Source organism: Zosterops lateralis, assembly GCF_965231275.1.
Source record: "Zosterops lateralis genome assembly, chromosome: 10".
In the NCBI taxonomy this organism is placed as follows: Eukaryota; Metazoa; Chordata; class Aves; order Passeriformes; family Zosteropidae; genus Zosterops; species Zosterops lateralis.
The window spans coordinates 993,025-1,062,503 of NC_139770.1; the positions used below are offsets into that span (position 1 = coordinate 993,025).

General features: G+C 49.8%; 4 protein-coding genes across 5 annotated transcripts in view; 2 read left to right on the plus strand and 2 right to left on the minus strand.

Moving 5' to 3' along the window:
- Positions 1-13,207: 13,207 nt before the first annotated feature.
- Positions 13,208-20,896, minus strand: LOC310913106 (protein C3orf33; the record flags this gene model as incomplete). Its single annotated transcript, XM_083868238.1, has 5 exons — positions 13,208-14,301; positions 14,911-15,071; positions 15,775-15,928; positions 18,674-18,965; positions 20,892-20,896. The coding sequence occupies 5 exons, from the start codon at positions 20,894-20,896 to the stop codon at positions 14,029-14,031; spliced, it is 885 nt and encodes a 294-aa protein (XP_083724364.1). The 3' UTR covers positions 13,208-14,028.
- On the minus strand, positions 20,419-30,432 carry SLC33A1 (solute carrier family 33 member 1). Of its 2 annotated transcripts, none has more exons than XM_083868434.1 (6): positions 29,682-30,432; positions 25,580-25,770; positions 24,817-25,001; positions 24,286-24,403; positions 23,332-23,550; positions 20,419-21,678 (listed from the first exon to the last, which is right to left on the minus strand). In XM_083868434.1, the coding sequence occupies exons 1-6, from the start codon at positions 30,418-30,420 to the stop codon at positions 21,511-21,513; spliced, it is 1,620 nt and encodes a 539-aa protein (XP_083724560.1). In that variant the 5' UTR covers positions 30,421-30,432; the 3' UTR covers positions 20,419-21,510. The 2 variants fall into 2 exon arrangements, with proteins under 2 accessions (XP_083724560.1, XP_083724559.1); XM_083868433.1 differs by having other exon boundaries at positions 20,419-21,731.
- Positions 30,433-32,865: 2,433 nt separating this feature from the next.
- On the plus strand, positions 32,866-59,392 carry GMPS (guanine monophosphate synthase). Its single transcript, XM_083868520.1, has 16 exons — positions 32,866-32,982; positions 38,094-38,275; positions 41,918-42,032; positions 43,129-43,226; positions 44,172-44,275; positions 44,872-45,065; positions 45,592-45,757; positions 47,777-47,928; positions 48,674-48,847; positions 49,618-49,723; positions 50,494-50,609; positions 51,482-51,607; positions 52,687-52,802; positions 54,116-54,246; positions 56,544-56,716; positions 58,832-59,392. The coding sequence occupies exons 1-16, from the start codon at positions 32,956-32,958 to the stop codon at positions 58,931-58,933; spliced, it is 2,082 nt and encodes a 693-aa protein (XP_083724646.1). The 5' UTR covers positions 32,866-32,955; the 3' UTR covers positions 58,934-59,392.
- Positions 59,393-67,421: 8,029 nt separating this feature from the next.
- KCNAB1 (potassium voltage-gated channel subfamily A regulatory beta subunit 1) overlaps positions 67,422-69,479 on the plus strand; it is a 62,608-nt gene continuing 60,550 nt past the window's right edge. Inside the window, exon 1 of the mRNA XM_083868435.1 lies at positions 67,422-67,923. Coding sequence (XP_083724561.1) covers positions 67,652-67,923 — 272 coding nt within the window. The 5' untranslated portion in view covers positions 67,422-67,651. The remainder of the gene's footprint in view (positions 67,924-69,479) is intronic.

A 69,479-nucleotide genomic window follows, 5' to 3' on the forward strand; every position in this document is an offset into this window, starting at 1 on the left:
GGCCCCCGTGTCCCTGCCCTTGGCAGACATTGCCCCGTGGCACTCGTGGGGATGAAATGCCCGTGGACAGGCAGTTTGAGCCTGAGGAGGAGCAGTTACATCAGCCACCCAAAATTAACACTGATGGCTACAGGCAGACACACCAGCACTTCATACTCCTTTGAAGCCATGGAATTCTTAATCTCCTGTCCTGACACCAAATCCTTTCACTGGATCCTCCTTCTGCCTTTGCTATTTTATGAAGTTCAGGCTCTGGTTTCAGCAATTCAGCAACCCCTTCCTGTTACAAGCCCACTTTGGTCTCCCATTTTATCTCCCTCCCACCTTCACTCTGGTCAACCCAGCTGCTTGCTCGCCCACACTTGGCACAAACAGCTCCAACTGTCTTTATCCGAGCGATTCTAGCAGGATGTGAGGACACTGCCACCCAAATCTCCTCATAAAGCTACTGCCAGGGGGCCTTAGTGACAAACCCACCCACAAATGAAGCACCACAGCACATCAAGTGCTTGGCCTGCAGCTCTGCTGAGGGACACTGATCCGTTTCATTCAAAACAAAAAGGACAACAAATAACATGAAATCTCAGCCAACAGGACTCCTCTGATCCTTAATGACTAATTTAGCTACAACAATCATTTCCTGGGGTGCAGCCACCGCACTCGGCTGACAAGGGAACAGAAGAGCCTGGAGAGCTTTTCCCCTTTCCCCGTGCAGACAGTAACTGTGTCAGTGTTGGGGACTCCCAGGCCAGTCCTGTGTGACACCCGTGCAGCTCCTGTGGCTGCACAGGGGGGATTTGCCTCTCTGAGGGGAGCAGGGATGGTCTCTGCATGGTCTGCTGCAGGTGGGAGCCAAAAACACCAGTCTGTGCTTTGCTCCATCCTAAAACATCCCCAGGCTCCACTGGGAGTGTGTTTTGGGTATGGCCCGTGTATTGCTTTCACTAAAGGTGTGTTTTGCCAAACTTTGGGACCCCAGCAGCAACACCCACTACACCTCTGCCAGGCTTCATCTTCTACATGTCCTGCACTTTTGCCCTGTCCAGCCACGAGCTTTCATTATAACCCGCACTAAGGCCACTCTTCCAGCCTTCATCAGTAAGACACAAGGTGTTAGTGACCTTTAATGCACAGGAGTAACACCACAGCCCAGCCTGCTGCTGGCTCCAGCAGTACAGGAGGCATCGTGTTTTAATTAAGGAAACCATATCAAATATTCACCGCTAAGAATTTGCACTCAATAAAAGCAGATCTTATCTCGCAGACAGAAGCCGTATCACAGGGGAGATTCCCAGGGAAATGTGGCTGTCAATACATCCCTGCAGTGCCTCTGGAAGAGCCCCTGAGCCCCGTCCCCTCCCTCTCCCGGCCGCGGCTGATACAATCCCCCTTTGTTCCTGCACAAAGGCTTCTCCCACACCACGGTGGCCCCTGGGAACAAAGGTTCTCCCGGCACGCCAGGGATGAAGGCTGACTCCCGAAGGAGCTGCATCAGCTGACACAAACATCCCACAAGAAAACCTTCCCAAGAAACGCCAGTAGTTTTTTGGATAGTCCTCAAAGTTATTTGCTTTACAGGGTTCCAGGAGAGCCCAGCCAAGATCGTGCCTTACCCTACAGTACAAAAATAAAGCAAACAAAATCCCAACCAACCCCACACTTGGGCCAAATACCATCGTTTCAAAGGAATGTGCACTTGGGAACTAAACTGTACACAAATTTGCATCATTTCAATACAGGAGAAAAAGAACATTCTGTCTATGCCAACGACTAAAATGTGGGCTGTACTTGTATCACTTATTTTATACATGTAGAATAAACTATTACAGTAAAAACTGTCCATAAGCATATAATTAGGTTTAACTACAACTGTAACAACAAAACTATTTTGCCAAAAAAGTTACCAAAAATCCTGACCAGATATAAATCTGAGTTGAAAACCAGCTTGATAAAGCAGCCAATTCAGAGAGAGCTGAAAACACTCCTCACTTTTCCACTCTGCAGGTTTCTCAGCTCGGGGTATCATTTTCACAATAAGTCAAATTCCTGCAGGTTCAGCCCTGAGCCTGCCACATTCATTCCAAAAGGTAAAACAATCAGTGTTTCACTACCTGAGAGCAGAGATGCTACTGCAGCATGTCAGGAATCCTCCTATTTTGTATCTGGATAAAGTGTATTAACCTGGAAGTTGAGCAAGGAGCCCATTATGTGCCATGCAGAAACACAGCACCTTGAGAGGACTCTATCTGCTATTTTTGCTGATTAATTTCCATTAAACCCCTCAGCTGCCTTATTTTAGTGCTTTGAGCATTGTGATCCAATGAGAGACACTTTTCCAAAGGGCTTTGATTAGTTGTACAGAGCTGTGCTTTACAAGAGAGTTATTAATGGAAGGAAACTGATACTGCTTGAGTTATTAATGGAAGTAAACTGGTATTGCTTGTTATTAATAGAAGCAAGCTGATAATTGTTCAAAGTTTGATGCAAGGAATGAGTTAACTTATATATTGACGTGTGCATGCATGAATAAACAGATCCAGTGCAGATACAGACAGATGGGATGAACAAATATGATTCTCTGTTATCAGAAAGTGGGTAAACTCCTCACAAGGAAAGTCTCATTCTATACACGCTTTATGAAGTCATTTTATTCTAAAAGTTGTGGGAATGAGTGTGTAAGATGTTCTGAGTGCAGCAGAGGATGCACATGCCCTGCCTGGGCTGGGAGAGACACTTCTCATGGCCAGAGGCTGAGCACCAAGAACATCACAACATCTGACCCCCATGTCTCACTGTACTCTGCAGTTTCCTCTCTGACACAGAGAAACTCCGTGTGCTGTGCAGGGAATTCCCTCATTCCTGGTTCCAGCAGCTGCAGCTGAGCCACACTGTCAAACATTCTCAGCTCAGGCTGTTGGAAAGGCTCAGCACGTTCTGGAAAGCAGCAGCACAACCCAAATATTTATCTGCAGTGTTTAACCTGGACACTGAGCAGGTCCCCAGAGTGAAGAGGGGATAAGCACACGGCCAGGCAGGGGTTTGAGCTGGGTGACAGCTCTCAGAGCAGCACAGTGAGTGAGCTCAGAGACTGATAGTGCCCCTCCTCACCTGCCCTGGCCCCTGCTGGTGCCCAGAGCACCTCCACAGGTAACAGCAGAGACTCCATCAGACACCAGGGATCACTCCTGATGGCAGGGCAGGTCCTGCAGGACACCAGCACTTCCCTCAGACTAAACCACAGCTCCAGGATCATTCCAAAGGCAGGGCAGACCTGCAGGACACTGCAACTTCCCTCAGACAAAACCACAGCTCCACTTTTAGCAGTTTCAGACCTCACATCTACCCAGAACAAACGTGGGAAGTATGACATAAAAAAACTGATTCCTTTCCTTGGGCCCAAATAGTGTATAAAGTTCATTAAAGGAAAGTCCAGAAAACACTGAATATTGAGTGGGCTACTGATTTTGGAAGCTTGTGCAGGTTAAGGACAAGTTTTAGCATGAAAAATAGTTCAGAGATACTAGTCTTTACAAGTGACATAAAGGAAAAGTATAACAAAATAATAACATTAATTTAAAAGAAGGTAAGAAATGAGAAGGGCAATCCAGAGTCACACAAAGGCCACCCCAGGAGTGTGGTGGAAATAAAGCTGTGGTGGAAATGATGCTGTACTGGCCCCAGCTCTGGGCAGAGCACTCTGATGAGCTTTAGAGATCTCGGCATGGGAGGGAGGACAGACCATCTGGCTGGCACTGAGCAGCAGGAGCAGAGTCCAGAGGGAAAGGCTGGGCTTTAGGGTGGCAGCTGGGACTGTGCTGGGGGCATGCAGCATCTCTGATGACACCATCTCGTGTGGGCAGCCACCTCCCAGTCACTGCAAACAGAAAATAAACACCAAAGGGCAACCACTACTTTGAACTTCCCCTGGAGAATCCTAAAGTGGGATTGAAAACCGAAGCAATTCAGCTTCACAACAAACCTTCAGTGTTATTAGAAGGGAGGAAGTGAAGGGCTTTATCTTCAGTTTGAGAATAAGCAAGAGATTCACTTGCTGTCCTCAGGAACAGAGCAAGGGCTGCCCAGAGGGGATCCCTGGGTTTTCTCTGCAGTTTCTTAGCTCGATAAAGAAATGCTGTACATCATTTCCCAAGGTGCCATCAGCACCCAGCAGTTTGGCAAACACAGAGCAGAGCACACAGACACTTCTCCAGGCCATGCTCCCCAGGGCTCAGCCCTTTGTTACACTGGTATCAGAAATCACAGGTGCTGACCAGAGGGAGAGAAATCATTTCCATTTCTGTTCACACCACAACATGCAGCCAGGTAACTTTATGCCCTCACCAACTTCCTTTCCCTGGACCATGTTAAAACAGGCTGCAGGTTCTCTCCTGGTTAATCAGTAGCCATCAACAGGAAGTTCCCAGTCCATGTTTTTATTTTCTAACCAGTGACAACTCTGCTGGAACAACCCTCAAGCTCTCAGAGACCAGCTCTGCACAACACGGGCTGGATTTTTTGAACAGTATCCACAAACCAAAGAAGTTCTTGGATGAAAAGCTTAGCCACAGTTAGACCTAAAAACCACAAATCTGAAGAGATTATAAACCCCTAATATGATGATATTCCATGGGGCATTCACCCATCTGCAGTCTTGGGCTTCTTATTCCACTAAGCCACTGACAGTCACCCAAATATTGCTAAGCATTTAAGCTGGTCCAAATTCATGCAGATTTAGATTTAATTGTCACACAAGCCAGGCTCTAAGGGTTCCACACATCATCTGTGCAAATCTCCACTTTAATCAGCATCAAATATCAACATTCACTCAAAATAACTTGCATAAACATTGCTAAAGTTACACATATGGGAGCCAGGCAGAATAGGCAAGGCACCCTAGATGGAAGTTCCATACTGTTAACACAAAAAGACATTTTTTTTCCCAACAAATTGGTATCATTTTCACACTTGCAAAACAAAGTTTTACCTACCTATGGTATTAACTATGTCATTATGTATAATTATGTATATTATATGCCATTATGTATGGCTACTTTCCAGAGTTAAAGCACCTTGTATAAAATGAAAAGCTTTAAAAATACCCTCTAAGTCACATTCCCTTTTAAACAGCAAATATTTAACCATAAATATTCCCAGCATGGAAAAAAAACATCAACAACGCTTGGCAATAGAAACAAAACCATCCAGTATGGAATCCTTTACTCATTTCTCTAGGAATTGGTCTGGAGGAATAAGAGCAGAGATTTTTGCCTGGTTTATTTTTCTGACAGATGAGTTCCCTTATCAAAGGTGCCATGAGGCCAGAGCAGCTGTGCTGGCAGCAAAGGCGTCCAAGGGCCAAGCCAAAGAAACATCCTGTGGATTTCCCTGGGAGCTACTGCAAACTCACAATTCAGAGATTCCAGTCAAAGGGGAAAGGTCACAACAGAGTTTGGGATGCACATACTGCACTGCATGCTCTTAGATAGATGAGAATTGTTGAAAACGCAGATTTTTAAAGGTTTTTTTGTCTGGTATTTTGGCTATTTCCTCAGTAGAGCACTAAACACATTCTGCATCTCCCACCAGGTGAACACAGAGGCTCAGCCCAACCCTGAGTGCATCCAGTTTGGGTCTTGCCAGAGGACAAATCCCCAGGATTTGCTCTTCAGGAGCAAGAGGAGCAGGCTGGGCACCCTGCACAGCACCACAGCAGGGCCTGGCACACCAGTTCCCTGGAGTTATCCCTCCCAGGCAGGCGGGACAGGGGGCTGAGCTCCCTGTGCCACGGACACCTCTACCTGTGCCATGGGCACCTCTACCTGTGCCATGGACACCTCTACCTGTGCCACGGACACCTCCACCTGTGCCATGGACACCTCCACCTGTGCCACAGACACCTCCACCTGTGCCATGGACACCTCCACCTGTGCCAGGGACACCTCCACCTGTGCCACGGACACCTCTACCTGTGCCATGGACACCTCCACCTGTGCCACAGACACCTCCACCTGTGCCACGGACACCTCCACCTGTGCCATGGACACCTCCACCTGTGCCAGGGACACCTCCACCTGTGCCACAGACACCTCCACCTGTGCCACGGACACCTCTACCTGTGCCATGGACACCTCCACCTGTGCCACAGACACCTCCACCTGTGCCACAGACACCTCTACCTGTGCCAGGGACACCTCCACCTGTGCCACAGACACCTCCACCTGTGCCACAGACACCTCTACCTGTGCCACAGACACCTCTACCTGTGCCACAGACACCTCTACCTGTGCCAGCCCAGCCAGCCCAGAGCAAGCCCTGCTCCTCCTGGGGCTGCTCATTCCATGCAGCTTTTGTTCCCAGCCATTCCTCCACTCCTTCTGGGAGCCATGAAAAGCATGTGTCAGCACAACTTGCTGCTGAGGAAGGCATTAGAAAGGATTTGAACTGACTCCCCATGGCAACGGACCCTGAAAGGGAATTAGCATTTGCTCCCCATTCCTCGAGAAGCCTAAATGGAATTTGTTTTCCTCCCCTTTAAGGAATTGTTTGCAGGAGGGCAGTGTGCTGCTGCCTCTGAGGTTCAGCAGGCACAGCTTTAGCTGGCACCTGCCTTGCACACCCTGTTCAGGGGAACATTCATCCCAGCAGACATGGGATGGGTAAATGTGAGTGAGAGTCCATCCATGTGTTCCTTACACAGATCCCCAGTGCTCTGCACACCTTTCTGCTGCCTCTGCCAGCTCTCTGGACACCCATTCCCCAATCCAAATCAGGTTTGGGTTCTCTGCACAGAGGGCTTCAATCTGCAAATGAGTGCAGGAGCCTTTCTGTAAATGAAAATCTAAACTGCACAGAGACGACTCACAATGTGATAAATGTGGAGATAAAAATAGGACACCTGGAAAGGTGTCCAAGGCTGTACCTTGTGTACTTGGCCACTTATCCAAGTGTGTGTGCTTCTCCAAGGAGTGGGCATTTCACACCTAAGAGTTTCTGTGCTGATCATCAATTAACACAGTTGGTAATTGCTAACATTGTTCTCTCTCTTTTTTTTTTTTTTCTCCTGTGGGTGGAACAACAAGCAAGCCAAGGAGGAGAAGCTCACCGAGGCTGAGCACTGCTGGTGTGACCCACACAGCCCAGGCACACGCTGGGTCACGCTCAGGGTGCCAAGGAACAGGAATTCCGTGTCAGCTCCAATCAGTCACGTCTGTACAGAGCACACACACTCCGCACCACAGCCTGTTCCCACTTGAAGCTTCCTGCAAGCAACCTCCAGTTACTTCAGCCTCAAGAGACTCACATGGGCCCCTCATGCCAAGACCTGTAACACACACACGGCCAGACGCCTTTGGAGTGGTTTTACATCCTTCAGGGGTGACTGAGCCTCCTCCAGGGCATGTGGCACCCTCAGCCCCCTGTGCCCGGCTTCTTCAACGGGCATCTGCTCCAAACTGTGCCCACCCCTCCCTGCCCCTCCTCTGCACCTCCACTGCTCCTGGGGGAACCTTTGTGGGCGCCCATCTGCAGTGTGGGATCCTGCTCACATCGTGGATCCTCCAGCCTGCCTTCCCACCCCTCAGAGCTGTGCTCCACATCACCCTGAGCCTCCCAGGCACACCCAGAGTTCTTTTGTAGTGTGAGATGAGCAGCAGGAGAGCAGAGGGCAAGCTCAGGTCTCTGGAGCAACAGTTCCCTCCGTGATCGTGGAGACTGGAGGAAGAAAGGCACCTTTGTGACAAAAAAAAGTCCCAGTTTCCTAAAATAAACAAGAGTGGAGGAAAACAAACCCACAGGAGTGTACACAAGAGCTCTGTCCTGGCCGTTAGATCAGCTGGGCACCAGCTGACCCCCACGGGCTCCACCAGAGGCACCTTCTGCTTGGGAAGCAAAGGCAGGTCTGTCCTGGCACAGCCCAGAGCCACAGGCTCAGAGCAGGGAATGCACAGCCCAGGGGGCACATCCTGCTGCCCACTGCCTCTGACTCAGTGTAAGAGCTCAGAGCATGCTCTGCATCCCACCGTGCCACGAGGAAAGTGCCACAGAACTGTTTGTACACTCCAACACAGCCCAGCACATTTGAGGAACTCATCTAAAGAGTTTCTGTAAGAGCCTCCAGAGCAATTAAACGTGACAGTCTCACCTCTGAAGGTACAGGCAGGAAATGCTGTCTCTACTGCAGACAGTACAGCAAACCTGGAAACACATTGGCTTTCCTAATTTGGAGAGTTTGCTTCTGGTTTTTTAACACTCAGGCTTGTTTAAACTTATGGAAAAGCCCAGAGCAAACAAACCAAACAAATCTCCACACCACCACACTACCCCGTGTGGCTGTGCCCTGGCCGTGCCCTCAGCGTTATCAATTTAAATTCAGTTGGATCTTGGGTGACACCTCAGAAAAAAACTCAGCTTATTCAGATTTCATTAAAGGAAAACTCTGCCATTTATAGAAAGATTACTTTGTAGAGCCAACAGAAACACACGCCTGAAAGCCTTTCCCAGAAATAAGGGGGAAGCCAGATCTTGAACAGAGGACTAATTTTCATTCTGTATTTTGATGCTCCACGAAACTGTTTTACTGCCACGGGTATTTCTTGACAGTGTTTTAAATTACAGATCAGCTCATGCAAAACTGGGAGCTGTTAATAGCGGGTGGCCTCTCCTTTGCTTTTATGGAGTGAAAATTTTTCTTCTCCTTCTCAAATCCCGGTGATTTTGATCTAAGTCGTGGCGGGACACCCGCCTCAACGGCTGAAAGGACAGCAGCATTAAATCAATTCCCCAGGCAGCCTCCCAAGCCGAGCTCCCATTGTTAAAATAATGAGTTGTGCACCACTTGATCCCAAGCCACCAGCTGATCCCCGTTTTTACAGACAATAGGTAGCACAGACCCAGAAAGCACCCGCGAATGGATCATTTCCCACAAATTGTGCATCTTCGGCTGATAAAACTCAACACTTCTTTCTGTAACAGCCCTCGGGCATTTTTAAACGTAGGGAAAGAGCATCATCCTTTAGAGTTAAAACCAGATTTTATAAAAGTAGCACTCTCACACTTATTCCAGGGAGCTGATGCTTAAAGAACCAAGACTTTTTAACAGTGTGCACGCACTCTGCTGCCTCTCACCTCCCAAAAAGCCTGGATTTTCTCCCCATATCCCACATTAACTCAGGTGCCTCACTGCAGGGTTGAACCCTGCCTCTCTTTTCAGCACTGTTACCTGGAACTGTTCTTTCACATCTCACAACAAACGCCTTAACTTTTCCTTCCTTTCTTAAATTTTGCAACATTGTGGGCCAGAAAGTCCCAAGGACAAGAAAATCAGGCGGGGCCCCCCTGAAAACAGGCAAACATTGTGTTTTATAACTCAGGAGTTAAAGCACACTTTAAACAAAGAGCCTATGACTGGTCCATCAGATAAGGCTTATATCTTTCTCCCTGGAATTTAATAACACTTCTTCTAAAACACTTTTCGGCCAGCTGCAGTTGGAAGTTCCCAGAATTGCACAGAGTAGCTTAACTATTAAAAAAAAAAAAAAAAAAAGTGCATGGAGTTTAATTCCTACTTCATTGTGCTTCCTTAAAAATATATATTTTAAAAAAATGGGTAATGGAGTAGGCAGTTAGAAATAAGGTAGATATAGGGAGGAGTGAATCCAGGAAGAGGTTTGACTCTTCTCAGCACTTTCCAGGTGGGGAGAGGAAAGTGGCAGCACTTTCCAGGCGGGGAGAGGCTCGTTCAGCCCGGGGCACTGCTGGCTGCTGTCCCATCAGGGGGGCCGGGATTTTCCTCCAAACCTCACCGAACACGGGCTGTGCTCGGGCTGGGCTCGCCCCGGTCTCACCGCCCCGGGGGCAGAGCCGCCCCGGCACATGGCGAGGGGGAGATGGGCTGGAGTTCACCCCGGTTATCCTTCCCTGTGTCCAGCAGCACAAACACGGCGACAGCAGAGGCTGCGAGCGAGCGGCACCGGGAGAGCCCCGAGAGGCTCCTCCGCACGCCGAGCCGCTGGTGGAACAGGCTGGAAAGAAGTTACACCTCAACTCAACTCCGGGCCGGGAGAAACCAGCATCAACCGCATGGGAAAGCCCGGAGGAGACTCACAAGGCAGGGACACAGCCCCGTCCCGCCGCAGCAGAGCCCGCGGGGCCGCTCTCAGGGAGGGAAGGGGCTGGGGGGTCCCGCCCGCCCTCACTCACCGCGGCCGCCGGCTGGGCTGGGCTGGGCTGGGTTCGGTTCGGCGCTGTCCGGCCCGGCGCGGTGCTGCCCGCAGAGCGCACACACAACCTGCTCCCGTTCAAACCCCAGCGCTGCCGCCCGCCCCGGCCCGCCCCCGCCGCGGGCCCCTCCGAAACCCGGCCCGGCCCCGCGGAGCGGAGCGTCCCCACCGTCCCGTCTTGTCCTGCCGGCAGCGCCTGCGGCGGCCCCAGCCCGGATCCAGCCCCGGTGTTGCCGCGGCCCCGCGCCCGTTCAACCTGCTCCAGTGCTCCATTGTGTGTGCGCTGAGAGCGGCGGGGCGGCGCTGCCCGCTCCCCTCAGCGCCCTCCGGGACTGAGCCCCCGGCCCGCTCCCCTCAGCGCCGCCCGCTCCCCTCAGCACTGCCCGGGACTGAGACCCCGGCCCGCTCCCCTCAGCACTGCCCGGGACTGAGACCCCGGCCCGCTCCCCTCAGCGCCGCCCGCTCCCCTCAGCGCCCTCCAGGACTGAGCTCCCGGCCCCACTCCCCTCAGCGCCCTCGGGGATCGAGCACCCGGCCCGCTCCCCTCAGCACCGCCCGGGACTGAGCCCTCTGTCCGCTCCCCTCAGCGCCCTCAGGGATTGAGCCCTCGGCCCCGCTCCCCTCAGCCGAGCCCGGGACCGAGACCCGCTTCCCTCAGCGCCCTCGGGGACTGAACCCCCGGCCCGCTTCCCTCAACATCACCCGGGACCGAGCCCTGCTCCCCTCAGCACCGCCCGGGACCGAGCCCCCGGCCCTACTTCCCTCAACGCCGCCCGCTCCCCTCAGCAACCCCCGGGACCGAGTCCGGCTTCCCTCAGCACCGCCCGGGACTGAACCCTCGGCCCGCTCCTCTCAGGCTTGGCCGGGACCGAGCCCCCGGCTCGGGTCCCTCAGCACCGCTCGCTCCCCTCAGCATTGCTCGGGGTTCAGTCCCGCTCCCCTCAGCGCCGCCCGGTCCCCTCAGCATTGCCCGGTGCTGATCCCCGCTCCCCTCAGCGCCGCCCGGCCCGGCAGTGTCCCCTCAGTGTCCCCTCAGTGTCCCCTCCCGGCGGGACTCACCGAGCTCCCGGGCCCGGCCGCGGGGAGCGGTGCCGGCGATGGGAGCACAGCGAGAAGCGGCCCCTCGGGGCGGCCCCTCGGGCGGCGGGTGCCATGGAGACCCCCGGCCCTCCCATCCCACCCCACCCCGGCCATGGCACGGACACCTTCCCCCGTCCCCGGCTGCTCCCAGCCCCGGCTCCGACCTGGCCTCGGGCAATCCCCGCCATGGGGCGGCCGCGGCTCCTCTGGGCTCCCTGCCCGACGGCTCCACCACGCTCTGAGCGAAACAATGCTTTCTCAAATCCGATCTAGACCCATCTCCCTGCAGATAAAGGCATTCCCCGCTCTCCTATCACAATGGCCCTGCTCAGAAGTTTGTTCCCATAGGATGCAAACAGCAGCGCCTTGCCCACGCTGGGCTCCGGGGCCCGGGGATGTTTATTGCCGTTTGCCTGACACGCCACACCGGCAATAAAAAGTCTGTGCAGTGTCCGAGGTATTTCTCTTGGGCCATTTGGAGGCCGGGGCTCTCCTTTCACTCCCTGTGGTGTTTGGAGGATGTTGCATCGCTCAGGGCACGTTCAGAGTTGCGGAGGCAAAGGCACAAGGGCTGAACGGTTTAATTCTTGTCCTTATTCCCAGTTACAGAACTGCCTCCTCTGCTGGGAATCCTGTGCTGCGGGTGAAGGGAGGGATGGAGCTCCTGGGGCAGCCGTGGGGATGTTTTGTGTTTTATACAGAGGATAAAACGCTGTTTCTCCCCCAGGCAGCTCAGCCCCGGTGCTGCAGAGATATTTGTCTCCGCTCCTATTACTGCCTTTCCAATAGCCAGGCCTCCCACAGAGACAGGATCTGCAACCTCTCAAGCCCTGCACAGATGGAAAGCACAGCTTTGAACTGAATTGGGCACTTTCTGAGGGGGGAGGGTGTGCTGGTGGGCTGGTGGTTTTTTTTCTTAAAGATAAGCCCTGCGTGATAAGGAAAACAGCATTAACAAACAATTACAGGACCTGACCCTCGAGAAATCATTTGTCACTGCAACCCCAAATCCATGTGAGGGAACAACACACTCGGTTCACACCCGCCCACACCTCAATCTCTGCTCGCTAGAAATGTGCCGTGTGGCTTCCTGAGACTTTTCTCTCAGCTTTACAGTGGATTTTTTGTGATAAATCCTCCCGTGACTCATCTCCACAACAGAAGTGCGAAGTCCAGAATTATATTTAATTATTACAGAAAATAAATCATAAGTGTGCAATTATGCCCAGCTTGGAAAAGCTCCTACATCCCAGATGTGGGAACAGAACATAAACCCCCACGAGGAGTGGATTATTGCTGTGCCTGAATGTGTACTTTGGGGTTAAAACTCAGCTTTGGAGGGTGCCACAGCCAGTCCCAAATCCCTGTCTGTCTGATGACTTTCACCTCCAAGGACCACGGTGGTGGCTGGCTCAACCCTTTGCTGTCTTATGAACAAAGCCAGAATCTCACTTTTTTATTTTCCATTTTCTAACAGGCACAGACACCCGGTTTGCTGGCCCAGAGCTGCCTCCCCTCTCCCCCACACAGAGACACTGCAGGTATTTATTTCATGGCTCGCTGCTCCTCAGCACCAGCCTCACCCTGCGAGGACCAGGAACAAAAGGACTAAAGAACCACTGACATCTATTCTTACCCAAGGAAACTGGGTTTTTTTTTTTAAGGATTTCAAGAGTCACAACTTTGCTCTGAAATCAGCAGAGAAAATGTTAATGTAGCAACTAATTGCCATAAAAGCAGTGTTGGATTATTAGGGATTTTTTGTACCACACTCTTTACCCCAGTGTTTCACTGGAAAGCAATCACACAGAAAGAAAATCTGTAAAACACTTCACTTTAAATAAATATTGGGGCTGTGGGAGGTTAAAAAAGGGTCAAGGGCTTGGTATAAAAAACATGTAACAACGAACTTAAGAAATTCAATCTTTATTCTGAGACTATTTACAACATAAATAGTAATACACTCATATACTTTACATGTGTATCAAAAATAAAACAAGAATTCAAGTTCTTAACACAGTCTGCTCCTCCGTGTCAAATTTCATGGTAAAGTTTTATATTCATCTAATTTTAGATACTTACAGAACCATCAGAAAGAAACAACACAGGTTTTTCCTCTTCACATGAAAGCTGTCTTTGAAAAATCTGGATTCCTGACATTATATTCTTTGATACACCAAGTGATTTTTTTTTCCCCTGAGGAACTTTAGTTATTACAACCTTATCAGCTTTTTAAGATCAGCCATAACAAATCACCTTTTATATCACTAACAATGCAACCCATTATTCAAGATGAACGAGTTTTAAACCACAAATTACACCTAAAAAGTATCTTAGGAACAGAATGCAAACAAAAAGGTTGTGTTTAAACCCATCCCACGAGCTTTGTAAAGGCCTGGGATGGGTTTTGAGGTGCCCCTCAAACCTGCACAGGGCAGCACAGCTCAGAGGAGTTCAGCAGGTGGGAAACTGGATAACTAATTCAGGACATCACTGTGGAGAAGTCTGGCACCAGAACATTTTCACTGGTGGCCTGATAGTAAACTTCAGTCCCACGTGGGTTATGATATGGGATATATTCTAAATAACCATGAACTGGGGGTTTATATTCTGTGTAACCCATTGACTGTGGGGTTTGTGTTTGAGACAGGGACCCTCCACATCACAGCATTGTTTGTGATCACAAACATACACAAATCCCATAACGTGGGGAGCTGCATTCCCCAGCTCTTCACCTCCCAGCAGAGCTTCTAACCCAGCTCACAAACTCTTTCAGCCTCTGCAGGAATTTATTGCTGCTTATGTGCTCCTGGAGTCTTTCAGAGTAGCTTTGTTCTTTCCATATGCCTTTATTTTTCTTCACAGCCTTGAGCTCAGCCCGGAGGAGCCTTTTGTGCAGTTTCCAGTAGAGGTGGGAGTGGTGAGGCAGCCCCTCAATCTGGGCTGCTCTGGCCAGCCCTTGTCTCAAGAGCTCTTCGTTCAAGCAGGTGCTGAGAAATCCGCCCTATAAAAAAACACAATAAATAGATATTCACCACTGAAACGGGGTTATTTGGGTGTGAACTCCCTCAGAGGTACGAGCTTTACTCATGGCTCTATCTACATTTTGGCAGAAGAATTTAAAAGTGAAGAGGAATTCAGGGGACTTAAAACTCAACTCCAGTGTGAGGGTGTTGAGGGTGCCCAGAGAAGCTGTGGCTGCCCCTGGATCCCTGGAAGTGTCCAAGGATGGCCTGGACAGGGCTTGGAGCAGCCTGGGACAGTGGAAAGTGTCCCTGACCGTGGCCTGGGACTGGATGGTCTGTGAGTCCCTTCCAACCCAAAGCATGCTGTGATTCTATAGTGCCAGGCATTTGTGAGGGAACATTGGATAGCAAACATTAGGCTAATCAGAACTCCAGGATGCCTTTTTGGCATTGGCAGAGAAGCACACTCCTGCCATGAATCAGTCTGGAAAATGACTGCGATCAGATTTGCAAATGCAACATTTAAAATTCACACTGAGGATGATAAATCATAAATAATAACCTTTGTTAAACGTACTGAGATAACTGTGTGACTACAGTCACATCTAAAACTGCAGCTGAGAGCCAGTTTTTGTGTTTGTCCTTACCTTATGGACCAGAACGAGGCAGTCCAGGGCCGAGCTGTCCCTCCCCAGGATCTGGAACCACAGGGGCTGTTTGGGGAGCAGCTGCTGCTGCAGCCAGGCCGTGCCCCCTGGAGCCAGCTCCACCCCGGCCAGGCGGATCAGCAGGAGCCCCTCGGGCTGCCCTGAAAGGGAAAGGGACAAACTTGGGGCTGGGGACAAAGGGACAGAGCTCAGCCTTTGCACACACCCTCAGCTCTTGGTCAGGAATTGATCTCCATGGGCTAAAAGGATCCCTTTTAGTTTCTCAGAGCAAACAGGAATTTGGTCTCATCTCTTCTTCAGGAAAAAAAAATATAAATTCAAGGTTGACTAAATCAAAATGAGTTTTGGTTTATTTTGCATGCAAAGAGAAAGATCTGCTCCTGCTTAAGTCCCTTATCCTTCACCCAAAGGGGCAAAAGCATCAGCACCTGCTGGTGTTTGCACAGCCAGTGTGAGAGTCACAGACTTGATGGAAAGTTTGTTTCTGACAGCAAAACTGTCCCCAAAAATGGGTGTCTGCAAATAAAAGCACAATCCCAACAGAGGCTTTTTGCCAGGAATGAGATGAGCTGTGCAAGCAGAACCACTGCCTGAGTGCTCACTTCTGCTGCTGGAAAATATCACAGTAACTCCAAGGATTAACACAAACACTGTGGTGACAAACTCTCTGTACTGGTCTCCTCGTGTCTTTTATTCCCCAGTTTCCCACCTGCAAAGCACAGAAAGACCAAAAGGCAGAGCTGGGAATGTGCCTCAGCCCTTCCTCTCAAGCTCACAGCCCCTCTAAGAGCAGCACATTTCATTTCTGCCCTTGCTCTTCACACTCTTTTCCTCATTACTCACATTTTTTCTGGATGGCTGAGATGAAAGGAACGGTGATGGGAATGTGCTCAACTTCCAGGCCCTTCTCTGTGATGTGATGTAATTTCCCTCTCAACTTCACATTCTTTTCTACGAACTCCACAGGTATCTCCAAAGGACTTGTGAACTTTGTTGTCTATTGATGGAAGAAAGAGAAAGACTAAATTTTAATAAAAAATATAGAGCAGTTACAGCCACACTAAATCCAACTTCTTAAAATCCTTTGGGAAATTACACCTCTATTATTAAGTAAATATAATCTATATTTCATGGTGATCAGCTCCAGAAGCTGTGCCAGCCTCTCCACACTTTACCACCTTCCCTGTTTTACAGGACTTGCAACGTTGGCCTGGACATAAAAACCAGGTTTAGAGAAAGAACAGAAACTGCCATTTTTTTTTCAAGCAGAGCCTATTGAAGCTCACTTGATTCCCCAAGAAAAGAGTGTTTCAGAAGCAGCCTGAATGGGGCTGGGATGGGGGTGAAAGGACAGACACGCTGAAAACAAAGGCGGAGCAGAAACAACCCCGCTTTGATGCCCGAGGAAACCGGGAGAGGGACAAAGGCAGGTGAACAGCCATGAGAAGATCACAAGAAGATTAAATTTGATACCACAGCCTGGGAGGATCCAAAGGGGATGGTTATGCGATCACACAGGAAAAGCAAGCTGAGCAGCAGCAAAGACTCGGGCTGTGGCACAGGAATGGAGCAGCCCCAGGCTTGGGGTGAGGGAGAAGGACCCCAAAAAATTAACCCCCCCCCCCAAAATTTAAGAGGCCTTAGCAGAGCACTGATCTACTTGTACAGAGCTTGAAACCCACTGGGCACTGATGTACAACTGCTGGGAAATAACCCCACAAAACACCACAGCTAAAGATGTGTCTCCTGGGTGTTATTTATTCAGCAAACCTCCCTCTCTGCAGTCCATGGGGCCTCCTATTAGGAACACGGGAATTTGGGACCTTGCAGGCAGGAAGGCTGAAGGTTTTTATGAACAGAAGTTGTTCAAAGCTGATCTCATTCACTCTGGAAGCTCCACCAGCCAGGTTAATTCATTCACAGGCCCTTGGGTCAAAACCAACCAAACATAAAACAGAAAAACAATTCTGGCAGCATTTGTAGCTCAGGTTTTCAGGTAGGATTTTTAAGTTAAAACTCCACACAAATGTTCTCTTGTATCATTTGGAATTGTGCAGGGGGAAGATGAAGCTAACTGTGATTTTTTAAGCAGCTGGAACCCTGTGGGAGCACAGTGGCTCCTGCCCGTGGAGGTTCATCTTCTCCAGGAGTGAGCAGAGTGGTGTCAGTCCAGCCTGACCTGGCAGTGAGGGAGGATTTGGGTGATGTGTAAAACCACTCAGAAGACGCTCAGTGTGTGGAAGGACAGCTAACACACGAGGCAAGAGGCTGTTTCAGCTGTGTCTGGACCATGGAGGGGCTGGAGCTGCACAGAGGGACAGGCAAAGGGGACATCACCCCTCCAGGGGCTCCAGGACAGGCGACAACAAGGGACCCGCGAAGATGCCACAGGATCCTCAAGACTTTACTCCAACTTGGCTGCTTTTTTTCCCTGGTTAATCAGTAGCTGCAGCAGGACCGTTATGATGAAGCAATGGCATTGTGAACCTTGCACGCTCGGCTAATCTTTATTTTTAGGGGGAGGGAGGACAATGAATGGGCTGTCTGGGCGGGAGCGGCAGGACAGGGGCTGAGCCGTCCCGGGGAAAGGCAATTCCTGCAGCAATTCCAGACACACCAAAGGGAGCCGGGACTGGGGAAAGGCCGGGGGTTGATCAGCATTGAGACCACAGATAACACAGGGGGATGAGTGTGAATTAACAGAAAAACTACGGAATTCAGCAGTGAATGCTGACGCGTTGTTAAAATATATAAACAATGTTCGGTACTGAGGAGCGAGGAGTCTTTAGAGGGAACCACCAGCTCCTGCTTTGAGCAAAGCGGAACAAAACACAGGAATCGGTTTGGAGCTGCGGGCGGGAGCGGGCCCGGGGCGGTGAGGGGGGACGGGCCCGGGGCGGTGAGGGGGGACGGGCCCGGGGCGGTGAGGGGACGGGCCAGGGGCGGTGAGGGGACGGGCCAGGGGCGGTGAGGGGACGGGCCAGGGGCGGTGAGGGGGGACGGGCCAGGGGCGGTGAGGGGACGGGCCAGGGGCGGTGAGGGGGGACGGGCCAGGGGCGGTGAGGGGGGACGGGCCAGGGGCGGTGAGGGGACGGGCCAGGGGCGGTGAGGGGGGACGGGCCAGGGGCGGTGAGGGGACGGGCCCGGGCCCTCCGCACACGGCCCGAGCGGCAGGGCCGGGTTCCCCCGTTTGTGAGGGGCCGTGCCGGGCTCTCCCCGGTTCTGAGGGGTCATGAGGGGCTCCTCCCGGTTCTGAGGGGTCATGAGGGGCTCCTCCCGGTTCTGAGGGGCCGTGTCGGGTTCCCTGCGGTTCTGAGGGGTCATGAGGGGCTCTCCCCGGTTCTGAGGGGCCGTGCGGGGCTCTCCTCGCTTGTGAGCGGCTGTGTTGGGCTCCCCCGCCGTTCTGAGGGGCCCGTGCCGGGTTCCCCCGCACTTTCCGGTTCTGAGCACTCATGTCAGGCTCCACTGCATCGCCAGGGCCCGTTCCGGACCCTCCCCGGTTCTGAGGGGCCAGGCCGGGCTCTCCCCCCGTTTCTGAGGGGCAGTGCCGGGCTCCTCGCTCTACTGAGCGGCCGTTCCGGGCTCCCCGCGGTTCTGAGGGGCCGTGCCGGGCTCCCCTGCATTCCCCGGGCTCTCCGGCATTCCCCGGGCTCCCCCGCATTCCCCGAGCTCTCCCGCATTCCCCGGGCTGCCCCGCACTCCCCGGCCCGTTCCAGGCTCCCCGGGCCGGTCCCGCACTCACCAGGCGGAGGCTCCGCGCCAGCAGCAGCGCCCCGGCCACGGCCGTGCCGGCGATCAGGCCCTGCGGAGGAGAACGGGGCTCAGCCGGGCCCGGCGGGCTCCCCTCCCCGGCCCGGTGCCCGCCCGGCCCGGCCCCGGTACCCGCAGCAGCCCCAGGTGCGCGTCCGCCCACTCGGACAGGCGGGCCAGGGCCAGGGCGGCGGGCCCCGGGCCGCCACCGGCACCGCCCGCCTCCGGTTCCGGCATCGCCGCCTCCCGAGCGCCCCCGCGGCAGCAGGAAACGACAACCGGGGCTACCGGGGCAGGAAAACACCAACCGGTGCTGCCGGAGCCAAGAAACACCGCCTGGTGTCACCGTGCCACGGGGCTGGGAAACACCAACCGGGGCTACCGGGGCAGGAAAACACCAACCGGTGCTGCCGGAGCCAAGAAACACCGCCTGGTGTCACCGTGCCACGGGGCTGGGAAACACCAACCGGGGCTACCGGGGCAGGGAAACACCGCCCAGTGCCACCGAGCTCCGGGGACGGGAAAAACCGTTCGGTGCCACCGAGCCCCGGGGCTGGGAAACACCGCCCGGTGCCACCGGAGCCAGGGGAGCCGAGAAACACTGCCAGGGGCTCTGAGCTCTCCCTGGAGCCTTCTCCAGATTGAATTCTTCACTGTAACCCTCAAACCTGCACCTCACCTCCTCTGACCCTTCAGATACTCCTTTCTTATTGGCATTTTTGATTTGTTTGGTTTGTTATTCTTGTTGTTTTGTGGGCTTTTTTTTTTTTTTTTTTCATGTTAAAGATGTTTAACTCTGCAATAATTCTAATGTTTAAAAGGAAAATTACTTTCAGAGTTGGTCAAAAGAGAATAAGATGAAAATTTTATGGGTCCTCTTCAGCAGCCTGCTCAGGGCCTGGCACAGCAGCAACATTTCCAACTTACAGAACTGCTGCTTAAATTAAAAGCACTAATTCATAACTTGTTTCACCAGTTTGAAAAAAAGGACACATTTATTTCAGGAACTATATCTATTCCTACCGATTTGGAGTTTATGTGCAACTTTGATGTTGTTGAGATAATCTAATTATTGATAAGCAATCCTTAACCCATCTTTATTAGTGATAAGTTTCCCTGGCACCTTTCAAAATAGTGTAAAAGAAATTGCAAAGTAAAACCCCAAATCTAATACACAGCAAATTTAATTTCTCAGCTTCTGCACTTGAAGTTTTCCTCACTGTCAGAGAAGTTAAAACAACCCCTCTAGGTAGGCACAAGATGTAATTAATTAAGCAGCCCACGGTTCTAGTGAGGAAACTTTAGTGCCTCACAGAGTTAATGCAGTGGAGATGGTGGGACAGGGACTGAAAGGTGTGGCCATAAATCTGATGTATTTTTATGTTGATTTTGTGGTTCTGCAGAGGGGAAACTGGGCGATGTTCAGCTTAGGCAATAAACCAATGTGATTTCACTCAGCACCAGTGTTTGTGCTGTGCCTGCAGCAAACTGTGAGGTGTGTCCCTCCAGGGAAAGGACAGAGGACAGGAGACAGTGTCCTCTTCCAGCCTCTCCTGACTCCTGATGCCAAGGAGACCCTCTGTACACCCACCCACGCCCCTGGCACTCCAAAGGTGGTTTTTTATCACTGTTCCCCCAAAACACACACAGCAGCAGCAGATCCCAAACCCCTTCCCAGCCCAACCCTTCAAACACTGACACAAAACATGGCAGAGAACCTCGTGCACCTCTCCAAGGGATGTTTAATAGTTTTTAATACCAATGTTCCATACAGCCGGCGGGGTCCGAGTGCCTCTCCAGCACCTGTGGGTCCCTAAGGCACTCAGGAGGGAGCTCAGGGGACAATCCCAGCAGGAATGTTTCCAGCACATGGCACCAGCAGTGAGTTCTGCAGCACCTCTGCCTCAGGACTGTGCCCCTCTGATTTGTGTGAGGGCCAGTCCTGCACCAGCTCCAGGGGAATTTGGCAACTTGGTCATCACCAACTCAACTCTCCTCACCCCCGGCTGGGGGAAGTCTCCCTGCTCCCACTGCTTTTGAGAATGAATATTCCAATTTTAGTAACACAGTTTGGAAAACCTATGGATTGGTCTTCCTCTATCAATTCACCCCTTCCAAAGGCCCACGTGCCCTCCCTTGGGAAGCACCTCCAGCTCCAGCTGCAGGGCTCAAGGCTCAGAGGATTGTGCGTTTCTCCAGTCCTACCTTACAGCATTTTGCCGTCAAGAAAGTACCTCGAACGTAAATCAAACTGCCTTGAAACAGCGGAAATAAATTAAACAAATGTCATTTGCTTATAAAAATATTTTCTTATAAATCTTTAAAGCTTATAAAAGCCAGAAAATACATTTTAAAAGAATCTCCGGAACGTTTCATCCTTTGAGGCGTGGTTACAGCTCAGAAAGTGAGAAGGAGCAAAGCCCACAGACACCTCACAGGGATCTTCCCACAAGGAATTCCGTAGCACTGTGCTTAACCTCCAAGTCAGGATGCCTTGGGCATCCTCCCCCAGGTCAGCTGCCCTGTCAGAGTGTTTCTGTGTGAAAATAAAAGCTGGCACTCAGCTGGCAATGCTGCTGCCTCTACAGCCAGGGCATGGGGAGCTTTCCCAGAGGTGGGATCAGGGGTAAGCATGGAGCACTGAGGTGCTGCTTTAGCCATTCCTTTCTGAACTGAGCCTGTGCTGTGGGGAGGGCAGTGGTGCCTCACACAGCCCTGCCCCGGCCACACAGACCTCACCAACACCAGCATTCCGGGGTGCTGATTATGGGACACGTCTTTGTGATAAAACCAAAACCTCCTGGCTGGTCCATCCAACACCTGAGCGCATCAATTGCTCCTCTTGCACTTCCAGGAAGACTGTCCTTCGTCCTGCAGCTTTTTGAATTTTGGTCCGAGGAAGAACCACCAGGCGAAGCCCAGGATGAGGCAGACGACGGACTCCACGTAGTAACCGTCCAGGGTGGTGACACAGGAGCCCCCAGCTGCTGTGCACAGCTGGAACAGAGCACAGCTGTGAGCACACAGCCCCCCACAGCTGCTGTGCACAGCTGGAACAGAGCACAGGCCATGAGCACACAGCACCCCACAGCTCCTGGTCATGACTAAATAGAGTCTCTTGCTCTTTGTTGTTTCCTATGCTGTTGGTCAGGGAGGTTTTTGAGCTTATCAAGTAATAAACAAAGTATGAAACCTGCTCTAAACATGTGGGAAATGGAGCATAAAGGGCAAACTGCAGAAAACAGAAACAGCCCCGCTGTCTGTGCTGGCCTGCAGGTGCAACCACTGTTCCCAACCTCATTGAAAAATTGATTTATTTTCCCAGCCATCCATGTTGTGGACTCCCCAGATCTAAAAATATCTAAGGCCAGGTTGGACAGGACTTGGAGCAACCTGGGATAGTGGAAGGTGTCCCTGCCAATAGCAGGGGGTGGGACTGAATGGGCTTTAAGGTCCTCAATCCAAACCATTCCATGATTCTGTGATTCTGCATCTGAGAGAAACATGGCCAGGATGGTTCTGATCTGGAAGAAAACCCCCAGCACTCTCAGGGTGATTGTACAGGCCAGGATTGTCTCAGCCATTGTTTGCCTTTCAACACTGCTCTAATCCCAGGATTAATCACTCCTGAGATGAGGCTCTGCCGCATTTTCATTATTCTGAGACATGTCAAAATCAGATTAGGAATAAGAAGGGTGTGGTGGTGGTGGAATGTCACCAACCAGGAGGATGTGGGAAAAGATCAGAGGAGTGAGGTGAAGGAGGAAGGAATCAAGCTCAGTAGAGGCTGGGACACAAGGAACCTAATTAGTGACAAGCTAATGAATGAGGGGCTGGGAAAGCATCTGCTGCAGAAGCAGTTTCTCCTCTGCACCAGCAAAAACTGCAACTCCAATTCAGACAAGTCATGCTGGACTTCAGAACACCTTGATCATTTAGAGAACCTCCACGTCCTAGTGCATCCTGGCATTCAGGAGTGCAATAAATCTCAGTCATGAGCACAGAAAAATAATCCCCCAAACATTTCCACTCTTCAGCCATGTCAAATGTCTCATTTGCTGTGAGGAGATGAATTTGAAATGTTGCTTTCCCAGCAGTTTTGTGTCCTGTTGTTTGATCTGTGTACAGCAAGTTCTTTGTTCTCTTCCCAGAACTGGGCAGGCAGCCAGTCCCACTTGATTTCATGGGGAAAACGGACACCAAAATCAGAGAGCAGAGCAGCATCTTGGAGAAGCTATCAAGACATGCAGATAAAAAGCCTCCAGGGAGACAGGAGGAAGAAAAACCTAGCACAGAAATGGAGGGCTCTGGGGGACAGAGGGCCTGCTGCACAACTCAAAACCATCCCTACAGCCTCCTCACACTGCACAGGATGTGGCACCAGCCTGGTGCTTCTACCCCAGCTCAGCAAGGGAAGAAAGGACTCACTCCTCTGCAGCTGCAAACCCTGGGTTAAGGGGCTGGTCATTCAGAGTGTGCAGGTGCTAGCAGACAGGATTTTATCACACAGGAAAATGAGCTGCATCAGTGGGAATTTTTAAGCACAAGCTATACATTGTGAAGGTTTTTTCAAAGGCAAAAAAAAAATCTGCAAGAAGCCATTTAATGCAGAGAACACTGAGCAGAGACCTCCCCCAGCCCCAGACTCACCTCTGAGGCCGCTGCAGTGGCACAGGTGTGGTGGCCCTGGGCCCCCTGGCACTCCTTCACTGTCAGGGGGTCCACCAGCCACAGGGCCACTGTGGAGGGCCAGTTTCCCCCCAGGTTGGAGACGGTGTTGAGCAGGGTCATGTAGGTGCCCCCGATGAGCGGGTCGCTGACCTTGGCGTTGAAGGCCATGATGGCCACGTACATGCTGTACAGGGTGATCTGGGGGGACACACACAGGCCACCGTGTCCCCAGGGCCACAGACACACCAAACACCAGTGTGACCACCCCTGAACTCAGCAGCCCCGAGTGGAGGATCAATTCCTCCTGCAGCCTGTCCCTGTGCTAACACAGGAGTGGCCTGGCTGCTTGTCTCAGGTCGTGCTGCAACAGCCCCAGGCTCACATGCACTGGCATGACTGGGGAAATCAAACTGAAACACAATCAGGCAGCTAGAATAGCACCTAAAAACAACCCTGCTGCATTTCAAGGCACCTCTGAAGGCACTGCATGCATTTCAGCTCTGATCCAAAGACCACGCTGCATCAGGTGCTTGTTTCCCAAGCCTTTGGATCAGATCCACTATGATTTCCTCCAACAATCAAGTTGGGTTTTTCCCTAGGATCAGAGTCACGTAACTTTATTTATCTGCACAAGCAGCACATTCATCAGCATGCCTATCAAGCTCAGACACAGTTCTGGGATTTTTCCAGCTCCTCTGTGGCTTTTGAGTTTCTGGGTCTGGGGAGAAAGGAATCTGGGGAACTACAGCAGATATGGAAAACTAAAAGGAGCTCCACAGATGATGTCCAGTGGAGGGAATATGGAGGAATAGCAATGGAAGAAGTATTAGAAGTCAATCCTGCCACACAGCACAGGTCAGGCTTGGAGGGATTCCAGCATGACCCAGGACAAGACAGGAACAGCATTTCCCCTCCCCACACAGTGAGTGTTACCTGGTGTAGGGCATAACTCAGCACCACCACAGCGTAGTAGTAGAGGGGAAATCCTCCTTCATGCTTGACTTTAGGAGCCCACCACACCAGGAAGGCGAATTCCAGGCCAAGCAGCAACCTGGAGGGATGAGAAAGATGATTTGTTATTTCAAGTAATTCTTCCCATGTGCTTCCTCAACACAAAGCAACCGCTGAACAACCACAGGGAGCACATTAAAATAGTTTAGATCTGAAGAGTTACACCTATTTCTATCTCAGCATTAGACATTAAATATTTGACAAGCAGTGACATTGTTAAGTGGGAGCAGGGGAGCACTGCTCTGATGCTGCTGTGCATGCACATCCCAAACACCTCATGCTCTGTCTCCACACAGTGACACTGCAGGAATCAGACAGGTCCACTCACTGTGACAATCCTGACACACTCCTTTGCACCTGGAAGTCAGAGAGTTACACACAAAACCCTACACGTGGTGTGAACACACAAATTGAGCACTCCTGTGACTGGGTGTCACCAAAATGAGGCTTTACCTGTAAGGCATTGCTTTGTAGAAGGTGTTCAGGGGCTGGGGCCCTGCTGTGTATTTACTGATAATCAGGGGCAGGATGATCTGCAAAGGAACCATTGGAACTGCCAGCAGAGCCAGGTGCTCTTTGGGGACTCCCTCCTCCACCAGTTTGAGTCCTGTGACAGCATCTGCTGCTGAAAACCCAACCTGCAATGTCAAGGAGACAAAACGAGCTGAGAACGGGGAGTTTGGCCAGGAATTCAATTTATTCTCTATCCAGTAAACTGAGAAATGGGATACAGGACAAGTCACTTTTGCCCCTGATTTGATTTCCAAATTAGTTCTACATGTTCTACACTTGCACACTCTCATTGTCACCAGAGCCAAAACTATTCCAAGATCATAAAGGAGCACTGCCATTCAATCCTGTGCCTTCACTGCTCTTGGCATCCTCAGTGTCCAACTAGGAGCCATGGAAACCCAGCTGGGACAGAGCTGGGGATTCTGAGCTAAAAAGAAACATTTTCTGTCCTTTGAACTGCCAAGCTACACAGCCTGTTTAAAAATGTACTTTAATATCACACTGCCACCAAACTTCCCTTCAATGCTTGTGTTAAACACAAAAGCTCACACAAAGCTGTTCTGCTGCACTGCCCTGCTCAGCCACTCTGCTTAAATTTCGTGTGAAAATTCACAATTCTGATGGCAGCCAACAGCAAAACTAAGTTCCATCCCTCCCAGACACTGATGGCAGCATTTAACAACTCTTAAATGTATTTACTTACTTTTGAAGTGAGGATCAAGAGACAGAAAGTAAGAACTGCTGGCATCTTGATTATTGAGAATAGCAGCCTGTATGTGTCAGTGATGCCTTTTGTTTCTTCCTTTGCTGGTATTAGCTCCTGGTTTTCCTTTTTCAAGAAGGCAACCAATGTAGTGGTGACTAGGAAGACAGCTCCCCAGAAAAACAGGAAATCTGGAAGGGAAAATAAAGATTTCTTGGTAGGAGCTATGATTGACAGTTGCAGAATATAAACCTAATAATCAAAGTGGAATAAAAAAGGCAGACTCTGTGCCTCAGCTCTGCATCCCTACCCAACATCATCTCCCACCTGGAGGAAACAGGGATTGAGGAGTGTGAAGATGGCCTGAGGAAAGTTTTTACAGAGCTGGAAGGAGCCCTCAGATTTGTCTGGCTGAAGTGGAGACTTGTCAGCATTCAAGTGTTCTGTTTTAAGCAGATCAGTATCTGCTAAATTGTGGATGTGGGGCAGTAAAACACCATCAAGAGAGTACTTTGTGATTTAACGAATGGTCAGTTCAAGATAATCCTGTCCTCCAGGACAGAGGCAGGAAAGAACTGAGCCATGTGCAGAGGGTAGGACAGGAGCAGCCTTTAATCTTCCTGGTCAGGAGCAGCTCCAGCAGCCTCTGGGACACTGGGAAGGAGCAGTGAGGGCTGGTGAAAGGGCAGAGACAGCACAAAGGTCCAGTCAATTATTGCCTCCCTCTCCTCCTGGGGAACAGGCTCTGCAAGGGTGGAAGAAAACAGGCCAGGACTGCTCCAGCTGTGTCCCACCATTCTCAGGATAAAGGAAAAAAAAAAAAAAAGGCTTTTCATGCCATTTCTGCTACTTTTCCCTTTCCTAAAATAAACATGACCTCACAAGCAACACTGTCAGATTGCTCTCTCTTAAAAAAAAAGTGTCCTAAAGACACATCCTCAAGGAAAGATGCATTTCCTGAGAGTCCCACTGCTCACAGCTGCTGGCTACAGAGGACGTAGAGGAGCAGCTCTCTAATAATAACCCTGAGCATTCCCACTGCAGTGAGAGACACACAGTGCAAGGATGGGGATAGAAATAGCTCTGAGCATCATCACATGAGTGCTCCTGATCAGGCCAGCCCTGTCAGCTGCAGCACAGCACTGCAGAGGCTGCATCAGCACCAAAGCAAAGCTAGGAAAAAAAAAAAAAAAAAAAGCCCAGCATATATATATATAGTAGTTTGGACAAGAAAAATTAGGTTTTTTGAGGCTGTAGGCAGTTTACACAAAAATAAAGTACATTTCCTTTCAAATACAAGGAACACCACTAACAGGCTACAAGAAAAAAAAAACAAAACTTTGAAATTAAGAGTTTACATAAGGGATTCCAAGCACAAACTTTGCTGCTTCCCCCATCCCTATTTTGTTTCTGCAGCTACACTGCTAGGAACAAAATAAACCACTGAGATGGGGCAAAAGAAGTGTTTGAACCAGATCAGGGCTTGAAAACAACCTTGGAGAAGGCACCCAGGTGGGGCAGGTCCCCAGGATCCACAGAGTCTCTGCACAGGGAACTGGAGTGGCCTTTAAGGGCACCTTTGTCCTGTGCTCACTCTTTCCTTGTCCTTCACGCTGGAGTGGACAAACCAGGCAGGAATCACAAACCAGCCAGGGAGCTTCCCCTGCTTTTAGAAAAACAAAAGTCACCTCAACAGCAAGTGGTAAATAAAGGCCTGGATGTGCCAGGACAATCAGCCCACAGAAGGGTTTTTCCTGTTTCCTCCTCTGGCACTTCAGCCTGACACAGCCCAACACAGCCTTTGGTTTGGTGACTGTGATGATGGTTTTACATTTGTCCATATTATTTCCTGAAGTTAATGAGAACAGTGAATGCTGCTGCTTGTCATCAACTCAGAGCTGACTGAGGATCACAGAATATTGAGTTGGGATGGACCCACAGGGATCATCCCGACTCCTGGCTTGGCACAAGACAACCCTGGGAGTGTTATCCAAACACTGCTGGAGCTGTGGCAGCCTCGGGGCTGTGACCATTCCCTGGGAGCCTGGGCACCCTCTGGGGAATGAAATCTTCCCCTGATCTCCAGCTAAACCTCCCCTGACACAGCTCCAGCCATTCCCCCAGGGTGCTGCCCCTCTGAATCACAGAGTGTTGACTTGTTCCATCCCTGGCACTGGGCTCAGCCTGTCACAGAAGTGCTCAGAGATCTGAGCGGGCAGAACACATTCACCTTTTCCAGCAGTGAAGTTTTCCGCTGCTTTACCTGCCCAAACCTGCTCATTGCAGCCAGGGCAAGGAGCAGTGAGCCCCTGTGCTCCTTGGTGAGCTGGTTACTCCTGCTGCTCTCAGCTGCTCCAGGGAAACACCACACTGTGCCAGCCACAGGACAGGGAAACAGAAATTTCTTACAGTTTTACCACCTGAAAAAGCATATCCTGCAACTACAGCATCAGTTATTGGCTGTCCTTACTCCACCCACATCAACACCCCAGGGCAGGTTTAGGAGGTTGCAGTGGTGCTGTTTGGGTTTGGGGTAATATCTTTTAAAAAACAGCACTTTTGTCATAGCAACAAAAGAGCCCTGAGAGGAACAAACCCCAACCAACCAAAACCCTGTGCAGGAAGGGAAATACAGGAAGGGAAATACAGGGAGGGAAGTACATCCAAGCCAAGCTCTCTGAACAGCAGGGCCTGCAAGTTGCATCAGCAGCAGACACGTCAGTGTGCAGTGCAGGGAGAGGGAAGGGACAGGCAGCCCAGCAGCTGCACAGCCCCAGGGAAAGGCAGGAACCAGCTGGGACATTGGAGGGTCACTCTGTGCTCCCTGACACGGGCCAGACACGGGGCTGGCAGCAGGGAGCAAAGAGGAGCACTGGTTAGGAGTGGTGAGAGCTGCTCAGACCAGGCAAGCACAGCACTCTTGGAAACTGCTGTCCTGATTTATCCCTGAGGAAAGGGTAGGACAGAAAGCAAAATTCCCTTTCACACAACAATTCCAGCCTGTTCTGGGATACCTGACCCCCGAGATGGCCCAGCAAGGCAAGCAGAGTGAGAGGGACAGAGCATGAGGATCTGCTCTCCCTGCCAGGGTCACCCTGAGCCTGCAGCCAGAATTGTGCCAGCATTTCCTGGCCTCCCTCAAACTTCCAACCCAACCAGGTGCACTTGGAAGCATCTCCTGGGTAAAATCCCTAACACAAACCACCACACAGAGCCTTTCTGAGAAAAATCCCAAACCTCAGCAGGCAGAAATATCCCTCCACTAACAGCTAGTTATGCTGACCACACTCCATTTAATTTGTTAAACTGAAAGAGCAAATCTCCCTTAATTTACTAAAATAAGGCCTGCCTTCAGAAACTGGCTACATGCTCAACACTTCACTTCTATTCTGTGAAAAAATATCATATTGGAAGAACCTTTTTTTTTTTTTTTTTTATTCCCCTGTACCTTCATCCCAGATGAAGACTTTGGCTTGTTGTTGTTTTTTTTTTTTTAAAGAGTAACCTAGTCCATGGCCATTAACTAGGAGGGGAATAAAGAGTTCCTCCAAAGTGCTTAGATCAGCCAAGATAGTGACAAGGCACGTTTCCCACACGCTTCAGCCCAGAAAACTCTGAAGTCCAGTGGGCTGTGCCAGGCTCTGAGCAGGCTGTGCCTTCCCACGGTGCAAGGCGCAAACCAGACCTGTTTGGTTCTCAGTGTCAAACAAACCACACAGAAGTCTAGGCTCAGGGGAAACGCATCCTGAGGAAGATATAACCATGATTATTGTTATAATGCGTGGGTTTATAATTTTTTATATATATATATATATATTATATATATATATAAACTATATACAATATAAATAATTACACATATATATAAATTATGTAATTAATTTATATATATATAATTATAATATAATTATTATTAGGGACGGTGGAGAGAACAGGGAAAACGTGGGCAGGGAAGATGCCCCTGGCTCTTTGGAAGTGCCCAAAGCCAGGCTGGACACTGAGGCTTGGAACAGCACCCTGGCATAGCGAAAGGTGTCCCTGCACAGGGAATCCTTAAAACCCTTTCCAAACCAAGGCATTTCCAAAGCAGTGCCCTCCCTACCTGCCAGGGTGACGATGCCCCGCGGCTGCGGCTCGAAGCGCAGGTACTTATTGCAGAAAGAGGCGGACTCCAGGGCCAGGAAGAGCACGTTCCCCAGGAAATACCCGGCCGTCTGCCCCACCGAGTTGCAGGTGGAGGCGTAGCCCACGTTCTCCCGGGACAGCATGGTCAGCGCCCAGCCGTCCACGGCGATGTCCTGCGTGGCCGCCAGGAACTCGAAGAGGAAGAAGGTGACGGTCAGGGCCGCCACGTCGGGGCCGCGGCCGTGCCCGTCGCCCAGCAGCTCGTCCACCTGCGTGGACATGTAGATCATGAAGAGCCCCAGCACGTACTGCGTGGGCACCAGCCAGGACTTGCGGCGGCCGAAGCCCCGCAGGTACACGGCGTCCACCAAGGGCGCCCACAGCAGCTTCAGGCTGAAGGGCCAGAAGACGAAGCTGAAGAAGGCCTGGTCGGTGTAGCTGGCGCTCTTGCTCTGCAGGATGAGCGGCACGCTGCCCGCCAGCCCCAGCGGGATGCCCTGCAGCACGTACAGCACCAGCAGCAGCAGGATGCTGCCCAGCTCCCCGCGGTACCCCCGGGCCCGCCCGGTCACCGGCGGAGGAGGCAGCAGCGCCTCGGTATCTCCGGGCAGGCCGTCGGGGGGCGGCTCGCCGGTCAGGTCCAGGCTGTGGTGGTGGTGGCGGGTGCCGGCGCGGCGCTGCCGGCCGCTCTCCTCGGCGGCGATGGCGGGCGCCATGTCCGGTAACGGCGGCGGGAGCGGCGGCGGGAACGGCCCGGGAGCAGCCCCGGAGCCGCCGCCGCGCTGAGGGAACCGCCCCGCCCCGCGCCGGGCAGGCGTGGCCGCGCCTCATTGGTGCGCTGCGAGTGACGTCATGCATAGCACCGCCCCCTCCGAGCGTGATTGACGGGGCGAGAGTGGAGGGACCGGAACCGGGAACAGGAACCGGGATTGGGATCAGGGGTCGGGATTGGGAATCAGGGGTCGGGATTGGGGATTTGGGATCAGGGACCGGGATCGGGGATCAAGGGCTGGACCAGGGATCAGGGATCGGGACCAGGACCACTGAAGCGTCTCCCTGCCCAGTGTGATAAATAAGAAATAATTTATGCTGTAAATAGAAATAATTTATGCTGACTAAATTATAATGCTTTATCCAAACTTTAATATCATAATTAATTAATTACTGCTAAATATATATACTTGTATATATTTACTTCCGAACCTTAATCATAATTAATTACTGCTAAATATATATATTTGAATATATTTACTAAATTGTATTCATTTATAGAAAATTCTTATTCAATTAAATTGCTGCTAACTCAATAGACTTAGTTGTTTGACATAATTTATAACACTGGGAAAGGCTGGGGGACCTGGGGATGCTCAGCCTGGAGAGGAGCCCCAGCTGAGGGGACCCTCAGCCCTGGGTTTGCCTAAATATCCCTGGGTGTCCCTGGGTGTCCCTGTCTGTCCCTGAGTGTCCCTGGGTGCTCTCTGTGTGTCCTCTGTGTGCAGGGAGGGTCAGAGCAGGGCCAGGCTCTGCTCCAGGCCCAGCAATGGCACCAGAGGAACAGGCAAGGGCTGAGCCCTGTAATTTCCACCTGGACAGGAGGAAGATCTTCCCTGTGAGCCCTGGAACAGAGACCAGAGAGGGTGCACAGTCTCCTCACTGGGGATATTGCAGATCTATCTGGACACAATCCTGTGCCATGTGCTGAGATGACCCTGCTTTGATGCCAACGTAAACAGAATAAGAGAGTGACGCATCCCAAAAAAACAATAGCGCAGAAAGCCCGATTCTGAACAAAATCTGTACGTTTCTATCAGCCTCAAAACCAGGCACTGGTGTGTGATTTCATCTTAACCAGAATTCCTTCACTCCTGTATTTAAGCTGACGTTCAGGGAAAGGCACCAGAGCACTCCAGGAGGGTTCTGTGGATGCAGATCCCGTGTCCACTGGGGAATTCACCGAGCAGGCACAGCAGGGTCAGTGTCCAAGGCCAGGACGCACGGGGAATGGAGCTCGATGGAAGGTGTCCCTGCCCACGGCAGGGGATGGGCTTTAGGGTCCTATTGCCATAATACAAAGCCTGATGATAGTTTACCTACCTTCCTTCAAAATCTCTCAAAACAATCTATATTGTTTTCATTCCTCTCAGTGATGGACTTCTGTATTGACCACTGAAGTCAGAGAGGTGTTCCTCTCAATGACCAATCCTTAACCAAATCCCAAATACTATACAAACCCTAAATAATAATAAACTGTCTTCTTTTCCCTGCTTCTACCTGACAGGTGAGTGTGGTTCTTTTAATTACAACAAGGTCCCTCCCAGCCCAAAGCGGGCAGTGATCCCACAGGATGCTGAGGCACAAAACCCAGTCACTGCAAAGCTCTGATTGTTTATACCCTGTCGCTGTCAGGGACATGAAAAGAGCCACACTCACCCATCAGGTCGAAGCAGGGAAAAAAAGAAGTTTATTATGATTTATGGTTTTTATAGTATTAGGAATTTGGTTAAGGATTGGTCATTGAGAGAACACTTCTCTGACCCCAGTGGTCAGTCCAGAACTCCGTCACCAAGAGGAATGAAAACAATATAGATTGTTTTGAGGGACTTTGAAGGAAGGTATGTCCCTGTCTGTCCCTGTCTGTCCCCGGGTGTCCCCGTGTGCAGGGAGGGTCAGAGCAGGGCCAGGCTCTGCTCCAGGCCCAGCAATGGCACCAGAGGAACAGGCAAGGACTGAGCCCTGTAAGTTCCACCTGGACAGGAGGAAGATCTTCCCTGTGAGCCCTGGAACAGAGACCACAGAGGGTGTGCAGTCTTTGAGAGACAGAATCGCACAAAATCACAGAACGTGCAGGTTGGAAGAAACTTTCAAAACCATCGAGTCCAACCCAGCCCTGACACCTCAACTAGACCATAGCATTGAGTGCCACATCCATTTTCCTTTTAAACCCACCCAGGGATGGCGACTCCACCACCTCCCTGGGCAGACCACTCCAGCATTGAATCACTCCAAAGGAAAATAAGTAAACAACCATCAGAAGGCTGAGGATTAGGGCAGCACTACCTCGCTAACAGAGCCGGGTCTGCCTGTCCCCGTGTCCCCGGCGTGTCCCGGCCCGCCCCTGACCCGGGGCCGCTCCTCCTCTTCCGCCGCTCTCCTCCTCCTCTTCTCCTTCTCCTCCCGCTCCTCCCGCGGGCGGCATTAGCTCATCGGCCGCGGCTCCGAGCGGCCCTTTCTTCGCTCTGCCCGCCGCCCCCATGGCCCTGTGCAACGGGGACACCAAGGTCAGTGTGTGCTGCGGCTGCGGGACCGGCCTGGGCTTCGCTTTGGCCCGGCCCGGCCCGGCCCGGCTCGGCTCGGTGCTGCCCGCCCGGGCACATGGCGGGGCCTGGGAGAGGGAACGGGGGACTGAGGGGGAAATGGGGATGGCCCAGAGAGAGAACGGGAGATTGAGGGAGAGAAACGGGGACGGCCCAGAGAGAGGACGGGGGACTGAGGGGGAAATGGGGATGACCCGGGAGAGGGAATGGGAGACTGAGGGAGAGAAATGGGGAGGGAACGGGAGACTGAGGGGGAAATGGGGACGGGAGACTGCGGGGGAGATGGGAACGGCCCGGGAAAGGGAACGGGAGACTGAGGGGGAAAAACGGGTGACTGAGGGAGAGAGAAACGGGGACGGCCCAGAGAGGGAACGGGGGACTGAGGGAGGGAAATGGGGACGGCCCGAGCCGCGGCCGCAGCGCTAATTCATTAATTACCTGATGAATTGGCTGTTCTCGGTTGTGTGCCCGGCCTGTGCCCGGCGGTTCGGTTCGTTCAGAGCTTCCCCAGCCCCGGTGCTGGCCCGGGGTGTCCCCGGATCACCCCCAGTCCGGTCACAGGGCCCAGTGTCCAGTGTCCGTGTGTCCCAGTGTCCGAGTGTCCGTGTGTCCGTGTGTCCGTGTCCCAGTGTCCGTGTGTCCCAGTGTCCGAGTGTCCGTGTGTCCGTGTCCGTGGGCCCGGGGACACCTCGGACACCCGAGCGGGAAGTCACAGCTCCTCCTGATAATGGTAACTTCCCAGCCCTGAGAGCTGCTGCAGCATCAAAGATTTCTTCTGGTTTCTTTATCTAGTTTAGGAAAAAACGTGGCTCTGGGAGGGTGTTTCGGTTTTGTGAGTGTTACTCGTTTGGTCCCTGTGTGAGTTTTGTGGTTTGTGACACGCTTTTTTCCTTGCCGCCTTCACAAGCTCCTCTCCTCTCTTGTTCCCGGCTCTTTATCGAGTTTGCTGTGCCTCTGAAGGGTTTTTTCAGTGCCCAGATCGTCCCTGTGTAAGTTTTCTGGCACATTTTTCCCCAGCCGTGGTCACAGCATCCTTTACCTGCTCCTGGGGGCTGAGTTATCCCTGCCAGAGCTGGGATATTGGAGCTCATGGCTCATCATTTAGAGTTAGAGCATTTTCTGCAAGCACCAGGACACCTGCATGAGGCTCCTGTCTGTTAAAATATCCCTGATATAATGATTTGGGGGACTCTCATCTCGGTCCTGAGTTTGAGGGAGCTCCTTTCCTGTTATACATTGAATTATGAGTGAGCCTTCTCAGCCCTGCTCGATTTTAATACCACAAGGAAACAGTTAAACTCTTGTAAAACCTGTGCTGGCTTGAAAAGTGCAAGATCAAGGCTCCTGGTTTAGGCTTCTCCTCACTTACTGGTGTGGGTGAAAGCTCAGAGAGAGGAGCTGCTGCTGCTCCTTCCCAGTGCTCCAGAATGGGCCTGGTCTGGATGGAAATGTGGTTTATAAATCGCATTAATGACCAACCTGCAAGGATGTGGGGGTGTGTAAAATGCTGAAAAATCCCCTGATCCTGCACAAATGGGCTGTTAGGAACTTGCACACTCAGTTTAAGGCACCAGGCAGGGATGTGAGGAGCAGGATTTGTGGTGTCCTTGGCTGGTGGCCCAAGCCTGGTTCCAGTTCTCCCACCTCAGTTCACCAGAGAACTGGGAATTACTTGGTTTTGACCCCAGAGGTGGCACCTTGGTGCCATGTCCCTGGTGTTCAGGGTGGTTTGAATCAGCTGAATAGAGGCTTTCTTCTCTCAGTGTGCACAAGTTTTCAGTCCTGTTTTTAGTCCTGCTCTGGTGCCTGGGACAGGTGTCAGAGCAGCTTCCACAGGAGCTCTCAGAACCAGCTTGTTCTCCAGATTTTTGTGTGACTAGACCAGAAGACGAGGAGCTCTAGTTCCAGCTGTAGTGAGGAGAAAAGGAGCTTTCCTCAGAGGCAGTCCCAGCAGGAAGAGGTGCTGGTTCCATAAGCCTGTCCCTCCCTGCAGGAGCTGGGCTGTCTGGTGTCCTCTTAATCTCCCTGCTGGCACTCCTGTGGTGCACAGAGCTGGCTGCACATGAACAGCATCTGTTCCCTTTTGGATTTCAGCAAATGAAGCTTCCCTCGGTGAATTTGCGTTTGAAACCCCTAGCCTTGGAACTGTGCCTTTCAATAAGTAAAGCCAGATCCTGTGATGACTTTTCTGCCTTTTTTTTTTTTCCTTTCCTTTTTCCGCCTGTGATTTATGGTGGTGTATGTTGGGCGCTCTTAGTCCTGAACCCTCCTACAGTTCTGCTTGTCTGGTTAGTCCAGAGGAGTCTGGATTGCTCTCCTCCTTCTGCTGGGATCTGAGGGAGGTGCATGTTCAGGACACAGACAGATTTGTGCTGCTTTAACAGGGTTTCTCAAGCTCCTCCTGGTGTAACTTGGGGCTCTGTCTGTTTTCACACTCCTGTGTCCCCATTCACCACACCTGCCTGCCCAAAACATCTTGGATGGAGCACTGAAAACCAGATTTATTTATTTATTTATTAGCTACAGGTGTAGATGCTGGGCTATCAGTCCAGCTGAGCTGACACCAACAGGAACTTCTGTTCAGTCCTTTTTCCTGAGGGGCCTGCAGAGCTCTGTCCCTAAATGACACAAGCTACTGCTCTGAAACAATTAAAGACTTGAAATTAAAGAACAGCACTGTGAGGAATAGCTTTTTTTCCCCAAGATGGGCTCAGGAGAGAGTAAGGATGTTGGTCTGTCTCACAAGAGCTGCTAATTTAGAGATTGCCAGGTGAAAATGCCCAGAATCACTCTGAAAGTGATTCCCTGCCATGCCCTGGAAGGGAGGACAGTTCCTGTGGCTCTGCCTCACTGGGGGTGTGAAGGGCTCTTTGCTGCTGGTCTGCTCTCTCTTCCAGCACTTTTTGTTGTGTAACCCAGGACTGAAAGTCATTAACAGCTCCCCACCAGGCAGCTTGGCTGCCAGCTGAAGGACAAAAATTAAATACCTGATTTTAACCTGGATTTAGGCTTTTGAGGGATTTAGCACTGTTTTGTTTTTTGTTTTTTTTTTTTTTCCCACTTATGTCCTTTAATTAAGATTAAACCTCTTCCAGCTGGTGTGAGCTTTGGATGTTCCCAGTGTGTTTGTTGGGAGGTGGTTGTGTCCCAGCAGGATGATGATCTCCAGAATCATTTGTGGCCAGTCTGAGGTGAATTCCTGCCCCAGGCAAGGAAACAGGGTAAGCTTTAAGTTAGGGGGAGAACACCCTAACAGAAATAAATTCTTCAGGCAGCAAATTTTTGGTGCTAGAGCTGTTGATTCTCCCTTGGAGATGCTCTGATACGGAATTCCATGGAATTGCTGCCTCTTCTCACCATTTTTTTTTAATGAAGAAACTTGGCCTTGTGTTTTTTAGCCCTCTTTCAGATTTAGCCAAAATTGGCCAAGCAGTTCAGACATGAGAGAGCCACTGCTTTGTTCTGATGTGCAGTCTGCTCAAATGCTGCACTCAAAACGTGTTGCTTTATTTTTTTTATCATTTAGCAGCGACATTTGTTCTCAATTTCCCCTTTTTATTCTCTCCAGGAGGTAATGTCAAGTGAAGTTCAGCATATGAGGCGGCATCACAGGGGAAAAAAACCTTTTTTGTTTCATTTTGTGCTGTTTTGCCTGAGAAAAAGGCCCAGGCTCTCAGTTCTGGTGGGCTGTGCTGGGGTGGAACTGGAAAATGGGAAAAGATGGAGAGGCTGCAGATGGTGATCAGGGCATATATGAGCTCTTGCTTGTGGAAAGCTCTGTCTTCATTAGATCATTAGCATTTTTCTTCCCCAATTTGTGCCCTGTTTGTTTTGGGGGATGTTGCCTCTCTATATCTGCTTGGGGTGGATGTTGTGTGCTGGTGTCCAGTGCCTTTATCTTGCCACTGCTCCTTATAATCCTCAGGATTCTTTTGTTCATTTTGGAGTTCCTTGGCTGGTGTTAATCATTTTTATCATAAATTAGCATAGCTAATGAGCAAAGCCTGGCACACGTTAGTTGTTAAAGAGATCTGGCTGAGTCAATGGGCTGTCAGTGTAAACCAGAGGAGGTTTAGGCTGGGTACCAGGAGACATCTCCTGACAGAAAGGTTTGTAAATCATCAGAGGGGCTGCCCGGGGTAGTGGTGGGGTCACCATCCCCAGGAGGATTCTGAGAATGTGTGGGGCAGCACTAGAGGGCACGGGTCAGTGGTGGGCTTGGGTGGACAGCTGGACTCACAGAGGGCTTGTCCAGCCTCGAGTCTTGGCGGTTCTGTGGGATCTCTGGTGTGGGTGTCAGGGATTCTGTGGGATTGCTGACATGGGTGGCAGTGATTCCTTCTGTGGGATCTCTCGTGTGGGTGGCAGTGATTCCTTCTGTGGGATCTCTCGTGTGGGTGGCAGTGATTCCTTCTGTGGGATTGCTGAGTAGGTGGCAGTGACTCTGTGGGATTGCTGACATGGGTGGCAGTGATTCTGTGGGGTCACTCACTCTGTGGGATCTCTGATGTGGGTGTCAGGGATTCTGTGGGGTCACTCACTCTGTGGGATCTCTGATGTGGGTGTCAGGGATTCTGTGGGATCTCTGCCATGGCTGTCAGTGATTCCTTCTGTGGGATTGCTGACATGGGTGTCAATGATTTCTTGGGATCTCTGGCATGGGTGTCAGTGATTCCATGGGTGCCGGGGACTCCATGGGATCTCTGACATGGGTGCCAGGGACTCCATGGGATCTCTGATGTGGGTGTCAATGACTCAGTGGGCTCTCTGCTGTGGGTGTCAGTGATTTCATGGGATCTCTGACGTGGGTGTCGGGGACTCTGTGGGATATCTGACATGGGTGTCAGTGATTCTGTGGGGTCGGTGATTTCAGTGGGGTCTCTGACGTGGGTGTCAGGGATTCTGTAAGATCTCTGACATGGGTGTCGGTGATTCTTTGGATGTCAGAGACTCCACAGGATCTCTGACATGGGTGTCAGTGACTCGGTGGGCTCCCTGCCGTGGGTGGAGGTGACTTGGTGGGCTCTCTCCCATGGATGTCACTGACTCTCTGACATGGGTGCTGCCATTGACAGCCCGAAAACGCCGGGGCGGAGCTGAAGGATGGGCAGCACCACTACGAGGGCGCCGTGGTGATCCTGGACGCGGGCGCGCAGTACGGCAAAGTCATCGACCGCCGCGTGCGCGAGCTCTTCGTGCAGTCCGAGATCTTCCCGCTGGAGACGCCGGCCTTCGCCATCCGCGAGCAGGGCTTCAGGTCTGTTCACTCATTTATTGACAGTGGTTATTGTATCTTATTTATTTACAGTATTTATTAGATCTTACCTGTTTACAGTATTTACAGTCTCACAAAACCTGAGCTCCAACTTGCCAGTTAAAGAACCAAGACAAACTGGAGAGACCCTCTAACTCTTACCAAGGCTATTTTAATGTTAAAGTGACACCTGTATTATTTATGCTTTTGACCCATTAGGGACCATTTGAGGTATGTCCTGCTGCCCTGCTTGTTACATCTCATTTATTGATAGTATTTAGTGTATCTTAGCTATTTACAGTATTTACAGTTGCAGCTCCAACTTGCCAGTTAAAGAAACATGACAGAATGGAGAGACCCTCTAACTGTTACCAAAGCTATTTAAGAGATAATTACCCGATACTAAAGTGACACCTGTATTATTTATGCTGTTGACCCAATAGTGACCATTTGGGGTTTGCAATACAGACATCCTTCACCCAGTTAGAGAAAACTATCCAAATCAGTGAAGAGGAAGGAAAAGAAGGTGAAGAAGAGCCCAGGCAATGGCCTGAATCCTCCACCTTGGCTCACACACATCACTATATACCAAAACCTCAAACCTAAGTTTTCACCACTTTAACTACAAACCCACAACCCCAGTGCTATCACACAATTTCAGGAGCCTGTTCCAAGGCCTCAAGTCAAATGTGGTGCCTGCCTGAGGTTCAGCACCCCTCAGCTCAGAAAGGCTGAAATTTTCAGCCTCCGGAGTTCCAACAGGGACACTTGAATAGAGATTTGTGTTGTACACTTCTCTCTCGGTGCCTTTTTGTGCACTTGTTTCTTAATGTCACTTCAGTAATTTCTATTCCAAAGTATCATTCAAGAGGCTGCATTTTGAGAACCTGTCAAAATGTAGATGATTTTGCTGTTTTACCTGTTAATTTTTTTAAAATATAATTTTTTTTCTAATATTTTTTTAAAATTTAAACTTAATTAACTTGGATACTGAAGATACTGTGCCAGATGTTTCTGGGAAGCAGCTAAAAAAAATCCTAACTGACGTTGCCACTCATTTTTTTGCAGCAAAGAAAGGTCTCACTTAGTGCTTTGTACATTAATTTTTCATGTTTTGTTAGGCTTTTTAGGGATATACATCTCTTCTGTATGTGGAGAATAAATACCCTGAAGTCTACAAATCACCAAAGATTTGTCAGTTTGGTACAAATCCAGAAATACAGTTCACAAGGGATTTTGGTTGTGCTCTGTAACAGATCAGACAGTGCTGCAGAAGTGCATTTTTCCAATCAATGGTAATTAGTGAGGCAGTAAATAGTTTATGTGCTGATGCAGGTTTGCAGTGGGAAGAACTTCAGAGCAGTTAAAAGTTCTTCAGAGCATTGGGATTAGACCTGCAGGACTTGTCATTGCAAAAAGCTGCTCACTAAAACAGGTCATTCCTCAAGGTTGGGGTGGTGGTTTCAGGTCACCCAGGCTGGTCAATAATAACTGTGTGTGTCCACAGAACCTGTCTGTGTCCACAGTGTTGGTCAGTCAGCAAACCCAGGAGACTGTGGTCACTGTAAAATTGATTTTTGTGGTTTTACTGCAGGGTTTGGTGCATATTCAATGTCCTGGGAACAGTCAGGGTCCCACATTGCGTGGAATGGGCTGAGGAGCTTCACCTGGGGCTGTGCTGAGGTTTGGGATGGGCAGCAAGAGCCAACATTCTGCTAAATCATATTTACATGTTGTGTTTAAAAAACCAGCTCCTCAATGTCCAGAACAAACTCTAGTGACGAGTGTCACCTAAATGTTACATGAATGTGAGCATTTCCCACAAGATCCTGGCTCTGGGTTTGGTCTGGGCTCTGGCAGGAGTCCTGACCTTGGGGAATCAATGCACACCTTTCCCCTGGGTGTTTAAAGCAGAGGGGCTTTCCAGAGCTGGCTCAGGCTGTTTGGGAAGGGGGTGAGGGTAAACCAGACACAGGGATATTCACACCAACACAGACAAGTGTGCAGGAAATGACACTGCTGCAGGAAAGCTCTGCATCCTGTGCTGGCTCTGACCTCTGCACAGCTAAGAAGATGCAAATCCTTCTCTCAGCCTCAACTCATTTTTTTAACTTTAATACTTGGGCACATTGCAAACCTCCCTTTATTATGTCAAATTTCAATGGATATGGAAAAACCCCAGGTTTTTAAGGCTCTGCTTTTTGACTAGGACAGTGTATAACTATTTTGACTTCTCATAAGAATGTTCAATCTATAGGTGTGGCTGTATTTAATTCCTTCCTAGAACCCAAGGGAGCAGCTGGAGCAGTGTCAGGGGAGTTTTTGGATTGGAGATCAGGGAAAGGTTCTTCCCCGGAGAGTGGTGGGCACTGGATAACCTCTCCAGGGGATGGGCACAGCCCCAGTGCTGCCAGAGCTCCAGGACCATGCTCTGTGATTCTAATTAATATTAAATATTGCTCTGTACACCTGGCACTGGAGCAAATGCATCTGTGCATGGAGTTATTTGGAGCACTAACTCCAGCAGCCATGGAGGGAGATCAGGCTCTTTGGAGCAGCTCAAGTTGAGGAAATCCACCGTGTCTCCAGGCTGAGCAGGAGTGTCTGTGCAAGAACAGCAGGGAGGAGCTCTCAGGATGGTTCAGTGTAAAACTACACCCAGAGCTGGCCTGGAGATCCCAGCAGGCAGGGAAACAAATGCTGCCTCCTCCAGCTCCTCCCTGCTGGGCTGCAGTGCCCTTGGTCCTGCAGGGTGGTTCTGTTGGTGGCACAGACAGGAGTGGGCAGCACAGTGCCTGTTCCTGCTGCTCTGAACCAGAAAAACTCTGTTTTGTCACTACTTGCATGGAGCTAATGCTGGGAGAATTGTTAGATACATTTAATCCCATTTGTGCAACTTCTGTCCGGTTTGGTTTTGCATTTCTGGCAGGGAAGGAGTTTGATGTTCTCTGTGAAACAAACAGTTCTGAGTCCAAGGTTGGTACAGCCCTGCTCAGTCCCAGGCCAGGAGTGTTGCCCAACTGGTGCTGCTGCAGTTCATGGTCTTGTAAATCATTATGGTTTGCAAAAACTCTCTCTTCTCCTTTGAGATGGTTTAATTTTCTTTTATGGTGTGAAGTATTGACTCCAAACCCTATCTAATTGTGTGTATTGTGCTTGTAATTCTCAACTTGCTGTTAATGCCATCTCTGCATAACTAGAATGGATGGAGGAAACATTTTTCAGTAGGTTTAGGAGTTAGGGAGTGGATTTTTTTGACTGCAGGTTTCCTCCAAATGCCACAGACTTCATAAATTCTGTGTGTGTGTGTATATATATATATATATTTATAAAAATATATATCTCAGTGCTAATACTCTACATTTGCCCCAGCCATCCTGCTTCTCTCATAGCTGATGGTTGGCTATGAGAAATTTAAAACACAGGCCCTTTTTATGATGGTTTAAACTGGGGAAATCCCTCCCTGAAAACCTGCTGGGTTTGACAGCAAAAATCCAGGTACATGTTTATGATATCTGTGTTAAAATGTCTGTTAGAAAGTGTCAGCTCTAAGAGTGGTATGAGACAGTGCCAGTGCTTAAAGTAAATAGATTTCAAAGTAACCAGTGCATTTGCATTAGTGATTTCTTCATGTTCTGTCTGCAGAGCCATCATCATTTCTGGAGGACCAAACTCTGTGTATGCAGAAGATGCACCGTGGTTCGACCCAGCCATATTCACAATAGGAAAACCAGTGCTTGGGATCTGCTATGGGATGCAGGTGCTGTTGGGAGAGAGCAGAGTCCTGGGGGTTGGGAAACATCTCCAGGAGTTGTCCACAGGCACCTCCTGGGCCTCATTTCTGCATGAACTGAGGGGGCAGTGCTGGAGGAGCTGCTTTCAAACAGAGGCAGTGCCAGAGGAACATTCAGCTGCTGAGCTGAGCTTGCTCTGTGTTCCTCTCTTGGCTCTGCCTTGTCTTGTCATGGCCTTAAACTGAGATTTGGATTAGAGATTAGAGAGAAGCTTTTCCCTGGGAGGGTGGGCAGGCCCTGGCACAGAGCAGCTGTGGCTGCCCCTGGATCCCTGGAAGTGCCCAAGGCCAGGCTGGACATTGGGGCTTGGATCAACCTGGGATAGTGAAAGGTGTCCCTGACCATGGCTGGGGTGGAATGGGATGAGCTTTAAGGTCCTTTCCAACCCAAACCAGTTTGGGATCAGTTGCACAAATGATTTTTCTTTGCTGCAGTGCTGTGAATTGAGTACCACCCTCCCTGTTTTTATCAGAGTAAATATAACCTGTCAGTCAGTCATTAATTCTGCCCAGCTGGTGCTGAAAAAGGCTCCTCTCCTGACAACAAGTGGAGCAGTGTCTCAGGCATGGGCTGATCCTTGAGAGTGCTTAACACTCCCTCACAGAAAAAAAGAAATAACCCTTACTGACTTTTGGACTCAGTGGTGATCCTGCAGGGATCTGGTAGATTCCAGCTGAGCAAAACAAACTTCCAGGGAGAAGGAAATTGTGCTGCTTTGGGTGTGTGACTTCTGCTGGTGCATCTTGGCCTTTCCAGGGTTAGTCACAAAATAAACCCAAGGGAATAAATTCAGGGTTTTGACATAGCCTCAGGCACTCAGCTGGTTTGCAGAGCAGCCCTTTCTGAGGGAAGGGGATGTACTCTGTGGAATAAACCTTATTTTTGCAAATCTCTGCCTGTGGGGCTCTGCTCCCTGTGTGTGGGGAACGAGCCTGGTACAAACCAAGGGTTAATTCTGAAGGGAATTCTTACAACTCTGGAAAACAGCAGGAGTGTGGTGAGGTGAGGGAGGGAGGGATGCAGGTCGTGAGGAGCTTTCTAAGGAGTCCCTTTGCTCTGCAGATGATGAACAAGGTGTTTGGAGGGACGGTGCACAAGAAGAGCGTCCGGGAGGACGGAGTGTTCAGCATCACCCTGGACAACACCTGCTCCCTCTTCAGGTGCACACACATTGCAGTTAGCACAGCAGTGGCAGCCTGGGAAAGGCTGGCTGCATGAGAGGAAGGTTATTTTTTTTAAAACAAAGACCAAAATTAGCTGATAATTTCTAATAAAACTTTTATAAGTGTGGTCACAAATAAGCAGGTTACTCATGGAAACAAATGCTTAGGGATAACTTTCCAGTTATCCCTAAAAAAAGTCTCTAAAAAAGGAGATGTATTTGTGGGAATACTGTATAAACCCCTTATTTCAGAGTCTTCATTGAGACACTGTAAGTGCACCATGATCTGAGAATATTAGAGTTAAGCTCCTGTCTCCTGCAGTGCACTGCTCTTGTACTTTTTGGTGCCCACCCAGTTTTGGAAAAGGCACAGAAAATCCAAGCCCATTCCTCTTTTACCTTCCTTTAAAACTGCTTTGTGATGTTTTATAAACCAGATTAGATTTCTTGATAATTTTGTCAATGACTTTCAAGTTCCTTGTAAAAAGTCTGACAGTTCACTCATCCCTGGTGATCCAGTTTTATTATCTCCCTTCTGTAGGGCTCTTGCAGAACTGATGTGCCCAAATTGTCCCAAAAACACGTAGTTTTGAACAAGAAAAGTGCACTTTGTTGAAATAAAAAGCAATACTCCCAGTATCCTGATTGGCTCCAGGTGGATCCCTATGTCCAAGAGGGAACTTCAGTTTTGGGGTGTTCATAAGGAGAGTCCCACAAACCCTTCAGAATTAAGAGCGGTTCCCTCTTGCAGGAGGCAGCTGCCAAGGGAGGCATCTCAGAGCTGCAGATGGTTGTTCTGGGGAGGAAATCCTGCAGACATTTCAGATGTCTTGGTCTGTTGAGATCTGCTTTTGTTGGAATCCCTCAGGGCATCTCCTGGAAAGGCAGGGAGGGAAATCTTTGTTCTTTCTTGAATTGATTCTAGTTTTTAATCCTGCTTTAGGGGCCTTCAGAAGGAAGAGCTTGTGCTCCTCACTCATGGAGATAGCGTGGATAAAGTGGCTGATGGATTCAAAGTGGTGGCACAGTCTGGGAACATCATAGCAGGTATTTATTTTATCCTGAATTTGGATTCTGATAATGTTTGGTAAAGAATTATCACAGACATGAGTTAGAGCCAAATGTTATTTAATTGCCAAATAAATGAATTGTTTTTAACAATTTCTGGTGTGTGTTTGCTTGTCGAGCTGTCACTGTAATAAAGAAATAGACTTTAAAAGGAGTGGTCCTGATTTAAATGTGGTTGAACTTAACATTATATATAGTTTATAATATTTTAAAGCATGCATGCGTTGTTTTTCAGAAATAAAATATCCTGTGCCCTTGAGGCAGGGGAGGGAAGTTTGGGTTGTGCACTCTTAACAGTACAAGTCAAGCACTGTTTAATTATTAAAGCTTTATTAACTTGTTATTTTATTTAATATTACATGAATGTTCAACTGAGCAAGAGTAATGTAGGTACTGGAAGCAGGGCTTTAGCATCACATAGAGATTGTGACAGGAAGCTGTGGGACCTCAGGATTTGGCGTTTGGAAGGCACTGGAGTTCCCAAATCCCAAAGAGCTGCTTTGATTCTCCTGCTTGACTTGGGCATGCACTCAGTTCCAGTTATTTATTTATTATTGCTTTGTCACCTATCCCAGGCATAGCAAACGAGTCTAAAAAACTCTATGGAGCACAGTTCCACCCTGAGGTGAGCCTTACAGTGAACGGGAAGATGATCCTGAAGAATTTCCTGTACGACATTGCGGGATGCAGCGGCACCTTCACCGTGGAGAACAGGGAGCTCCAGTGCATCCAGGACATCAAGGAGAAAGTGGGCTCCTCCAAGGTCCTGGTGAGTCCAGAGAGAGCTGGGGGCAGGAGCACTGGCAGCTGATTTGGGAAGTGGGGGATTGCCCTGGTGTGATTTGGGAAGTGGGGGATTGCCCTGGTGTGATTTGGGAAGTGGGGGATTGCCCTGGTGTGATTTGGGAAGTGGGGGATTGCCCTGGTGTGATTTGGGAAGTGGGGGATTGCCCTGGTGTGATTTGGGAAGTGGGGGATTGCCCTGGTGTGATTTGGGAAGTGGGGGATTGCCCTGGTGTGATTTGGGAAGTGGGGGATTGCCCTGGTGTGATGTGGGAAGTGGGGGATTGCCCTGGTGTGATTTAGGAAGTGGGGGATTGCCCTGTTTGGGGTCCTGTGATACAGCCTTACACATGGTCATACTGTAATGAGCCCCCTGAAGAGGTATCAGGTCTGAGGGTCGACCTGCCACCTCCCAGAGTGTCTCCTTGGCCGGGCTGTGCTCTCCCTCCTGCAGTGTGAGTTGCCCCTTTCCCTGCCCAGCTGACCCCCTGTGTGTCCCCTGTCCGTGGCAGGTGCTGCTGAGCGGGGGCGTGGACTCCACGGTGTGCACGGCGCTGCTGAACCGCGCGCTGAGCCGCGAGCAGGTCATCGCCGTGCACATCGACAACGGCTTCATGCGCAAGAGGGAGAGCCAGGCCGTGGAGGAGGCCCTCAAGAAGCTGGGAATCCAGGTGAAAGGTACCCCATTCCCCTTCTCTGTTCCTCACACCAGCCATGGGTTATGGGGGTTTTCTCAGAATTTGTCCATAGGGTTGGGTTTTGTTGGTTTGTTGTTCACAGATTCTGGTACTGAGGCCACATCAGTGATTGTTTCTTTTATATTCTTCTTTTTGCCAGAGTCAGGGTTAAATGCTTGAGATGTTGTTTTGTGTTCTGACTCAGATGTTTATTAATTCTTATCTACATTACAGTCTCATAAACTATGAGTGCTGCAGTACTTCTGGATAGCAAACTAAAAAATCGCCTCTGTCTCTCTCTCTCCAAGGCCTTTTAAGCACAAACTGTCCAATTAAGAAATGGACCTAAATTATTTTTACTTTTAACCCAATAACCAACCACCCCTGTCCCACAATGAGGACTTTTCTATCCAATTACAAAATTCCACCCAGACCCATGAAGAACAAGGTGAAAAAGGACTTAGCTTCCACCCTAAAACCTCCATCTTACTCTCTATATATTACTGTATTCTAAAACCTTAAACTCTTAAATTTTCCACCATGTGCTATCACACACTTCTATCCAAACCCCACACCCACAATCCCAGGGCTGTCACTCAATTTTGGGAGCCTTTTCCAGGGCCTCAGGTCAATGCAGTGTTTGCTTGGGGGTCAGTGCCTGTCAGCACAGAGAGTCTGGAATTCTCAGTGCCCAGGGATCCAACAGGTGATGTGGAACCACCTGAACCCTTTCACAGAATTTAAACCTGAAATGTGAGCACTTGTTCGCTTGATTGGAGTGTACAGTGAGCTGCCCCATCTCTTCAGATGTTGGTGTCTTCAGCAGAGCAGGGGGTTTGTGCCTTGGTCACAGAGATCCTCTTCAGCTGCTGCACAACTCACTGAATTTCCATTTTCTCCAGTACCTCGATTAACACTCTGGGCTTCATTTCTTCTCCTGAGTCTCTTTCATTGTCAACTGTGGGCTCATTTGAGTGATTGAATGCTACTGTCAAAAAATGACTATCAAGGCATTTTTTCTTGCTTTGAAAGAGGTGCATTTTAATGGTTTTGGAGTGACTCTGTGAGAACAAGGTGTGGATTGGTCAAAGGTTGGGCTCAGTGATCTGGAAGGTCTTTTCCAACCTTTTTAATTCTGTGAATGAATTAACTGAGAGAGCAGAAAGTGCCCAGATGTGTCTGATGGGAAGGCTCAGAGGGGTTTTTTTGTACCTCAAATATGAGGAGGATAGAGAAGACCAAGTTTGTGCCACCAGCACGAGCTGCTCTGTTCCTGCCTGGTGATTACTGAGCAACATCTGCCTCTTCTGGGGCTCTGAGCCTTGTCCAGGGTTTCTCTGTGCTCTGCTCAGGCAGTGTGAGACTGGGCACAGTGCAGTGCTGTGTCCTCAGCTTCATCCTAAACACATTTTTCTAAATTTATTTTGATTTTTTTCTTTAAGTGAAAAATCCATGTCTTATTCTTTTCCTCTCTGGAGCAATAAACCTGGGCTCTGGCAGGCAGCCAGAGGAGCAAATTGAGGGAATCCCTTTGCTGCAAATGCTCCTTCTGTAGGTCGTGGAGTTCAGTGCTGGTAAAAGATGCCAGAGAAGCCTCCCAGCTGATCTCTGGCTTGGGAGCCTCTCTAAATTAAGAGGTATAATGTAGCATGAGTAAATAGTGCAGCATTTAATTCTGGTTGCAGAAGGGCCTTGGGGAAATACTGTCCTGTAAACTATTTAAAGCAAGGAAATTCTAATCTAAGAGGGAAAGCAAGAAGTGGAGTGGCATGTGGCTGCCTCATCTCACAGCGTGGAAAAAGTAATAGGTTAATAAGAGAAATAAAAAGTCTCTTGTTAAAATTAATTTTTGAGGTATTGAGCAGCCCTAGTCAATGCAGTTGATAGTCAAAGGAAATTATTTTTATTTTTTGGTTTGGGCTTTTTTAAGGAATAAAGTGAAAGTTTTATTTTTTTAAACCTGCATAAAAATCTCTGATTTTGTAAAAAAAAAACCCCAATTCTCTGTGATTTCCTGCAGTGGTGAATGCAGCCCATTCATTCTACAATGGCACAACAACTCTGCCCATCTCAGATGAGGACAGGACTCCACGGAAAAGAATCAGCAAGACCTTAAACATGACCACAAGTCCTGAGGAAAAGAGAAAAATTATCGGTGACACCTTTGTTAAGGTAACGTTTATTTGTTGCTTGGTTGAAGTTTTTGAATATTGTGATTCCTGGGTACACCTTTTAAGTAAAATTAAACTGGTTTCATGTACTGATTAAACAGTAAATTCAATGTACTGTAAATTAAATGTACTGATACATAGGGCTTGTGTGAGCTGGGGGTGGCCCCAGAAGCCTTTGGCAAGTGACAGGGAAAATCTTTAACAGGTGCTGATGTTCCTGGAGATATTTTTGATATTTTTGTAGATGTGGAGATATTTTTTCCCATTTTCTGTTCAACAGAAGATGGGGTTGCAGGAGTGTTTGAGCAGTGGGACTGTGACATTGTTGTTGTTATAGGATGTGAAAAGAATGACATTGCAGTCAGGGTAAAAGAGGGAAGTTTATTTTCTTACTTCCATTTATATAGATTTTGGACAATGAGCTGGGATTAGAGGATGAGGTTGACACCTCTCCAACCTTACTGGTTAAATTAAAAGTCCATCAATTGACCCTCCTCAAGAGAGGAATATGAAAACAGCAAGAACAGTTTCCAAAACACCACTTTGTTCACATGAAAATCTGTGAGAAGCTCCACTACAAAAATCCAAACCTCCAGAAGGCTGAAAAAGCTCAGGGTGGGACATCATCAGCTATTTGCTGGTTGTGCTTTTCCAGCTCCTGTCAGGGGTCAGACAGTTCCCTCCTCCTGAGACCCCTGACAGCCCCAAAACCGCCACAACCCCTCCCTTCTCTGCCCACCCTGCAGGTTGCCAACGAGGTCATCGGGGAGATGAACCTGAAACCCGAGGAGGTTTTCCTTGCCCAGGGCACCCTGAGGCCTGACCTGATCGAGAGTGCTTCCCTGGTGGCCAGTGGCAAGGCTGAGGTGATCAAAACCCACCACAACGACACCGAGCTGATCCGCAAACTGCGCGAGGAGGTAAAGGACAGGCAGGGGCTGCCACAAACTGCACCCAAAAACTCTCCTCTGATGGGGTGATGGCACTGGTGGGGCTCTGAGAGTCTGTTGTAATGTGTCATTTATTCCATTTCTTTGGTTGCCAAGAGTCTGTTTATCTGTAGTCCAGAAATGTAAAGAGAATATAAAATATTCTCTTTATATAATACATAAAGAATAATATATAAAGAATATCAAATATTCCCTTTGTATAATACAAAAGAAATATAAAGAGAATACTCTTTAATGAAGCAAAGGTGGGGCAGTGCCTGATTGGATTTTCTGGCACTGGGATGCTGAGTTCTCTGACTGTGTTATATTGTGAGAAAGAACCAGCACAGGGCAGAGACCTCACCCACCAATGTGTGGATTGCCCCCCACAGGAGAGAACTGATGAGCCCCATTTCTGATTCTGATCCCTGCACAAGGTGTTTTCAAGGCTTTGGGTTTGCTTTGAACATCCAGCAGGCACAAGAAAGGTCTGAATTCATCCAGGCAGAGCCAGCTCTGTCTGCTCTGCTGCAGCCATGGATTCTTCTGGCACAAACCGGGATTTCCTGGTCTCACCCTCTGTCCTGCAGCTGTTCTACAAAGCCCACATTCACATGGAATTTCTCTCCAGTGTTTATGGAATCCTTGGCACTGGTGCTGTGAGGTCAGGCCAGTTTGGATGCCAGAGCCTAAACATTTGAGGCTTTTTGATTGGATATGTGAGCTGGAGTGTAAATTGTCTTTTTTTTTTCCTTTTTTAGGGTAAAGTAATAGAACCACTGAAAGATTTCCACAAAGATGAAGTGAGAGTGCTGGGAAGAGAGCTTGGTCTTCCTGAGGAGCTGGTTTCCAGGCATCCCTTCCCAGGTGTGGAGCTGGTGCATCACAGCAGGGTTCTTCAGCAGATCCACAATCACTGCAGCATAAAACTGAGCTTTAAACACAGAAAAAAATCGATTTAGGTTTTCACTTAAACACAGCAGGAAAAGATGAGTGGAGAGAGCAGCTTGATAAATATACATAATGCCTTATAATGGAGCCTTTGTTTGGATTTGGTGGGAGAAGCCAAAGGAGGAGCTGTCAGTGAGTTTGACGTGGATCTGACCTGGCTCTGCCTTTCCAAGGGGCATTTGCTGTCTTGAAAGTAAATGCTCAACAGTTCCAACACGAGTTCTCTACTAGAAAAGAGCAAAGTCAATAATTGTGGGTTGGTTTGGTTTTTTCCTTGAGGGTGTTAAGACAACTGAAACCTGGATACAATGGCAGAATAGTCAGTGACTCAGTGTTCCACACCAGCAGGTGTGGAACACCTTTTTATGTAAATATATACACCTTATATATACCTTTTTTATATATATATTTTATATATACACACCTTAATATATATATATACTGTATATATATATACACACTTTTATATATATACATACACTTTGTATCTATATGCACCTTTATATACATATATACATACCTTAATATACTTTTTATATATATACACCTTTATATATATATGCACCTTTATGTATATACCTTTGTATCTATATGCACCTTTATATACAAATATACACCTTTATATATATATACAGACACACACACACTTTTATTTTATATAATATTTGTTCACTGTTGCTTTGCAGGGCCTGGCCTGGCAATCAGAGTGATCTGTGCTGAAGAGCCTTACGTGTGCAAAGACTTCCCAGAAACAAACAACATCTTGAAAATAGTGGCAGATTTTTCTGCCAGTGTGAAGAAGGTGAGGAAATTCCAAATCTGGGTTTTGAGTGCTGGCTCTGTAGTGACCTGCAGCGAGGTTTAGTCTGCTAAAAGGTTAAAAGGACTGGTTTGTTCTTTTTAAGGAATGCTGCCTCCAAGGACAGCTCTGTTGAAGCTGCTCAGTGGAATTTTTAGTGCTGTGACTGGTGCAAGGGTTGAACCATTTCTGGAAAATGCAACTTCATTTACCTTTCAAATAATAAACAGAGTCTGTTTTAGGTAAACTTTGTGCAGATGAGATCACACAGTGTCAGGAAAAGATCCTCCCTCCCTTGAAAGAGTTGTGACATTCTAGGTTTGCACACCCAAAACTCCCTGGGTGTGTAAATGCAAGTGCAGGATCCAGAAACTAGTGCTGGCCATGGAATCCAAAACGTGGAATCCAAAACGTGGGATTTTGAATGGGTGATGTTTGACTGGCACATCTCCTGACTGTGCTGACCTCTGTGGTGGCTGTCAGTCATTAGAGGGCTCTGCTCTGAGGTGTGAGTTCAAAACCACTTCCAGAACCTTTTTGGTAAGTCCTGAAGGGCAGGGATTTCCATCTGCCTTGCCTTTAAAACATATGGAATTGTGGTGTCATAAAACTGCAAATGCAGCTTTGTGAAGGAGAAAATGAGCCCAGGAAAAGAGCTTCCCCTATGGCCTTGGAGAGTATAAATGCAGTGTAATCACAGAAAAGTGTTTTTGCTAATGTTTAATTGTCAGATGAGAGGTATCTTCCAATAGTTCCAAGGGGTAAATATAGACTAAACAAACAGTTATTAAAATAACAACTTTATTTGTGCCGTGCAACTTCTGTTTGAGGGCCTGGGAGCTTTATTTAACTCCAATTTCTGCCTCCTTCTCCAGCCTCACACTTTGCTGCAGAGGGTGAAGGCGTGCACGAGTGAGGAGGACCAGGAGAAGCTGATGCAGATCACAAGCCTACATTCACTGAATGCCTTCTTGCTGCCCATCAAGACTGTGGGAGTGCAGGTACAGGCTGCTCTGGGGCTGTGCTGGGAGCTCTGCTGCTCCTTGGGAAGGGAGGAGGAGCACTGGGCTCTGTGCAGCAGCTCAGCTCCTTTCCTGTTATAGTTCTGGGTTCTTTTTTCCTGCTGAGGTTAGGGTGAATAATGTAGATTTTGAGTTTGGACTGGGATGTTTATTGGGTTTTATTTATATACAGTGATGAGCTGTGAGCTCTGACTAGTGAGTTAGAGAAATGAGGTAAAAAGGAGTGCCTCTAAGGTTATTTAAGTACCAAATACTTAATAACAAGATGACACCTATATTATTTATGGGTTTGACTCAATAATGACCACATGAAGCCCTCAATGCAGGCCATTTTTACCTAATTACAGAAAACTACCTAAACTTAGGAAGAAGAAGGACTTAGACAATGCTTTAAATCTTCTATCTTGATTCACACACATTACTGTATATTAAAATCTTCAATCTAAGTTTTTCACCTTGTGAGATCACACAACACTATTTAAATTACACACTCACAACTCTGGTGCTATCACACAATCTTGGAAGCTCTTTCTAAGACTTGAAGTTAAATGTGGTGCTTGCTTGAGGGTCAGCACCTCTCAGCTTAGAAAGGCTGAGATTTTCAGGGTTCCAGCATTTTCCCTTCCCCTCCCTGTGGGCACAGACACAGAGCAGGGGCAGGAGCAGAGCTGGCACTCCTGGAGCTGTGTGCAGTAACTCTGACATTTCCCTGCTGTAAATCACCTTTCTCTGCACTGTGTGCTGAATTCCTCCTCATATTTTATTTTAACAGCTGCATGATGCTGCAGTCAGCTTTGGTTGCTGCTTCAGGCTGCAGTGTCATCAAATTCCTGTGCCTTGTCACCAGAACACCAACACTGGCCACTGTGGACGAGTCCTCCCAGTGGGAATATTTCCTTTTCCAGCTCTCTCTCATCTGGCTCTGTGTTTTCTCACCCTCTCACTGGTGTCACCAGCTCAGTGCTGGTGGTCCTGTCAGCTGCAGGATGGGCAGGAGGGAGCTGTGAGTGGCCTTGGCAGCACAGCTGATGTTCAGTGTGGATGTTTCTGTTCCCCAGGGTGACTGTCGCTCCTACAGCTATGTCTGTGGCATCTCCAGTAAAGATGCTCCCCACTGGGAGTCCCTGATGTTCCTTGCCAGGCTCATACCACGCATGTGCCACAACATCAACAGGTGAGGGTTGATTTACCTCCATTTTTCATCATCCAGTTCGTGTGTGGGAGTTTAGCAGGTGCAAAGATTTCCCTGTTTATTTAATCCGGGGTGTAATGTTTTTATTTGTTGGACAGGTGTGTCGTGCAGAGGTCACAAACACACAATAAATCCAAATATGGATTTATTTCCAGCTTGAAAAGAAGTTGCTGGCCTATATCCTGGGATTAGGCAGCATCCACTATAATTTATGCAAATCTCTTCTGCAAGACTCCAGGCTGGTGCTGAGCTGTGCTGCAGTTTGTGTCAGGAAGGGATTTGTGTGAGGCTGTCAGGTCTCCTGGCACAGGGACAGCTCCGAAGCTGGGCAGTTTGATCTTAATTGAGCTCTCTGAGGATACATTTTCTACCTACTCCAGTCCATCACTTTTTTTCCAGCAGCTGAAGGTGCTTAGACATGAAATGAGCTCTGGAGAATTATGCCCTCCTTGACTGGCTGTGGGATTTCTGCCAAAACCGCTTAGAACTGCTTATAGCAAAACTTGATTTTCTCACATAAAGTGACACCTACTGACAGAGCTTTGACTCTGAAAGGTGAGACCTGGAATTGCAAGATACCTGTTTAAATGAAGTGCAAGAGGGGACAAAAGGAGGCAGAAATCAGGATTGCCTGTGCAGTTCCAGAGTATGTTAAGAAATGAAAATAAAAGCCATTTCCTGGCTTTAGAGCACTGCTGATTTCTTGGAGCTCTGCTGGGTTTAACACCTGCCCTCCTGCACATCCCACAGCTCGGGGAGCTCTGCTGTCCCTGGGGTTTTTGAGGCTCCACTGCTGTTCAGGGACTCTGAGGAGGGCACTGCCATGGCTGGTCTCCTGCCCAGCTGTGCTCACAGGGCTTGGTGTTCCCACCAGAAATCCACAGTGTGAACTGGTATATCTGTGTGCTTTGGGTTTGAGACAAGTGCTCCTGGCTCGTGTCTGCAGACTCAGAGAGCTGCTGGGAGCACCTCGTGGTGACTCCACTCACACTCTGCTTCTTCTTCTGCAGCATCTGAAACACCAGGAACGAGATTAAAAACATCAAACTGATGTGGCTGCTCTGAATTCAGAAGATGTTTTGTTGCAGATGTCCTTCTGTAGATTTATAAATCGCAATTAGTGCTGAAAATCTTTTGTTAACAATAAGGTGTAGCATTTAATGAGGGGTTTGGTGGCTTCCTGTTAAAAATTGTGAGTGAAATCAAAGGTGGTGCTGTTTCCCAGCCCTGTTTTCTGGCTGTGACCCTTTGAAAGCAGCAGGTTTGAGGAGTCTGGTTTGTTCTGTGTGTTGCAGAGTGGTGTATGTGTTTGGCCCCCCTGTCAAGGAGCCCCCCACGGATGTCACCCCCACCTTCCTGACCACAGGAGTCCTCAGCACTTTACGTCAGGCTGACTTCGAGGCTCACAACATTCTCAGGGAGTCTGGTAGGTGCTCCACCTCATCCCAGGGGTCACCCTCCTGTTTCCTGATCCCTGCAAAACCAGTCAGAGGGGTGCTGTCAAAATCTGCAGGCAGATATCTCCAAAAAAAAGTGATCAGTTAGTGGAATGACTGTGAAGAGTTGTGGAAGCTGATGGCTAAAGGCCAGGAATTAATTTGAGGGGATTTTGGGGGACTGACTTATAACACATCCTGAAGCTCAAAGCTGTGGTGCTTCACTGCAGACTTGTGCAAAAAAAGTGCTGTCAGTCACCCAAATCCCTTCTCTCTGCTGAGCTCAGTGTTTGTCTGAGGTGAAGAAACTTGACATAGTTTTTAAACACTGTTGGGTTTGGGGAAAGCCCAGATGCAAAGTTTCTCATGGAGGGTGATGCTCACAGCCTTGGTGCTTTCAGATCTCTGAACTTGAAGTCAAAGCTGCAACCCCAACCCTGCAGAGCCAGGAGTCCCCTGGATGTGCCACACAGGCAGAGCCTGGCAATAAGTAGTTCTGGGCTTCAGCCTCTTCAGTTTTTTACTGAATTACCTTTTGGAGATGTGATCTGTGTGGGAAGCACTGCATCAGCCCTGCCTGTATAAATCAAATCCTTGTCTTTGAGGCTCCATGTTGAGTTTGCAGAGCTGCGTGAGCAGGATCTGTACAGAATTGGCCTCCAAAGGCTGAGATAACACTGTTGGCTGTGTTGGTAAAGCTGTAGCTGTGTCTTGCTAACTTCTGGTGACACTTTGGCTTTGTGTGAATGAATTGCTCCTAAAAATAAAGCCTGGAGTTGTGGTTTAGTGAAAAAAAAAAAAAACAAAACAAACTCCCTGAGCAGCAGCTCAGGCCGGGGCTGGCAGAGGGAGAGAGCCTGAGCAGCCTGGGCTCCACACACACCTGCATTTTGGACTTTTAGCTCATTGAAACGGGGAAATTGGGAAGCTGTGCTTTGCCTTTCAGGAGGAGATGGTGAAAATTCAGTGGAATGTCCTTGTCTGGAGTTCCCTGCCCACCACCAGCCAGGGATATTGGAGAGCTTTCTCCTCAGTGTTTCAAACACCGTTCAAAGAATATTTCAAAGATTAATTTGGGAGCATCTCTTTATTTGGCTTGATATAGGCACTGATAGAACCCCCATGGTTTTGTGTTATGTGGGAAGGAAAGTGGCTCTTCAATTGATTCACAGTGAATTGCAGGGATAACACAGCTGGGATTTTTCTGTGTGCCTGCAAAGGCTGAGGAGCATCTCAAGTGGCAATTTATAGAATTTCAGAATGGTTTGGGTTGGAAGGGACATTAGGGATCATCTATTCCAGGCCCTGGGGACACCTTGCACTTATCCCAGGCTGCTCCAAGGCCTGTCCAGTCTGGCCTTGGACCCTTCCAGGGATGGGGCAGCCACAGCTTCATTGGGAGCCAGTGCCAGGGCCTGCCCAGTGCCCTCCCAGTGCCCCCAGTGCTGCTGTGCAGCTGCAGAGCTGCTCCACTGCTGTGGCACCAGAGGGAGCAGATCCCACAGGGATGTGGGAGCAGCTCCTGCTTCAGAGCTGGAAGCACAGGCAGGAATTGTGCAGAGCTCGTGTTGATGCCTTAAGTTTGAGTTTTGATGTGTTTCAGGTTCTGTGGTGCCCAGGGGTGAGTTCTGAGCTCACAGTCAGTGTCACTCAGCTCTGCACACAGCAGGGACACAAAACAAATCCTTTTCCTGCTGCACACCAAGGACAACTCTCAGCCCCAAAAGCACAAACAAGGGTGGGCTGGAGGGAGGAACAAGAGGGATTGGGACCTCACAACCTGAAGCTGTAATAGGACAATTAAACCCCAAAATGAAAATGGACCATAACTTATAAAAATGTAGAATCTTGTGACCATTTTGGGTTCGTTTTTTTGTCCATTTTGGGTCTGGTTTTTTTTGTCCATTTTGGGTCTGGTTTTTTGTCCATTTGGGGTCTGGTTTTTTTGTCCATTTGGGGTCCATTTTTTTTGTCCATTTTGGGGTCAATTTTTTTGTCCATTTTGGAGTCCGTTTTTTGTCTGTTTGGGGTCCGTTTTTTGTCCATTTTGGGGTCTGTTTTTTGTCCATTTTGGGTCTATTTCTTGTCCATTTGGGGTCCACCCTGGGTGTAACTCTGGCCAGGCTGTTGTCCTGCCCAAGATGAATCCTGGACACCTTTCAATAAATCCCTCCTTTATTCCCCATCTCTGTCCAGTCCATTCCAGCTCATCCCTCCCAAGCCACCAATGCCCCTGGTGTCGGTATCACTCCAGCTAACCCCCTGTGTGTATCCCTGTGTGCTGCAGGCTATGCTGGGAAGATCAGCCAGATGCCAATCATCCTGACCCCGCTGCATTTTGACCGGGACCCCCTGCAGAAGCAGCCCTCCTGCCAGAGGTCTGTGGTCATCAGGCCCTTCATCACCAGCGACTTCATGACGGGCGTGGCGGCCACGCCGGGCACTGAGGTGCCAGAGGAGGTGAGGGCTGACTGCTCTGTGTATAATTCACTCTCCTGCCCTCTTTCTGGGGGTTTTAGATAGCTCAGTTATTAGGAGGATTTGGAGAGAATTATACCAAGGACGAGGTGAGATATCTCAGAAGAGACCCTTGTCCCAGGTGTTTATTCTTTGAAATTCCAGGGGGGAAGGAGAGAGAACAAAGGAAGGGGAGGCATTCAATTGATTCACAGTGAATTGCAGGGATAACACAGCTGGGATTTTTCTGTGTGCCTGCAAAGGCTGAGGAGCATCTCAAGTGGCAATTTATAGAATTTCAGAATGGTTTGGGTTGGAAGGGACATTAGGGATCATCTATTCCAGGCCCTGGGGACACCTTGCACTTATCCCAGGCTGCTCCAAGGCCTGTCCAGCCTGGCCTTGGACCCTTCCAGGGATGGGGCAGCCACAGCTTCATTGGGAACCAGTGCAGTTTATACCCCCCTGCTCAGAGAAGAGATAGCTGGACCTCAGCCAGGGGGGTCAGAGAAGGGAGGAAGGGTCACTCTAAGTGGTAAGAAACTCCAGGGGGTCAGAAGGGAGAAACCATTCCCCTAGAGAATTACAGCACTGCTCCACTCACTCAGCCTGTGCTCCTTCCAGCTTTCCTCTCACCCTCCTCACTGCCTTCATTTGGATTTTCTTGCCTTTTTTTTTTATTATTATTTTTTCCCTTCTCTTGTCTTGGTTTGGAAGGGACAGGTGTGTGCCAGGGAAAGCTGGAGCTTCCTCTGGAGTAGTGGATGTAAATTGTCCTCCCTCTAAATTATTATGATTTTGCAATTAAGAGGAGTTTTCAGGCAAAGATTTGGGAAGAGGAAGAACAGTTCCTAACTAGGAATATTAAAAAATACAAATGTTATAAAGCAAACAATCAAAAAAAAAAAAATCTAGAAACCCTGCCAGAGTCAGAACACTCCTGACCCCTGTTGGTCAGGGTGTTGGGAGCAGTCCAGTCAAGTCCTCCCTGGAGTTAAAAGAAAAAACACCTCTTCAACTAGAATACATGCTTTTGGTTATACATTGCAACCCAAGACACTCTTTCATAAATAATCATTAGAAAGGATTTTGTGGTGTTTTTTGGGGGAAAAAAATGAACAAAATGAGGGGCTGGCAGATGGGTGTGACAAACTTGAAGGGTTTTCAGCAGAGCTGAGCCAAAATGACCCAAATTAAAGGAGCAAGAATACCTCAGCCATTCCTGGGATTGGGAATTATTAATTTTTGCATCAGTAATTGGAAATTTCCTGGCATTAGGGATTCCCTTTGTTTGGCACTTCTGCTCTTACTGGAACTTGCAATTGAACATCTCAGTGTCCTGTTTGCTCTTTAGGTCACTAAAAGGACTTTGGAGTCAGGTTCAAGCTTTTTTTATTTTTTTTTTAATGGGAAACTTTATCCATGTCCAGTCAAGTGCTTTGTCCCTCTGGGAATGCACTGTAGGAATAGGATTGACCTTTTATTTTAAACCCACTTTAAGAGCATATGAGCATTGTTCAGTAATTGTATATAATTGAAGTCCTCTGCTTCAAGGCAGCCTGTCCATGAAAAGAAAATTCAGGTTGCCATGTGAACTGTCCCACTGTATAAAATGAGGATTCATTTGAGCTCAGTGTTTGTGTTTAAAAATAACCAAATACCACAAAACCCACCTCCAAACAAAAAACCTTGCATTCTTCAAAATGAAAAATGATCATTTTAAGGCTAGGTACTGGTGTGGTGACTGAATAATAGAAGTTATAGAGAATAATCATGTTTATGGGGCAGATAATAATGTTTTTCTGTACAGAGCAGCACTGTTAATTTGTGCTTTCACTATAAACAGCATGTCATGTAAATTGGGAACTGGAGGATTTTTAAGGAGAAGCTGAACTTCTGAGGGTCATAACATTCTCCCCTGGAATATTCCTGCTAGCATGGATGAATTGTGAGCTCTGGAAGATAACCCTAACTGGAAAGCAGAGGTTTTATTTAGTGCCTGGGGACAATGTGCTGGCTGCAGCAGGCTCTGGTGTCCAGCAGGGCTGCTCTGAGCACTCTGTTTCACACACCTTTTTTTTTTTTTTCCCCTGCTCTCCTGTCTCCCCTCCACCCCAGGTCGTGCTGAAGATGGTGGCAGAGATCAAGAAGATCCCTGGCATCTCTCGGGTGATGTACGACTTGACATCAAAACCACCAGGAACGACGGAGTGGGAGTAACTAACTGTTCCCTATCCAAGTACTGTGTGCAGTCTAAACCATATCAGAAACCATTCCCAGTGTTGACATGCAGTACTGTGAAAAGAGTGACTGGAGCTGCTACATGGCATCAGATCCCTCTCCTGGAGCATCAATCCTGCAGAGCTGAGAGCTGTGCTGGGGACGAGAGCGGCGCGGGGCTGAGGACTCTACGGGTAAATGACGGTGGCAGCGCTGCCAGGCCAGGCCCCTCTGCTTTGCCTTTGTCTCTCCAGTGCCCCCCTGTCCCCCTCCCCGTGTCCTGTCACCTGTCATTTCCCCTGTCTCTTTGGGTTTTGTACTCTGTGTCAGGAAGAGACAGTTTATTTACTTCTACCCAAGAGCGTCGTTACAGCCCCGGACGTGTCGGAGGAGATCGTTCTTTGTGACCAACCGCTTTGGGACGGGTTTATATTATGAATAAATATTTTGCCAAATGGAGCAGTGGGTGCTGTCGAGTCGTGGAGTTTGGCTGTGAGTTGCCCCTTGTGTTCTGTGCCCCCTGGACCCTGCTGTGGCAGTGAGGGTGGGCAGTGCTGGGCTCTGCTGGCACTGCTGTGTCCGTGTGTCTGTCCCTGCTGGGGCACAGCAGAGCCCCCCAGCTCCTCTCAGTGCCCCCCAGGTCCCTCTGGGGTGGCAGCTGGGAAAGCTGCTGTGTGTCCCCAGAGCTGCCCTTGATGACAGTTTTATTTCCTGCAGCTTGGCTCTGACAGGAGTTTTTAGGGGTGTGTTGTGCTTATCTCCATCTGTAAGATCATTTCTAGGTGTTAGTGTGGAGTTCTGGGTCGGGGTGAGCCCCCCAGCCCTGCAGCCCCTCCTGGCACTCCTGTCCTGTTTGTAGTGAAGCAATAATTGGTTACTGGCCAGGAGATCTCTGATGTTTTGAGGCAAAGCCATTTCCATCCACCTGGGAATGCTGTCCCTGGCAGGAAGAGCTGGATTGTGACCTGGGGGCCTGTTTGTACCCCCTGGGGCAACTGGAATGTGCATCCAGACCCTCTTAGCCCTGGTTGTTCAGTTTGAGCAGTTGTGTTTTGTTCAGCTGCGAGGTCACCGTAGTGTTCTGGGGTATAAAATACTTGCCTTGAAGTGTTCAGTAACATGGAGTGTTTCATGGCTGTGGCTCCTCTCTGCCCTCGCCTGGATTTGTGAACTGGAATAATGTTGCAAATGTTTGTTCTGTATTTTCTGTGGCACACGTTTGACATTCCCTGCCCACACGTTCTGGAAATGGCCTTTGGAAATCTCTGCTCCCGGGAAATGGCCCAATGCTGTCAATGTGATTTTATTTTTTTTTTCTTCCTGCCTGTGCCACTGAGGGCTGTTTTGCACGAGGGGGAGGAAGTGGAGTGTCCCAGGGCTGCTGCAGGAATTGGGGCTGGGGGCTGTGCCTCCCCTCCAGCCCTGCTCCAGGAGGGCTCTGCAGCTTGGGCAAGTTCAGCTGAGCTGCTGTGGAGTTGGATTTGATAACTCACTTATCAAACAAAGCTGAATTGATAACTCAGTCAGCCCCTTTTCAAAAGGGGGGTGGTGATTTGTACCCACACCTGTCATAACCTCTCTGAGCCTCAGTGATGTCAGTGATTATTGATTCCCCTGCTGCAGGAGGAGGAGCTGTGCTTGCTTAAACCCTGAAAACGTCTCTGTCTGTCCCAGCAGGTCAGAGCTGACCTCAGGGAGCTCCCCAGTGCATTCAGGGTGGGTCAGGAAAGGCTGCTGTCATCTCTGGCTGGGATCTCACTCAAAGGGAGCAGCAGAAACAGGAGCAGAATCTGGTGAGCTGCAGAGCCCCCTCAGTTCTCACAGCAACAGGCTCGTCCCCGTGCCTGCCACGGCTGTGTTGCCTTGACAGCAAACAAGCCAAGCTGAAAGATTCACTAAAAATAATGCAAATAATACAGAGAGCTCTGCAGCCCAGCTGGATCCTGCCCAGCCTGTCCTGTGCAGCTGCAGCTGCACTTTGTGGGTGAAACGTGCTCCCAGTGAGGGCTGGGGGCTGCAGGGGAGGTGCAGGAACCTTTCACTCCCTGCCTGCTGCACCTTTGGGAAATTCCTCCTTGGGGCTGCCTCCTGACTGTGGGCACAATGTCACTGTCACCATCCCTGGGCTCTTCCCCCTGCATTCCTGGGGCTGGGCACCACCTCCCTGCTCTAATTTAGGGCAGAAAAATTTAAATATTGACCATTTTAGGCATAAAATTATTGCACTATGAGTGGAAATGTCTTATTGCAGTGGAGCCTGTGCCCCTCAGCCCCGTGTGCCAGCTGTGCCATGCATTGCAGCCCTGCTGGGCTGGTTTTTGGGGAGCTTTGGTGTGCTCATCCCAGCAGATCTGGGTGTTTCTGTGCAATCCCTGAGTGCTGGACAGCCAGAGTGGAGACAAACATCATCCTCTGTTCACATTTCTTAAAAAACCAGTTCTATTTAGCACCTAGTTTACAAACTAATACCTGTAGCTGCCCTGTACAATTGTTCACCCGGAGTCTTCAGTCAAACATGTCAGCAATTAGAGGAATTTGTATCGGGGGCACTCCCCAGCAAGTCTCAATTTTTAACATTTTTCTGCTTGTGAAATGATAAAGTACTGTGAGCCTTAATTTTTATCCACAAATAAAAATATTATGTTTGAACCTTGGTGTGACTTTTTTTTAAAATTAATATTAAGGGCTTATGTGTAAAAGCTGTATTATGAATGGGGCTGTATTTTGGGTTCAACAAGCTGCTTTATGGATTAAATTGATTTAAATGTCTGCTCAAGAGCCCCTCTAGAGCTGGGATATTTCTCCTTTCCCAGAGTGGTTTGGGAATACAGAGATCAATATAAAGCTGCTTGCAGGATTTCTTCCTCTTTTTTTAATGTTATTTAGGGTGGAAAAAACAAACGTTGTGGGGTAAATGGAGCTTTGGGGAGAGCTGAGTTTGAATTGTGGTTAATTGAGGAGAAAGATGTGGCTCTGCCTGGGTGGCCCTGGCTCCTGTGGGGTTTGTGCCCAGGAATGATGTTCTGGAGCAGCTTTTATCCCCTGGGAAATGCTCCTGCAGGAATTTTGTGACAGTTTGTGCTGGGTGACCTGGGACAAGTCACTGACAAGGGCCCAGCTCCTCTGTCCAGTCTGGAGCTGACCCAGTGTGGGGGTTTTGTGGTGTGGAGTGGGGAGGCTGCTCAGGACAGGGAATGAAGCAGGAATTCATTTGGTTTGGGGGCTCTCAGAGGAAAAGAGGAGCTTTCCTGGGTGGACCCTGGGCTGGAGGAGAACCTGTGCCAGGGGGGCTCAGCAGCAGCAGCTGCACACACCCCCAGGCTGGGAGGGGGCTGAGCTGACTCAGGGCTGGGCTTGGGGATGATCTGGGTGCTCTGCAGAGCTGGGGTTTATTTTTAGTCCCTGTGTGGTGCTGATTGCCATGGCAATGCCAGGCACGGCGGCTCCAGGGCTGGGACAGGGTGGGGACGGGGCTCCCAGCCCTGATTTGGGATGGGGGGACAGCTCTGTGTCCCCTGGCTGCTCCAGGCTGTGGGGGCAGCTCCCAGCCCCAGCTCTGGAAACCAAACACAGTCCTGTAGGCACAAAATGGCCAGGGACAGGATCCATCCTGAGTGAATATTCTGAATTCCTCCTGGGAGCCCTGAGCTGCTCAGGAACTCTCCTGAATTCACCCTGGGAGCCCTGAGCTGCTCAGGAACTCCTGAATTCATCCTGGGAGCCCTGAGCTGCTCAGGAACTCTCCTGAATTCACCCTGGGAGCCCTGAACTGCTCAAGATCTCTCCTGAATTCATCCTGGGAGCCCTGAGCTGCTCAGGATCTCTCCTGAATTCATCCTGGGAGCCCTGAGCTGCTCAGGAACTCTCCTGAATTCACCCTGGGAGCCCTGAGCTGCTCAGGAATGCTCCTGAATTCATCCTGGGAGCCCTGAGCTGCTCAGGAATGCTCCTGAATTCATCCTGGGAGCCCTGAGCTGCTCAGGAATGCTCCTGAATTCATCCTGGGAGCCCTGAGCTGCTCAGGAATGCTCCTGAATTCATCCTGGGAGCCCTGAGCTGCTCAGCTGGAGCAGCTCAGCCTTTGGGCTGAAATTCCTGCAGAAAAATAAAGCCCCATGTGAGTTGTTCTGCACCTCCTGGTGCTGTTTGAGCAGGTCAGGGCTCCTCAGGCTCAAAGGGCTCCTGCAGCCCCTGCCCAGAGAGCTCTGAGCGGACTCTCCTTGGCCCTGGGAAACTTTCCCCTTTCTCAGTGTGGGTTGTTTGGTGCAGCCCACAAGAGCTGCTCATGAGTGACCTCCCTGAACTCAGCAAAGAAAGGGGGAAAAGAGTTAATTAACATTCCCAGGAATTGTCCTCTTCACTGGGGTGTGCTGGGCCTGGCCTTTGGCCCCACAATCACGTCGAGAAATTATTGGAGGAGATAAAAGGCTGGAGAAGAGCCACTTGCACTGCACATTTTAATTTCAGCAGATTGGCTCGCTGTGACCCGCTGCCCTTCAGGGAGGCAGCTGGGAGCTCTCCCCGGGTTTGGGATTTGGGTTCACAGGTGGGCTCAGTGGTCCCAGGGGTCTTTGAAAAGCTGCCTGACTCCCCCATTCCATGCTGTGGCAGCAGGTTTGCTGGGGATGCCCAGGCTAAAGCTGCTGGCCCAGCACAGGTTCACACGCCACATTTGAGCGCTGCCAGAGCAGGGTGAGCCACTTAAAACCCAATTAAAACACCTTAATGAATCTTTCCTGATGGGCTTCAATTACCTGGAGCAGAGGAGCCGTGGCTAATTGGATCAGAGGTGGGAATGGCTGTGCTCCTGGGGGACCAAAGCTGTTTGTTTGCTCAGGGATCACTGACAGGCACATCCCAAATCCATCTGCACCTGGCAGGGCTGGTGGGGTTGGGCTCCAACCTCTGTAAACCTGCCAGGACCTGCCAGGTGATGAACTGCTGCTCCTTTGTCTGGCTCAGGGCTCGGTGTGTGCAGAGCTGAGGAAATGTGGGGAGCAGATACTGAGAGGCTGCTGTGGGACCTGCAGGGCTGGGGTGGATTTTCAGATCAATTTAAGATTATTTGAGATGGTTTAATTCTGACTGTGAATGTGTTTTAGTGGAATTACTGGAGAACAGCAGGATCAGACTGAGTGTCCTGCATTCCTTCACTCTGGAATGAGGCAGTGACAGGCTGGGAGAGCTGGGGGGGCTCACCTGGAGAGGAGAAGCTCCAGGGAGAGCTCAGAGCTCCTAAAGGGGCTCCAGGAGAGCTGGAGAGGGACTGGGGACAAGGGATGGAGGGACAGGACGCAGGGAATGGACATAGGACAGGGATGGATGGGATTTTGGGAGGGAATTCCTGGGCTGGAATTCCCAGATTTGCTGCGGCTGCCCCTGGATCCCTGGCAGTGCCCAAGGCCAGGTTGGACACTGGAGTTGGGACAGTGGGAGGTGTCCCTGCTCATGGCAGGAGTGGGAATGGGATGGAATTTAATGTCCCTCCCCACCCAAACCATTCCTTCACCCAACCCAAATAAATCCGTGGTTTATTTAAAGCCGGGATGGGCTTCCTGCCTGTGACATCGTTGGTGTCCCTGGGGTGGCACATCCTGCTGGGAAACTGCTGGGGAGATTTTAAAACCAGGTTTAAAGGGGGCCCTGTGTGCAGTGAGTGCATTAACCCACCCAGGCGGCTCTGCTTCCCCGAGCAGAAAACAGCTGCTGCGGGGGGTTTACAGCCTGCTCTCATTTACATCTCAAACACAGGGGGTTTGGCTAAAAGGGTGCCCCAGCCCCAGGAAAATGGATTAATCCCCAGCCCTGATCCTGGGGGCTGCAGGGTGGGTGAGGTTGAAATGTTCTGCTTTAAAACCAGCGCCACAAACACCAAGGGAGGAGGATTTAAAGCTCTTTTGAGGCTGTTCTGTGTATATAATAGATATATTAATATATATTATATAGGACTTATCATAATATATTATAAATTCACTATTATAAAAATAACATTAATTATTATAATGTTATAATTAATATTATAATCGGTTATAATTCACAATGAGTTACAAGTAGAGAGCTCCTAAACTGTGATTCTGTGCACTTACTTATACAGTGTACAGGCAAGGTAGAAATGCATGATTGCATTATATATTTTATATATATAATTTATATATTATATATATTATATTATATTATATTATATTATATTATATTATAATCATACTTTAACAGATGATTGCCTAGGAAAAGGAATGAAAAAGGAATATGAGAATGTGTACAGGCAAGGTAGAAATGCATAATTGTATTATATACTACTTTAACAGATGATTAAGAAAAATCATCTAGATTTTTCCTAGAAAAAGGAATGAAAAAGAGACTATAAAAGGAATGAAAAAGGAATATGAGAGGAATGAAAAAGGAAAATGAGAGGAATAAAAAGGAATATAAATAAAAGGAATACAGAGCACAGGAGGTGCCCCAGCCCCAGGCAGGGATCAGTTTGAGGAGTTTCTCCCTGGGGTATCACACCCAGCCCTGGTGGGACCAGGAGGGGTTTGGGGTGGGATTATTCCCCTTGGGGTATCACACCCAGCCCTGGGTCACATCAGGAGGGTTTGGGGTGGGTTTTTCCCCCCTGGGGTATCACACCCAGCCCTGGGTCACATCAGGAGGGTTTGGGGTGGGTTTTTCCCCCCTGGGGTATCACACCCAGCCCTGGTGGGACCAGGAGGGGTTTGGGGTGTGTTTTCCCCCCAGGAGATGCTCACAGCTCCAGGACCAGGAGTTGCACTATCAATATTTCACGGCAGCTTTGCTTTCAGGAAATCAATCGTCCTGCAATTTTAATAAGGCGAGTGAGGCTCCCTTTCCCCGGCGGGCACAGAACCCGGGCGGGCACAGTGGCCCCGACACCCCCAGAGTCCCCCGGGACAGGACACACAGCCCGGTGTCCCCGGGACTGACACCTGGACGGGACTGACACCTGGATGGGACTGACACCTGGACGGGACTGACACCTGGATGGGACTGACACCTGCATGGGACTGACACCTGGAGGGGACTGACACCTGGACGGGACTGACACCTATAAAAATAAATGCGTTGCTTAGGGTTGATTTAAAGGTTTCTGGAGTCGCTGGGAAGCTTTTCCTGCCAGTGAAGGAAGCACTTTAAGGGTATTAAACACGTCGGATCAGGGACAGAACTGGAATGTTTGAACAGCTCCAAGTTTGAATCATTTTCCCAGAGTTTGCCAAAACTTCCCGGGAATGTTTTAGTGCCGTGTCTGCTCAATAGGTTGGAAGCACCGGGTCTTGTCAGAGGTAGATTTTGTAGGATTTACTCCAAAGGGGGATGGAAAAGCAGCTGAAGAGGGTTTATTTTGTCCTGTAACCCCCTGGAAGCCCCTGAGCTGTCGGGTGTCCCCAAGGGCAGGACCAGCCCCAGCCCTGGGGGGCTCTGGGGATCCCTGCCCAGGGGGGGCTCAGAGCCCAGAGGGTCCCCCGTGGCTGGGAGGGGACAGAGAACAGCCCTGGGGGGCTCTGGGGGGGTCCCCAGGGTGGGTATCCCTGTCCAGGGGATGCTCAGAGCCCAGCCTGGCTGGGAGGGGACACAGAGCAGCCCAGGGATGGGGAATGTGGATCCAAACCCCTCTGGATGATGCAGGGCACAGCTGGAGCCTGGGATGGGTTTTGGGAAGGGCTGGGGGAATCTCCAGCCTGGGGGATCTGGGAAAACCCCCCCGAGCTGGTGCCAGCCCTGCTGGGAGTGGGATACAGCTCCAGAGCCCCCCAGAGCCCCCTGTGCCCCCAGTAAATCCAGGGATCCTCCATCCATCCATCCATCCATCCATCCATCCATCCATCCATCCATCCATCCATCCCTCCATCCATCCATCCATCCATCCATCCATCCATCCATCCATCCCCAGGCCGGGACACCCTGCGGGCACAGGGGGATCCAGCTCTGCTTTGGGGTGATTTTAACCCTTTGAGGCTCCCAAATCCCACTGCTCGGAGGGGTTTAAAAAGGAATGAAAAAGGAATACGAGAGGAATTAAAGAGGAACATGAGAATGTGTCCAGGCAAGGTAGAAATGCGTAATTGTATTATCCATGTGTGCCCCCGAAGTGGCCGCTGTGATTAGAGCTCTGATCTCTCTCTCTCCAGCAGCTTTTACATCCCAGGCCGGAGAGGGGAATTAACGCCGCCTTTTCCCACATCCCCCAAACAACATTTTTTATTCTGGAGCAGCCACAACTTCATCCTCATCCTGTGGGGCGGCCAAATCCCCAAATCCCCACAGTTTCCTTGGAAAATGGGAATCCCTGCTGGACGGGGCGGCCCGAGGAGCTGCAGGAGGAGGATGAAGAGGATGAAAACACTGAGCTCTGGGATGCTCCAGCACCGCCACATCTGCCTGGACCAGCCCACTCGGGGCAGGGATGGCCCTCAAGGTGACATGTGTGACTTCACCTCTGATGTTTCCAGAAGATTCCAGCCCCAAATCCCGCTCCATCCCGGGATGTTTGTGAGTCCTGGCCCCTCTGGCACCGCCGCAGCCGCTCCAGATGTTCCCACGGGCAGCTCGCAGCTCTCCTTTGCTCTTAAGCCCCGCACAAACACACACACACACCGCGCGTCTCTAATTACAGCTGGGTGAGGGTTTAGAGGGAGAAAAGAGCTCTGAAATCACTCCCGGTGATGATTTGAGGCTCCAGCAGCAGGCAGAGCAGCGATGCTGGCGGCGCGCACCGGCACCGTGGGGGGAAAAAGCGCTGATGAGTCCCTGAAGCTGAGAAAACAATCCGTGCTGTCCTTGGGCAGCCGGGACAGGGCTTTGAAAAGCTCGGCTGAGAGCAGCAAGGAGAGCCGGGCCAGGCCGGGGCAGCCCCAGCAGAGAGCCCGGCGCCTGGCGCTGCTCAGGGAGCTGGAGATGAACTGGTACCTGCGGGTGTGTGAGCTGTCCCAGGAGTTCACCATCGCCTACACCACCGGGATGCCCCACAGGTATGTGCCCTGTCCTGTCCTGTCCTGTCCTGTCCTGGGGCATTCTGCCCTCCAGGAGTGCTGCCAGCCCCCATAACAACAGCAGCGGCAATAATAATCATCGCCATAATAATAGAATAATAATAGGAATAATAATAGAATACTAATAGAATACTAGTAGAATAATAATAGAATAATAATAGAATAATAATGGAATAATAATAGAATAATAATAGAATAATAATAGAAAAATAATAGAATACTAATAGAATAATAATGGAATAATAATAGAATAATAATAGAATAGTAATAGAATAATAATAGAATACTAATAGAATAATAATGGAATAATAATGGAATAATAATAGAAAGCGCCTTAGCTGATTTTTCTGGTTATTCCTTAGCTGTATAACTCTGATTTTTCTGGTTATTCCTTAGCTGTATAAGTCTGATTTTTTTATGGTTATTCCTTAGCTGTATAAGTCTGATTTTTTTTTTTTTTTTCTGGTTATTCCTTAGCTGTATAAGTCTGATTTTTTTTTTCTGGTTATTCGTGCTTTATAGAGGTGAATATGCTGCAAGGTTATCTTTTAATTTCTATAAGTTTTCCAGTAAAAGTTTGTGCTGAGTTTTGTTTTGTTTGCCCCAAGTGGCTGCGGGTTTGTTTGAATGGAGTTGGGAAAGTTGGTGCTGCAGAGCAGGGACAGTGTGGGGACAGGAGGGTCCTTGTCCCCCTGTCCCCCTGTCCTCCTGTCCCCCCTGTCCCCTGTCCCCCTGTCCCCTCTGTCCCCCTGTCCCCCTGTCCCCCTGTCCCCCTGTCCCCTGTCCCCCTGTCCCCTGTCCCTCTGTCCCCCTGTCCCCCTGTCCTCCTGTCCCCCCTGTCCCCTGTCCCCCTGTCCCCCTGTGCCCCTGTCCCCCTGTCCCCCCTGTCCCTCTGTCCCCCTGTCCCTCTGTCCCCTGTCTCCCTGTCCCTTGTCCCCCTGTCCCCCTGTCCTCCTGTCCCCCTGTCCTCCTGTCCCCCCTGTCCCCTGTCCCCCTGTCCCCCTGTCCTCCTGTCCCCCCTGTCCCCTGTCCCCCTGTCCCCCTGTGCCCCTGTCCCCCTGTCCCCCTGTCCCCCCTGTCCCTCTGTCCCCCTGTCCCCCTGTCCCTCTGTCCCCCTGTCCCCCTGTCCCTTGTCCCCCTGTCCCCTGTCCCCCTGTCCCCCTGTGCCCCTGTCCCCCTGTCCCCCCTGTCCCTCTGTCCCCCTGTCCCCCTGTCCCCCTGTCCCCCTGTCCCCCTGTGCCCCTGTCCCCCTGTCCCCCCTGTCCCTCTGTCCCCCTGTCCCCCTGTCCCTCTGTCCCCTGTCTCCCTGTCCCTTGTCCCCCTGTCCCCCTGTCCTCCTGTCCCCCTGTCCTCCTGTCCCCCCTGTCCCCTGTCCCCCTGTCCCCCTGTCCTCCTGTCCCCCCTGTCCCCTGTCCCCCTGTCCCCCCTGTCCCCTGTCCCCCTGTCCCCCTGTCCTCCTGTCCCCCCTGTCCCCTGTCCCCCTGTCCCCCTGTGCCCCTGTCCCCCTGTCCCCCCTGTCCCTCTGTCCCCCTGTC

Excerpts from the sequence above, each read along its gene's own strand:
- SLC33A1 (XM_083868433.1), bottom strand. The coding sequence starts at position 30,420 with ATGGCGCCCGCCATCGCCGCCGAGGAGAGCGGCCGGCAGCGCCGCGCC. Across the intron at positions 23,551-24,285 it reads TGAGTTATGCCCTACACCAG|ATCACCCTGTACAGCATGTA; the intron begins GTAACACTCACT and ends GTGTCCCCCCAG. Across the intron at positions 21,732-23,331 it reads CCACTGCAGCGGCCTCAGAG|CTGTGCACAGCAGCTGTGGG; the intron begins GTGAGTCTGGGG and ends GCTCTGTTCCAG.
- GMPS (XM_083868520.1), top strand. The coding sequence starts at position 32,956 with ATGGCCCTGTGCAACGGGGACACCAAG. Across the intron at positions 48,848-49,617 it reads TCCGCAAACTGCGCGAGGAG|GGTAAAGTAATAGAACCACT; the intron begins GTAAAGGACAGG and ends TTCCTTTTTTAG. Across the intron at positions 52,803-54,115 it reads ATGTGCCACAACATCAACAG|AGTGGTGTATGTGTTTGGCC; the intron begins GTGAGGGTTGAT and ends TGTGTGTTGCAG.